The sequence below is a fragment of the Lygodium microphyllum genome, chromosome 20 (genome assembly GCF_053477565.2).
Source record: "Lygodium microphyllum isolate KBCC chromosome 20, Lygodium_microphyllum_v1.1.10, whole genome shotgun sequence".
Taxonomy (NCBI): domain Eukaryota; kingdom Viridiplantae; phylum Streptophyta; class Polypodiopsida; order Schizaeales; family Lygodiaceae; genus Lygodium; species Lygodium microphyllum.
This window is the reverse complement of record NC_141154.1, coordinates 65,045,322-65,117,410: the sequence shown is the minus strand read 5'-3', so window position 1 is coordinate 65,117,410 and position 72,089 is coordinate 65,045,322. Positions and strand designations below refer to the sequence as shown.

General features: G+C 41.4%; 1 protein-coding gene and 1 pseudogene across 3 annotated transcripts; one reads left to right on the top strand and one right to left on the bottom strand.

The window, feature by feature from the left end:
• Positions 1-15,567: 15,567 nt before the first annotated feature.
• LOC148018964 (Ubiquitin-conjugating enzyme family protein) lies at positions 15,568-61,831 on the top strand. 3 transcript variants are annotated; one of them, XM_087701469.1, is made up of 11 exons: positions 15,569-15,760; positions 15,839-15,904; positions 16,201-16,268; positions 16,376-16,409; positions 28,267-28,336; positions 28,430-28,487; positions 55,850-55,981; positions 56,147-56,238; positions 58,623-58,701; positions 61,134-61,226; positions 61,446-61,831. In XM_087701469.1, exons 1-11 carry the CDS (start codon positions 15,754-15,756, stop codon positions 61,548-61,550), a joined length of 804 nt encoding a protein of 267 aa, XP_087557595.1. In that variant the 5' UTR covers positions 15,569-15,753; the 3' UTR covers positions 61,551-61,831. The 3 variants fall into 3 exon arrangements, with proteins under 3 accessions (XP_087557597.1, XP_087557595.1, XP_087557596.1); XM_087701470.1 differs by having other exon boundaries at positions 15,571-15,760; positions 61,145-61,226; XM_087701471.1 differs by lacking the exon at positions 15,839-15,904 and having other exon boundaries at positions 15,568-15,760.
• LOC148018965 (uncharacterized) lies at positions 45,973-47,088 on the bottom strand (annotated as a pseudogene).
• Positions 61,832-72,089: the final 10,258 nt, after the last annotated feature.

Sequence of the window (72,089 nt, the reverse complement as noted above, 5' to 3'; positions counted from 1 at the left end):
CTTATTTTTGGTAGAAAGCAAACTCAAAAGCTAAAAGCTTGTCATATTTTTGTAATTGGGCTATTTTTGAGCATAAAGATTGGAAATATACATTAAATACATGCTTTGTGAAGCGCTCACACAAGGCATGGGGGAGATTGAACCCAATTTGTCTCTTGTCTCATGTCGTGCTTGCTTTTACATTGGTCTTTGTGCTAAAAAGTAGAGTATTTTGTTCTTGGGGACCTTTGGGAATTCACTACGTGAGCTACCTGCGTCCGATCTGCGCACCAATATGTAAGCATAATCAAATGAGAAAGAGAGATAGGAATGTATAAGTATAAGCGGATGTGTCTATGGTCTACTCATGTGTGTATAATTAAAGTACTAACCTATCAATACATAAATATAAAATACGTGCAAAGAAAGGAGAGAGGGCAGATGTGAATGTATATGTAATGTGATACCACTTATGTATGCATAATTGAACCACTAACATTATGATAATATTATCAAAGATAAGCACATAAGCTTAGTCTAGTGATGTAAATAAGTTAATGAGAGAGAAATGCTAATGCATTGTTAGAGAGAGAGAGAGAGAGAGAGAGAGAGAGAGAGAGAGAGAGAGAGAGAGAGAGAGATGTGTGTTTTAGGGGAATGCCATGTCGATGGTTGGTTTCCAACATGAGAGGGAGAGAGAGAGAGAGAGAGGAACATGTATGTGTAAGTGTATTTGGTTTTACTCATGTGTACACAATTGAGGTTCTAAAATATCATGATGTAATTGTAACATATATGCAAATAATTGAGAGAGGGGAGATGTGAATGTATACATGAGTGTGATATCGCTTGTGTATGTGTAATTCAGCTGCTAACATTGTGATAATATTATAAAAAATAATCACATATTCTTAATGTAATGATGCAAATAAGTTAAGGAGAGAGAATTACCAATGTGTTGTGTGTGTGTGTGTGTGTGTGTGTGAGGAGGCCCAAGAGAATTACCAAGAAAAATAGGGAATCTAATGCAAGAAAATCTATCTTGTATCATCAACAAGCTTTTTTTTCATATTTTAATTAACCACAAGAAGAAAAACAGCACCAATCTTCTCAAATCTTCATTCAGCATCATATAACAATTCTCCCACGAATTTGTCACAACAAATCTTCGACATATTCTTGGTAGAAACTAGCAAAAGAACAAGAGAACACAAAAGAGAGATCAATTTTGAATGAAAATCATCACATAGTATTCATATTTCATCATCTTCGTAGTTTCTCTCATGTAGATAAAATGTTTCTCATAGAAAATTAGCTATATCTCATACTCTCTCTCTCACACACACATATGCTCTCTCTCCATAGTACATTGGAATAATGAATAATAACCATCCATAATCCCTCTTTGGTCGTGAATACCCCTCCCAATGGGGTATGTCTGATATGAAGGGTCACCAAAGCCACTATAGTATCCTTTCGTAGCTCAACAATGTCACTATCACTTCAGCCTTTACTTGAGTCTTTGGCAGCTACTTCTTTCGCTTCTTTTAGCTATTTGAACTTGTATTCATCTCTTCCCAAGACTAGAAAACTTCCCCAATCTACACATTCATCCCATAGAATACTTATAGAGGCATACATAGCAAAAATCGAATAGAGATAAAAGCTCTACAAAAGCTCCACAAAGGGTGTACAGTGCCATACAGAAGATCATAAAAAAGTATTTAGCTCAACTAAAACCATTCGAAACCATCAAGTGATGCCAGGAGGCATATTCCACGGTGGATTCCGTGCCACGGTGGATTCTGTGAGGTTTTACGGTGGATTCCGTAAACTTTAGATGACCGAGGCTCATACACAAAGAGGATTCTTTGTGCGAGAAGTTGATGGGGACGCCTGTCCTTTTCGGGCGTTTCATTAATTTAGTGTGTACATGGGTGATTCCATAGCGGGTGATTCCGCAAAATGCATATTAAATTAATAAACGTTTATGAGTTTAGAGTGCGCACTCGTAATAAATTAAGGTTAGGATTTATTTCTAACCAGTTGATTTATTTATGTAGCTGAAGACTGCTAGGTATTCACTTTTGTCGGTTTAATTGTATTATTTTACTAACGATTGTGAATGCTTCAGTTGATGTGTAGAGATAGCAGCAGTGGCGGAGGAAAGCATTGGAGTTTAGCGAGTATTCGACATTTGGACTATATATTTTGATAGGCGCCACGCCTATATTTTGTTATGTCTATTGAGACATTGATTATCGATTATTATTTTGTATGCGCTTATGTGCCCGGATATGTTATTTTTATTTGGACATTGAGATTGGGCGTGCCAGACTCTATGGGCACCGTCCATTAGCTTTATTTTTCTATTTTTGTAGAAAGCAAACTCAAAAGCTAAAAGCTTGTCATATTTTTGTAATTGGGCTATTATTGAGCATGAAGATTGGAAATATACATAAAATACATGCTTTGTGAAGCGCTCACACAAGGCATGGGGGAGATTGAACCCAATTTGTCTCTTGCCTCTTGTCGTGCATGCTTTTACATGGGTTTTTGTGCAAAAAGGTAGAGTACTTTGTTCTTGGGGACCTTCCGGGATTCACCACGTGAGCTATCTGCGACCGATCTGCGCACCATCAAGAATCATTCAACCAGTTTCCAAACTCTCTTAAACTCCATCAATCATCACTCTAACCTCTCATACAAAAAGAAATATGAACAAAACAAAAACTAAATAGAACCAATCAAAACCTTTTCAAGCACTTATTAATAGAACCTTTCAACACATCATATCTCCACTAAAAACATCACGAGCCTCTCAAATATATTCAACCTTGTCCAAAACTCTCTCAAATACTTCAAAACCAACCATTATTCAAATCACCCAAAAATATAACAAAAAACAATAAAAAACATAGTCGTATCAACCCTCAATAGAGAGAGAGAGAGAGGGTGTTATTTAGGGGGATGTGAAGAGGGAGATGTATGTTGTGGGTCTCCAAGATATGAGAGAGAGAGAGAGAGAGAGAGAGAGAGAGAGGAGAATTGATTATGATTCTAATGATGGAGAGAGTGAGATGTGATGGTGCTAGTGGTGCTAATGTGATTTACGAAAGTGAGATGTCAATGGTTGGTCCTCAACGTATGAGAGAGAGAGGGGGGGGGGGGGGGGGGGGGAATTGGTTGTGGTTCTAACGAGGAGGGGGAGAGTAAGATGTGGTGGTAGTGGTGAGAATGCTAATGGTGGTGGTGGCAATGGAGGAGCAGCTATGGTGCTTGATATGTCCCCAAAAGAAAAAGAGGACCAAGTGGACTATGTGGAATTCCTTAAAGGTTGCCAAAAAAAGCTCACTTAAAAGCTCTCCAAAAGGTTGCTCCTCGTACGCACTCTCTTGATTTCATGTTGACTTTGCTATCACTACCTTATATGCGTGCTATTGGATCACATGTGAGAAAACTCATTTGTCTTTAGCTTTGGGCACTATCATACTTGGTGCAAGAGTAGTTGTCCTTAATGCTAATAGTTTGAGCCTAAGCAACCAAATGGAGCAGTTTGCTTTGTAATATCCTTGGGTGTCTAGTAGATAATTTAGCATCCATCATAATTTTCTACTCCATCTCTTAGGATTTCTTCTATACCCATTGTGCCTCTTCCATGGCCATTTTAGTGCTCGTTCATATTAGTTCTCTTTATTCTAGGGGGTTAGTTTCATTTCCTTCAGTCGCATTGAGGATCTCTTAGATCTACAAAAGAGTACTTGATAGCACTCTTGATAAGATTTAGGCTAACCTTGCGGCTTAGTAAATAGTTAAGGTGACATCCTTTAGTCATATAACAAACCTTCTAGGCCACACTACTCTACCTAAGGGATTTAGACTAGGGGAATATTCCAAGTCGGTATGTAAGTCTTGTCATGATTAGTGTTCAATTGGGTGCATAATGACTCAATGTAGGTATTTTCACTCAAGACAAGGTTACTAAGATTAGTAAATGCTAGTATATAGTTGGAATGATGTGTAGGGCACTCAAGGAGGCTCAACAAGAGTAATTGCAATGATATCCAAGCTCCTAAGAGTCAGTCGTAGTGGTCTAATTAGTGGATGTTTAGTGTGGGCTATGTAACTTAGATGCGACACAATTCAATACAACAGCCTATGATGTAATCGTGGTGCATGCAAGATATAAGATTAGATTGTTGCACTAGTTGATAGATAACATTAGTAACCCATGGTGATGGACATGTAAGTGCTTGATTTGTTCAAGACACTCAAGATGCATACAATCATGGTGTTTTGGCCCTTGGATGCTACAAAATCAATAAGTCATGGTGAAAAAAGCATGGTGAGAAGCACTCATGGTGGTGACTTTGTGCACATGCAATTCACTCATGATGGTGGCTTTGTGCACATGCAATTCATTCATGGTGGTCAGTTTGTGTGTATGCAAATAAGATAGTATGCTTAAGCAATCTGTGTAAGCAAGCTAAACATTGGATGTATTGTATGCATTTTTTTCTCTACAAAAGATTGAGAATGGATATTTCTATGATTCTTCTAAAGTTTTAAAGACGGAGAACAATGCTCATCTAGCCTACTCTCTACTTATTCCATCCATCAAACCCAATTGCATTTCGATTTGGCCTTTTTAACTAGCCATGTGTGTTTCCCTATAGTTATTACCTTGGAGAACATACGCATACACACTAGTAGCTTTCCCTTCATGCCATTCAAAATTTAGACACTTATAGGTGTGTAGCAAGGGATGTGGGGTGCAAGATTTGAACTTATGCACCCGTGTTACTCGATCCACACTTGAACCTCTATGCCATGACCCCCTTAGCTCATCATTGGGAATTTATTAGCATATTTGGACCCTATTGTAGAGGCAAGATCAAGCTCAACTGGAAAGACCCATGAACCACTTATTGTTCAAGCATTCCAAGCCAAGCACTAATGGCTACCTCTCACATAGCTAACACGCTATCCATCTCTACGAATGTAGTGAGCTTACCTCCATGCCCGATTGAGTTGCCTCCTCTCCCGAGCACTCGAGTAGCTCCATGATCCAAGTGTAAGCTTCAAGCAAGCTCCATCCTCAAGCTCCACGCTCCAAGCTTCGTTGCCACAAGCAAGAGAAGAGAAGAGAAGAGAAGAGAAGAGAAGAAGAGAGAAGAAGAAGGAGAGCTTCTCCACCACGGTCCCTCACCCTCACACTCTCACACTCCCTCTCTCAAGCACAAGCTCAAGCAAGCAAGAAGAAGAAGAAGAAGAAGAAGAAGAAGAAGAAGAAGAAGAAGAAGAGAGGAGATACTTCTGGCCACACACAAGAATGAGCTTCTCATTCACTTTTCAACTTATTATATACAGAACCCTGAATTCCTTTTGGGCGGTCATCCTCTTATCCCCTTTTTTACATGGGCAGTCATGGCCTAGACCCTTTTCCCATTATCCTCATATCTTCCTAGCTATTTGCATGCCTGCGCTTTTAAAATAAATCATGGTACGCCTTGCACTCTTTTACAAAAGTATTGACTTGCGCTTTTTCTTGTGCACCTTTCTCTTTGATTTAGGACTTTTATGCCCTTTTTGTGTTTCCATATTTTTATTGGTACGCCTTCGTCTTCTGTTTCACTTTTGCCTTGGCCTTGTCTTCTCCTTTAGATTTTTCAAATTTTCCACCTTATTCATCTAAGGGTTAACATTATCCTCTCCCAAATGAGTGCCAGTCCCATGGCACTCACCGTTGTAGGTAGCAAGCTTTGGCATGCACCGAAGACGTGGGTGGAAGGGAATACTATAGCTTGCTTTGGAGGAGTTTTGGTAGTGATGCAGATGAAGGTTGTGGGGGGCACGTTGTTGGTTTGGTTGGTTGATGGTAGGGTTGTTGGAGTTGGTAATAGGGCTATTATTTGTTGGGAATTGCACTGATGGCTGGCATAGGTGTTGGTTTTTGGGATTCTACATGTGACGATTCTTTGGTAGGCTTGCATATTGATAAAATACAAGAGTTCAGACTTGAGTGTTGATGAAGAGGTGACAGTACTTTTGTTGGAATCTATACCTGCAATTGAAAACCTCTCGTATGGTCTCTCCCTAGGGGTTAGTACTAGTCTCCTTATCGTGAACAATACACATTTGATTAGTTTGGGAGACATCTCGAACTCTAAGCAAGCGAAGAGTATTGTCCTGCACTTGAGGACCCAAATTGTGTAGAGATTGTGGTGCAAATGTTATGTGAGTGCACGTGCATACTTAGATAGTATATAGTTAGAAGACTACTAGTTAGGTTCCTTGTAGCAGTGCGTGGATGAAGCGAGGGTTCAATGGGGTGGAAAATTTTGTTAATGTTGAGGAGAAGTACACTCGAAGGCTTCTTGAGACATTATTTGTGCTTTTGTCGACACGATGTAGGATAATTGAGCTCATTGATGCCGAGATTAGATTGCAAAGGCCGAGATTAGATTTGATCGGCGGGTAGTGGGGGCTGAGATTAGATTTGATCAGTGGGTAGTGGGGGCCTTCAATGTTGGTGTTGGTTGATCACCATTATTGAGTATACCTGAATAAAGAAAAAGAAAGTGCACCACCTGGGGGTGCATCTTCCTCATTGTGCAGTGTTGCATGGTGTCCGTGCTAGTAAAATTGGGATTTGGGTCGAATCTCAGGGAAGCCTATGGTGTTGTTTCACACTTGAGGATCTAGATTGTGTACAGAGGAGGTGATGTGGGTGTCACTTAGGGAGACAGATCTAGCCATAGGCAAGCACAAACTCCCTAGGTGTGTCCTGCCCCTGATGTGTCCTAAGTGTGAAGTTGGGGGATAGGAAGGGCTAGGGGGTTAGGCACGGAGCCAATTGACCAAGGCCATCGGTCATGCCTAGCCTTAGAACCCCTAGGTGTGATGTTTGTGGCACTCTGATATACATGGGAAAGCTCATTGTTTCTTTCCTTTTTCTTTGTGCAAGTCTTTGTTTGTTTGCTCTTTCTTTCTCTTTTTTTTTTTTTTTTTTGGAGATGCATTGGAAGGGGGCATGCTAGACATCATCCTAATGCTCTATAGTAGTCACATTCCGAGGGGGGCTACAAGATTTACCAAGGAATGCATAGCTTGGCATGGAGTCCTTTTCTCTTCTAACTATACTTGTTGTGGCCACAGAGGGGCTTGGTTCTTGCACTCATTCTTTCTTTCGTTTATTTGATTTAGAGTCACGCCCTTCTTCGTGGACCAGCTCTAGTGGCTCCTGTTGAGGCGGCTGCATTTGCTATTTTGGCTCCCCAAACTACTAGCAAGGAGAGTTCATGTGAGGTTCATCTAGTTGAGATTAGGGAAGCACATTGCTCCTCTACTCCTAAGCCAATGTTAGGCTTAGGTGTCATGGCATGGAGTCCATGTTGCAGTGATGTGCCAGCTTGTAGGCTAAATCTTTGATTCCATCTTCATTAGAGTAATCTCCTCCTCCCTTTTTGCCTTAGTCGTTCTTCCTCCTGTTCTAGTGTTTGCTTGTGCTTTTCTTCTAATCTCTTTGATTCCTCCTCCATGCTTTCCAACTCTCTATTTTCTTTGGAGGTGGATCGAGTTCTTCTTGTGGGGATTTTGAGAGTGTGATTTTTCCTTTCCTCTTGACTTGATAATTTTTTAGCCTTGTTGCTCACGTATTGTCCTCTTGCTCTCTTGTTGTTGAGATGGTTGGCCATTCTCCTTATTAGTAGTAACTCTCTCCATGTTGTCCTGCTGTTCCTTATGGACTTCATCTCCCTGTTGTTCTTGGATTGGTGACAACTCACCCCCAACACATCCCTCCTTGGGCGTTTCTGAGTCATCCTCTACTGGCTAAACCCAGGGCCTTCCCCACCATTGCAAGGCTCCACTCCACCTCTACTTGACGAGCTTATTCTCCTCTTCTTATCATCACAATGCCACAGTTTCTTTCAACATCAAAACTCATTGGAAATTTTGCACACTTGCTATAATCGATAGCCTGCCCAATCTTTCTCTACATACTTTTGTAGACTGCACTGGTCCAGGAGTTGTTTTACAGTTGGCTCCCCCATGATGGCGTCTTTTAGGTTTAGGGTAAGCTTGAATGTAAACTAGTTGAAACCCCTTGCTTCCACCATTGAGCCATACTTTGCTTGCTCTTTTGCCGTGAACGAGAGCTTGCCACCTTAATCTTGCCTCGAATGTAGAGTTTAGCCAAGAAAGAGATAGAGTAGCCAATGACTATGCTTTGGGCCATGCTCAAATGCAATGTGTGCTTTCTGTAGGGGTGACTTTCTCTTCTAGCAATGGGGCTTCAGTCATGGCTCTTTGTTGTAAGTATTTATGCCGCTTTCTCCATAATGGTTCTTTGTGGGGTTGGTGGTCTTGTGGTGACTTGGACATTGAACGCTTTCGTACAGAGATCTGTGTCATCCTACATTCACTTGGCAACTCGTGAGAGTACATGCAAGTCATATGCTTCAACCACCATAATGAACAGGTGCAGCTCAAAGAGACATCACTTATCTGAATCCCATGGTGTTGACTTCGACGCATATCACCTGCGCTTGATTATCATTGCTTGTGTGTGTGCTAGCTTTACTTTTTTTGTATTATCTATACACAGTCACAAAACTCATCGTTTATTTATGTACACGTTTATGAATCCATGTCACTTCATGAGGATAAAAACCAATTATAGAACTCAGGGTTGTACTGGAGTGTGGCACATGCATCCAGGAATCGTAATAGCCTACTCAATAACAACAAATATTTTGCAACATCGAGTAGTATGGTACCTTGTTCGAGTCTGCTCGCAACATATAGCTCCTTCTCAGTGAGAATTTTATCAATCAGAGAGTTTTCTTGGCTAGTTCTGGTTAAGTCCATACCCCAAACGGTAGTCAATACTCGAAAGGGAGTTGGCACCACATAGGTCGGAGACCACCATTTGGTCAATTACTCCTTTGAGAGTGTCATAATCTGGGCTCCAAGTTCAGCCATTATAGCACCATTTCCAAACCAATGTTTTTCAAATTAACTTCGACCCTCTGGTTGTTGCTTTAGTTGCTCTATCTCTAAGAGATTTGGTTGGCAAAAGCACACTATCGAATGTCACAATTAAATGTAGTTCATCGGCCTCCTTGTCAGAGACGAATTGCATGCATTCATGTAGGAGCTTGTCACAGTGCTCGTTAAGATATTATTGCTCTTCCCAGGATAGCAGATATAGCAAGTATTCCTCAAGCTGCTCCCTATGGAATGTGCCCATGTCTGCAATGACATAAGCATGTGTGAATAATTTGAGTTTAGGCCTCCAACTCAGTCAAGCACTTTGTGGTAGTTCAATGTTCTATGAAGCCTTGCTTGGTTGCTATCTCATGCAAGGTTATGGGAGTTTCCCTAGGCCTTAGCATAGCTGGGGACTCATGCATAGATGAGCAAGATTGGTCAATGCTAGGATTGCTTATGTCCTCGGAGTTTTCATGTTTCTCCTGAGGCTTTGCTGCTCTTGTGTCATGGTTCTCCTCAGATGTGACTGGTATAGTTTTGTCAACCTATTGTGATTGTGTTGTATCCACTCTTGATTGGTTAATGCAAGTTCTATTGTCGGTGGATTGAGTGTTGCAAGCAGCTGTTGATGGTAATGGTTGCTTTGACTTATCAGAACACATGGATTTGTTTGAGGTTTCACCGCTGTTAGGAGAGATGGCAATGGGTTCATTCATGGGTGGACTCGATGCTTTATTTCTCATCTCTTTAGCACTCTTGGTCTCAATCTTCTTAGCGTCTACAACCACTTGCAACTGTCATTGTTTTCTCCTCTTTTTCTTGGGAAATTGAGGTGCATCCTTTAAAGACTTAGGACCTTGAACTAGGTCAGTTCATTGATGTGCTTAGTTGGGCCTCAGCATTCTCTTTCTCTAATGTGTCCTCATGGGACATAGTTGAGACCTGTTGAATAGCCTCTCTAGGTTGTGAGGGTACAACTACCTCTCTTTATGGAGAGTCCAGCTCTTTAGTCAATTCTCTTTTATTTAGCCCCTCGTCCGTTTGCACTGGCAATTGCTTCTGGTTAGGTGTTTGCTCTAGACTCTTATCCTTACCCATTGAAACATGCCTTCATTGCTTCTTATCAGTGCCGGTGTTGTGTCTAGAGCTATTTTTCTCTTACTCTGGAGGTTTGGGTGACTCTAATGTAGAACCAAGAGACAATTTAGGATTCCTGTCATGTAAGCTTGGACGAAACCAACTGAAGAAGTTAGTGTTGTATTGATGGAAAGCATAAAGATCTAGGATTGTAGGGTATTGAGTGAGGCAAAAGACATCTGCGCTAACATCAAGTACCATGCTCCCTACTCTTGGCCTACTAGCCACATGTACATCTTCTTCTAGAAGCAGTTTATTGTACAAGGGATGTTTTTGGATAGTGGTAGAAAATTGGACCTCATGGATCATTGCCAACACTCTTAATAAGATCGGGGCAATGTATGTGGGATCATGTATTGATGTCTAAAGGGCTTTCCTTTGCTTAGCAAGTGTCATTGGTTGGTGGCTAATTTTGGCTACCAAACTCTAGTTGGAGTACCATTTCTGCATAAAGTTGCCTTGTCCTTTCCCTTTTCGTTTGATTGCTTCGAGCTTTTCCTTGTTTGTCTCACATTGAGCAGTATAGAGTGAGGGTATCAAGTGCAATTCCCTAGCTGTGTCTTTTGGGAAATCCTTTATGACTTCTTCAACAACAGTTACATAGCAAGAGCAAACATATTGTTGCTCCCGCAGTCAGGACTTCGGCTATGAGCTTTGTGTGCTTTGGTGTTGGCCTTTAATATCCACATGGACATACGCATGTGTGATGGCTATCACCTTTTGATCAAGCTTCATCATGCACTTTATCTTTGGTTAATTGGTCAGATGCACCAAATCTTTGAGAGATTTCTCCTCAAGCCTAGGCTTTAGGTGCTTTGGAAGTGTTGGAGGTGGCAAGGATACTGGTTGTGACACCTCTTCCGCATGTAAATTGCTAAGGACACGTTCCGCAAGGGGTGTCATCAAGGCCAAAGATTGTGATTGCTATGATTCCTGATTGGAAGTAGTAGCAGCTAGTTCAATGGGTTGGCTACTGTTGGTAGATTGTGGTGTCAAGTCCTTAGGCACATCAAAAGTGGTCGTGTCTTTTGTTGCCCTTTAAGCATTCACTTGTGCAGATCGAGAGCTAGCCATGGTGGATTGCACAGGCATATCCCTATGTTGAGGCATGTCCCACACCTTGGACATTTGGAAGCTCAAATGGAGATAGAGATTGGGATTGAGCAGCTACACTTGATGACTGTTGTTGTGCTTCTTGTGTCCATCTAGGGAAAGAGGATGTAGGAGATTTGGGACTCCTAGGTGGACTTGGCACTAGTAGCTGGAAGTTTTGCTCATTGCTATTTGACGATTCAGCCATTTACTTTGTTGAGCAATCAACCTTATCATGAGTAGCATTGCGCCCATGGTGCTCATCATCCTCTTGGGGAGTCAAAGGCTCCTTGGGCACTAGTGGTCTTTATGCACACCCAAAAATTACATATGATATTTGCTTGTTAAGCATGCTAGGCTGAGGATCTACCTTTCGAGCAGTCATGTTTGGTTTCTTGACTTTAATCATGAGGGGCTCAGTCACTCCGCTGTTGTTGACTTGAGAATGGGATTTTTGTTTAGATTTCCTCCTTCGCTTCTTTTCTTTTGATACAATACGGCATTCAACTGATAGAGGTGGTTTAGCACGTAGCAACGCTTTGGATATCCATCACAGCGTTGTGCTGGCTCTCCATCAATACCTTCGTTTGTAAGGCTTGGGCTTCTTTTGTGGTATTCTACGATATTTGTAAGTCCAAAGCATGTCCTTAGCATTGTCTCTTGACCTTCTCGTTTCAAGCATGGCCTCGCTCATTGGTTCTCTCTGTTCAACATGTGCTTGTATATCGACTCTTTCAACAAGTCCTTGCTCTCGTTACTAGGCTTGTCTGGTATGTCAGAACATTCCTTGTCTTTCCCTCGAGGTTTGATGAGGTCACCCTTGCTAAAGGTTGTGATGATCCTCACAACCACATAGTGTCAAGTGTATCCTCAGTAGTACGTAATCGGCCTCACATTTCGTCACCCTTTCGAAGGATTTTCCTTGGAGGGTTTCCTTTCCACAATTAATACTATTTGGGGAAACATGGAATAGGATAGACAAGCTTTCAGTTTCAATAGTTATAAGGATTCTGCACTTCCCTATAAGTGCTTGTAGGTGTCCCCTGTAAGGATTAAGAGTTGCATTAGTTGGTGTGAGCTCTAGTTGGCCTAGTTATTTCCATACTTCATAGGTTAAGATATTGAAATCTGCTCCTTTGCCAATGAGAGCATTGATACTATACTCTATTTTTGCGGTGAGTTTGACTTGAGATAAGCAGGTGGTACTATGTCTTCATCTTCCGGGTCTTGGCTTATAAATTCGAGCCTTTTTATACATGCCCTTGTGTCCCCAATTGCACAACCAGATGTGGATTCACTATTAATTTTTTGGGTCGTCTGTGCAGTGCCATTGAATGTGCATCTATCATCAAGATTATAATGTCTAGTCATTCTCATAGTTGTAGCTTGATGTTGTTGCATTCCGCTTTGACTAGATGTAGTCCAAATGCAACCTATATATGTTTTTGTAGTTTGGCCTTTTTCGCCATTGTTGGCTAGATTGGCCCATTGAGGTTCTAGGGTCTCTGTTTGTCTTTGTTCAGTGGGTATGGGCTTTCGATTGCTATTTTGCAAGTGAGAATCTATGCTTGTGTAGATCCATTATTACACTAGGATCTAATTTGGAGGACCTACCACGGTGCATGTTTTCTCTCTAGCATACTTGGGGGAGGTGCGGAGGGGATAGAGTTCTCTCTGTGAGGGTTTGAGGGGGGCAGTCCTCCCCGGCCTGTAGGGCCGTTACGCTAAACACCATGCGTGATTTGAAGGACCAAAGTTTTGAACTACTTGCTCTAAATTTCAACCCAATGATAGATCTATAATGTGCTTTTGGCTCCATATGGTCTCTGGGTTGGTTACGAGATCTACATGTTAAATTTTTGAAAAAAATCCGAATTCGGCCTAGTAGGTCTGAATTGTAGGGGCCGAATGTTCGATTCGGCCTGCCCGAATGGCCGAGGGTCGAATGCAACTAGTCCGAATGTCAAATTCGACCAGTCCAAATGTGGTTGTCCGAGGGCCGAATGGGTGACGGTAGTGGGCCGAGGCCGAGTGGTTCATCTGAATGGATTTGGACCGAATGGTTGAGGGCTGAGTCAGGTGGACCAAGTGTAAAGTTGGTCTGAATGGTGAATTTGGTTGGGCCGAATGTCAGCTTGTCTGAGTGGGGTTGATGGGCTGAGGGTCGAATTTTCAAGTGTTCAAGTAAGATGGGCCAAATGGTTGATTCGGCTAAGCTGAGTTCTAAGCATCCGAATGGTGGTGGGTCGAATGGTTGATTCGGCCAAGCTGAGTCTTAAGCGTCCGAATGGTGGTGGGCCGAATGGCCGAATATAGGAGGGTCGAGGGCCGATTCTAGGACTTGGCCCAAGTTCGTCGTCACTCGGACAAGGGTGAACGCGACACGATTTTGATCGACACAATAATAAATTGCTCAAATCACACAATTTAGGTCACAATATACCACACACACCTCTAGATCAAAGCTATGGGTAGAGGGGAAGAGTTTTATATACTTGGAATATCAAATAAACCCCAAAATACAAATCGAGAAACAAATCAAACCCTCTTGCCCTGTTATGATAGCAAAAACCCTAATGCTTGTTTTCCTTATTTTTTCTTTATTTTTTCCTACCCCAATGTATCCAAATCACAAATCAAATACATGCATTACTCCAACATGCTTTTCCAAATCCAAAAAACCAAAAAACTTACTTGCTAAGGAGATCGAATACCTCTTCAAACTCCCTCTCTTCCTACCTATCTACCTTAAGCACTTGTTCGGAGAAAACCCTACTTCAATGCTTGATTCGAAGCACACAAGCGCTCAAGGCTTGAATCCATTGGCCTCGACACAATGGAACCAAAATGTAGAGGCGAGATCAAGCTCAACCGCTAAGACCAACGGACTGCTTATTGTTTAAGCGTTCCAAGCCGAGCACTAAAGGCTACGTCTCACATAGCCTATGCGCTATCCATCTCTATGAATGTAGTGAGCTTACCCCCATGTCCGATTGAGTTGCCTCCTTTCTCGAGTACTCTGGTAGCTCCATGATCCAAGTGCAAGCTTCAAGCAAGCTCCATCCTCAAGCTCCACGCTCCAAGCTCCATTGCTGCGAGTAAGAGAAGAGAAGAGAAGAAGGAGAGCTTCTCCACCACTGTTCTTTACCCTCACACACTCAATCCCTCACACTCTCACACTTCCTCTCTCAAGTACAAGCTCAAGCAAGCAAGCAAGCAAGAAGAAGAAGATGATGATGAGAGCTACTTTTGGCCACACACAAGAATGAGATTTTCATTTACTTTTCAACTTTATATACAAAACCCTAAATTCGTTTTGGGCGATCATCCCCTTATCCCCTTTTTTACATGGGTGGTCGTGGTCTAGGCCATTTTTCCCATTATCTTTCTATCTTCCTAGCTTCTTTCCTACAGCCCATCTACCTTTACAATTTGCACGGGTGAGAGCTCGACGCTCTTGAAATAAATCATGGTGCGTCTTGTGCTCTTTTACAAAAGTATTGACTTGCGTTTTTTCTTGTGTACCTTTCTCCTTGATTTATGACTTTTCTGCCCTTCTTATGTTTCCATATTTTTCTTGACACGTATTCGTCTTTTGTTTCATTTTTGTCTTAGCCTTGTCTTTTGCTTTAGATTTTTTAGATTTTCCACCTTGTTTGTCTAAGGGTAAACACCTATTATTCGATTTTTATTATAAGAAAGCTCTTGCTGATTACATGAAAGTAAAAGTTTCAGTTGAATGTGATTTTTCACATTTTTCATTTTGTTCGTCTAAAGGTTGACACCTATTATTCGATTTTTATTATAAACTATAGTTGCAAGGAAGCCCTTGGTGATTACATGAAAGTAAAAGTTTCAGTTAAATGTGATAGCACACTTTTTTCAAAAAAAAAGTGAGAGATTTTAGGATGCCAAGACCCCCCCATACAGGTGAGGCAAATGATGATTGGCCCATCCCTAGGATAAAATCTGGTTGAAATGCATACACATAATACTTGCATAAACTAGAAAGCCCTTTCATGGCAATGACCATGGTGGAGGGGTGAATGATAGCAATCCAATGATTCAATTGGTATCTTGGTAGTACAGGATCATCGTAGCAGATGAAACTTAACTCTTGCATAAGAGAGCAAATGAGAGTGCTAATGTTCCTAAACCGAGACTATTTCCAATTAGTCCGAGAATCCAAGTGCATAGTCGTCTTTGATCATCACGATTGATCAATCCATTGCATCAAAAGTTATGCTTTTAATTCAGAGGTGGAACTCACATAATGGCCAAACCTGTCACTTGAGCTAAGGAGCAAGCTTCTAGTGCTTCGGCTCGACTACCGAATACTAACTCTAACCCAAAGAGCACGATGTGGTGCACGTATACTTGGGCGAGCCCTTGTCATCACATGGCAAGCGAGAAAAGTTACAATGTAATGTATAACGTAGATAGCAGAAACCTTCCTAAGCTATCTCAGAACTCGAGCCCCAGAGTCCGCGACCATCGACCTGTGCACTGCGGATCGAGCTGCTGATCTTTGGCGAGCATCCATTAGCAGACATGACAGGTTAGCTCTTAAATAGCCTCGTCGAAGCTTGTTTCATCGCATTACTGTCTGTATCTCATCGCCTTAGGCGTGCTGCAGACTATAAGCAAGAGCAGGAAATGGAAATAGAAGCTTTACAAGCCATTCTAATGGACGACATAAAAGGTTTGGGTTCGGTTCTCCATACTGTGGCAAACAGTCGGAGCACATGGTTGTGTGAAGCTAATGCTCTCTGTTTATGTCATGATCAACAAGGTTAATGCTGCCAAGGCTGTTAGCACCACAAAAAAATTGTGTGTAAGCACTTCTGTGCACGCACGCATGTACACACGTGTGCATGTATGTCCGCATATATATATATATATATATATATATATATATATATATATGCATTGGTATGTACGTATGTCTTTAACCTTTGTACATGGGTGTATCCACTTATATCTGAGCTTCTTTTGCAGAAATAGATCGAACGGAGTGTGGCCTTAAAACACATTTCCCTTGCTTTCAAATAACACTATCACCAAAGGTGCAGACTGAACTAGAAACAAATTTCTTGCAAATGGCATTGGCATGTAAATGGTCACGGTATTGAAAACTGGGAATATGGACTGGGTTATTTTCTTGACTTTTCAGGACGATGACGAGGAGGAGCCAACAGATATTCCAGGTTCCAAAGCTTGAACTTCTAAATCAAAGGTTATGTGTTGAGTTGACCATATCCTGTCCCAGACTGTCCCATTTAATATTTTTTACTGTCAGTTTGTATCTTAACCTTCCTTATCAGCTAGCTAATGATATCGCCAGTCTCATGATGGGCCTTCTCTTGTTGTGGCATGCCTATTGATGGCTCCAGATGGCTGTCATCTGCTGTTTTTTGCTCAAAAAATGGAACAGCAGCAGCTTTCTCTCTCATCTCCTCCAACTGAAAACTGATATGAATGTCTGAGACCAAGCCCTAAAAACGTTTTCTCAGTTTGCATGGGTATTTTTGCCAAGTGACCCAATTTTCAACATTATCCAGTTACAGTAAATTAATTTTTAGAATTAAATAATTATAAAAATTAATTTCAACCTTTTTGACCCTGTTAGCCTGCTCTATTGTTCATTCTCAGTCTGTCATCTCCTGGTTGTGAGCTCCTGTCAGAGTCTGGCAGGAGACAGAGGAGCTCTGTCAGTTTTGTATCTGCTGTTTTTGTCTGCATTCCCTTTTTGGGTGTCACTCAGCCCAAAATGGGCCTTTTTGTGTGCAGTCGGTCCATATTTGGGCAGGTCGGCCAGTTTTGGCAGGTTGGCTAGTTTTTCTGGCCTGGGGCTATGTATAGCAGCCCCCCCAGTCATTCTCAACACATTCTTTTGCAGGTTCAGCACACTCTCCATCCTCTCCCACTTCGGCATTGGTGCTGCCATTGTTTTCAGTTTGTTCTGGGGCCCTCACTGACGCTCCGGGCTGCGTGCAGGGACTGATTAGTCCACTTTGGTGTATTCAACATTTCATTTCAATCAGTGCAGATTTTCTTCCTTCATTCCTTGCTCTCTCTCTCCTCCTCTTGTGTTCGTGTTCTTCCGTTGCGCACTCTCACATGGTATCATCGCCTGACTGAGAGCACGGAGGACCTAACCTTGTGGAGAGATACCTCACCCCTCTTTTGCTGCTGTCGCCTCATCTCCAATTGCCCAGGCGGCCCCTCCAGGTGGCCATTCTTCTTGCGTTTGCTGCAGACGACTCCGCTAGAGGCTGCCACGTCATCCATCGACCCCTCCTGCTTGCGTTTTCCATCAGGCGGCCCCTCCTTCAGCTGGGCGACACATCATCAGGGTGCGTTTTGCAGATCTGATGGTCGTTTCCACTCCAGGCAGCTCATCTCCTGCTGGTGACCCACTGTCAGGCTGCGTTTTGGTGCTGGCGGCTTCTGTTCTGGTGATTTTCATCAGCTACCTTTGTGTTTTGCAGATCCAGGTGTTTGTAGGCTATCACAGCCTGCGTCTTGGTGGTTGGTGACCATACTGCTGGTCATACTTCGGCTTCGGCACAGTTTTTCTTTGGTGTTTGGTATTTTGCAGATTGGAAGATGTCTTACCAGTTTTCAGGCCTTGACGACTCAGAGAATGAGCTCCTTTCTCATAATTCCTCTGAGCGGAGGCGGGATTATCAAGAGTTTCGACGTCGGGAGGAGCCTCTTCGCACTTGTCCCTCTTCAGTCCATGCATCTCAGAGGGTTCCATCTATCGTGAAGGTGCCTTCCGTGAAGACTGCTTCAGATGTGCGGATGCCTTCCTTGATTCCCTCTATTCAGGTGCCGATTCTCCCTTGCTTTTCGAAGGAAGATAAGTTGGATGGTTCCAGCTACTCCCTCTGGTCGTGCAAGGTGGAGTGCATCCTCGATACATTCGACCTATGGGAGCTTGTTTCTTCGCCCATCGACCGTCCCCCCGTGGATTCGACAGATGGCACCTCTATGGACCGTGTAACCTTGTGGAATAGGCTCAACTCTCGAGCCCATTCCTTTCTTTTTATGAGTTTACATGATTCCGTTCTTGTACATGTTCATAGGTTACAGACTGCGGCGGAAGTGTGGAAGAAGCTTGCGTCTTTGTATCGGCACAAGATGTTTGCCCACAAGATTTCCTTGGAGAAGAAGTTGCGGATGCTCAGTCTTGATGATTCTTCTTCTATGAAGGAGCACATTACGAAGATGGAGGACATGCGAGGCGAGTTAGCCTCTCTTGGTTGTGTGATATCGTCCGAGGATATGGCGATGATTCTGTTGACTCAGCTGCCATCACCCCGCTATGATGTCTTCTACACCAGCCTCATTACCTCGAGGACCCGTGAGAAACTCCTATGGGAGGAACTTTCCCTGCTTGTCTTGGAGCATGACGAGTGACTCAAAGAGGTGGGTGCCAGTGGCTCCACCAAGGCTTTTACTGCAGGTACAGGTGGCGGCAAGAAGAAGAAACAACAGAAGGAGAAGGCCAAGGACAAGGAGGAGGAGGACAAGAAGGATGCAAAGGAGAATAAGCCCAAATGTCCCCACTGTGGGAAGGGTACTCATCCCGAATAGAAGTGTTGGCAGAAGTACCCCCATTTGAAGCCCAAGGAGAAGGACTCAAAGGCGGCCCCAGCCACAACAGAGTCTGCGTTTGTGCATGTCTTTGTTGAGGAGGATACAACCCTAGCTTCTACCACTCTGGAGAAGCCTTGGCTCGTGGACAGTGGAGCATCTTCACATATGACCTTTCGATAGGATTGCCTTTAGGATCTTCGTTCCTGAGGGGGCACTGTCACCATTGGTGACAATTCTACAGTTCCTGTTCGAGGCGTGGGGCCTCTACCTATGTTTTCTGACAGGTGGTCTTCTTCCGCCAAAGTTCTCTATGTACCTGATTTGGGCTTTAATCTATTGTCTGTGCATGGTCTTACTCAGCTCGGTACCCGAGTCATTTTTACACAGGATGCAGTCATAGTGGAGGATGCTTCTACGGGTGATGCTCTTTGGACGGGTACACAGGAGGGTGGGCTTTATACGTTCACAGCCTTGGCTGCGAGGACTTCCCATGAGCTTGGGCTGCTTTGGCATGCTCGGTATGGTCATTTAAACCTCGATTCTATTCGGTGGGCTTCTCGGAGGAAGATGGTGGAGGGACTTCCAGATTTCCCTTCTCTTCACACTTTGTGCCCTAGCTGCTTGAGGGGCAAGTAGCATAGGCAGCCTCACCCTCAAGTTGCCTCTAGGAGGGCTACTTCTCCGGTTGAGTTGGTTCACACCGACCTTTGCGGACCTATGGGCACGTCCCCCCTTGGGAAGGCCAAGTATTTGATGCTGATTGTGGACGACTTCAGTTGTTATGTATGGCCTTATTTCTTGGAGTACAAGAGCGAGGCGTACTCCTGTTTCTGCGAGTGGTAGGTGTTTGTGGAGACACAAACAACTTCCAAAGTTCATGGCGTTCGAGCTGATCACGGTGGCGAGTTTACTTCTCACCTTTTCTCTCAGTTTTGCAGGGATCATGGCATTCGGGTGGAGTATTCCCATTCGAACACACCATCCGAGAATGGTGTGGTGGAATGTGCGAATCGGACCATGGTGGAGATGGCCCGATCTATCTGGAGCATAGGAGTCTTTCTCATTTCCTTTGGGGTGAGGCGGTGGCTACAGCGGTGCATATTCGCAACCGCTCTCCGACTTCGGCTTTATAGGACATGACTCCTTATGAGGCTTTCTTTGGGAAGAAGCCTTCCGTGTCCCACTTTCGCATCTTTGGGTGCGATGCTTTTGTCCATATGGACAAGAAGAAGAGGCAGACGAAGCTCGACTCTAAGTCGAGAAAGCTTATCTTCGTGGGCTATAGCACGGCCACGAAGGGATATCGGCTCTACGACCCGACGATACGGAAGATAGGTGAGCAGGGATGTGATCTTTGATGAGGCTTCGGCCTCTAAGGATCCGATTGATGGTTCTATTACAGGTGCTTCTTCGACATCGCCGGAAACCCGCGCCCCCCCCCCCCCCCCCCCCAAACCTTCTCTTCCTTCCAGGTTACCCCTTAGCACCCCTCTCATTCCTCCTACTATGGCTTCCCTTTCCCCTTTGGCGGATGTGACTCCTTCTTCTACGAGTTCTTCCACCCCTTCCGACTCCCCTCAGGAGTCTTCTCGGGATACACAACCTTCTTCAGGTGAGGATAATCTACCTTCATTTGGTGAGGGGGAGTCCCTCTCCGACATGGGTTCAGGTGTTACTCACTTTCCTGCTTCTTCTACAGGCCCACGCAGATCAGCCCGCTTACAGGCCCAGCGGGATAGTTCACTATGTGTGAACTATGCTCTTATGTCTCAGATTCTTCAGGATTCCGAGCCTTCCACTGTGGAGGAGGCTCTTGCACAGGATATTTGGAGACAGGCTATGCAGGCCGAGCTCGATTCCATCGAGCGAAACCATACTTGGGAGCTTGTACCGCGTCCCAAGAAACGGAAGGTGATAGGTGTGAAATGGGTCTTTAAGACCAAGTATCTTGCAGATGGCTCCTTGGACAAGCATAAGGCTAGGCTTGTTGCCAAGGGTTTTGCACAGCGCGCAGGATTGGACTACTTCGAGACTTTTGCTCCTACAGCTCGGATATCTACCATTCGAGTTCTTTTGGCTCTTGCAGCTCACCACCGTTGGCCTGTTTATCAGATGGACGTCAAGTCAGCCTTTCTGAATGGCGTCCTTGAGGAGGAGATTTATGTTTCACAGCATCCTGGTTTTCTTGTGCAGGGGAAGGAGGATCATGTCTACAGGCTGCGGAAGGCTCTTTATGGCCTGAAGCAGGCTCCTCGTGCTTGGTACCAGAGGATTGACCGCTTCTTTCTACAGAGTGGTTTTCAGCGCTCCGCTCATGATCCCAACCTCTACTTATGGGTTGTGGATTCTCTTTGTGTTTTCCTTATTTTGTATGTCGATGATCTTATCATTACAGGGAGCGACGCTCAGCAGGTGGAGCATACTCGGTCCATTCTTCAGCAGGAGTTTGACATGACGGATCTAGGGATCCTTCACTTCTTTCTAGGACTGGAGATCTATCAGATGGCACAGGGCATCTTTATCTCGCAGCACAGGTACATCTCCGAGCTTCTTTCGGAGTTTGGTATGGTCGCGTGTCGGCCTATTTCTTGCCCCATGGAGCCTATTTCTTGTTCCCCTTATAGATGCCACTCGTTACAGGTGCCTTGTAGGCTCTCTCATCTTGCTACTTCACACTCGGCCGGATATCTCTTTTGTGGTGGCTTTGTTGTCTTCTTTTATGAAGACTCCTACACAGGATCACTGGAAGGCAACCTTGCGTGTTCTTCGGTATTTACAGGGGACTCGATCCTACGGGCTCATGTATGGAGATGGGATCACCCTTTCTGGATGGAGTGATTCTGATTGGGCAGGTGATGTGGATTCAAGACGCTCCACTACAGGTTATGCTTTTACCCTTGGATCCGGTGCTGTCTCTTGGAGCAGCAAGAAGCAGCCTACGGTGGCACTTTCTTCTACAGAGGCTGAGTATCGAGCCCTCTGTTCGACCGCTATGGAGGCAGTTTGGCTCCGTCGCTTGCTGGCGGAGATTGGCTTTTTCCAGACCGGACCTACGGAGCTGTGTGTGGACAACCAGAGTGCCCTTGCTCTAGCAAAGAACCCGGTGTTTCATGCTCGCACGAAGCACATTGAGGTTCAGTATCACTATGTTCGAGAGCGGATCATGGATTCGGAGCTGGTGGTGGCCTATTGTCCCACGGCGGCCATCGCGGCTGATCTCTTCACGAAGCCTTTGCCTCAGGCTTCTTTGCTTCATCACATGTAGTTATTAGGTCTTCAGACCCTCCCAGGATCTGAGAGGGGGTGTTAGTCTGCTCTATTTTTCATTCTTAGTCTGTCATCTCCTGGTTGTGAGCTCCTGTCTGAGTCTGGCAGGAGACAGAGGAGCTCTGTCGGTTTTGTATCAGCTGTTTTTGTCTGCATTTCCTTTTGGGGTGTCACTCAGCCCAAAATGGGTCTTTTTGTGTGCAGTCGGCCCATATTTGGGCAGGTCGGCCAGTTTTGGCAGGTCGGCTAGTTTTGGCAGGTCGGCCAGTTTTTCTGGCCTGGGGCTATTTATAGCAGCCCCCCCAGTCATTCTCAGCACATTCTTCTGCAGGTTCAGCACACTCTCCCTCCTCTCCCACTCCGGCATTGGTGCTGCCATTGCTTTCAGTCTGTCTTGGTGCCCTCACTGACGCTCCGGGCTGCGTGCAGGGACTGATCAGTCCACTTTGGTGTATTCAACATTTCACTTCAGTCAGTGCAGATTTTCTTCCTTCATTCCATGCTCTCTCTCTCCTCCTCTGTGTTCGTGTTCTTCTTCCGTTGCGCACTCTCACAGACCCTACCCAAAATTAAACGTGTCCATCCATAATTATATTGACTAGACCATTTGCAAGCAGGAGAGGTTTCCAATCTCTGTTGATCCTTAGATTGGTATTAATTAATTAATTAATGCTAGTCCCTAGTTACACCAGTGACATTTATTGGCCAAATAATTGTCCTAGGGTTAAAACTAACACTAATTGACCATCAAAGCCCAGTTAGCATAACTTGCCACTACTTTTGCCTTTGACACCCATTGCATCCTCGGGGTTCTTGGCTTGCTACCATGAAATAACTGCCATGTGCATCACGTGTACTAAACAACCTTGCACGTTTGATTAGTAACTTAATCAAATATTATTAGCAAGATTAAAGCATCTCAAAATTTTACGTTGTGCAAAACAACCTTGCACATTTGATTAGTAATTTAATCAAATGTTATCAAGAAGATTAAAGCATCTCAAAATTTCATGTCCCTGTGATAATAGACCTTTCCCTTAAAATCACTGCAATCGTTCTCAATTACATTGCATTGTGCCAAAGCAAAAGCTTACCGCAGTGAAATTTCCATAAGGCACCATAGTCACTACATTGGCCATTATTGTCTAACCATGCCATATGCCTTGAACTTGCTGAAAATTTCCAGCCAACATAAATATCAGATAAAATTGAGAAACAGACTAGAACTATTGCTAGAAACCCATTGGATGCATCCATAACTCATGTTTCTCAAGTGCTTTGACTTCACAACCATAGTAAGGTATATTCTCACCATAAACCATAGTTGAAATTGTGAGTGGCGTGCACTAATATGCTGTTGCACATGGAACCAACTGTAAACCATTGAAATCATGAATTGATCACTTGCTGATTTGAGAACCGATCACAATTTGCTGCAAGTGTGACCCCAAAATGATCACAAATTGATTGCAAAAATTGATCACAAACTGAGTGCAAAAATTGATTAGTAATTGACACAAAATCGATTCCAAAAGCGATCATAAACAATTCTCAAATTGATAAAAAAATGAGCTGAAACTGATTAGAATTTTGTCTTAGAAGTGAGGCAAGAACTTATGCCAAATTGATCATAAACTACTGCAAAAGTATAGTTTCAGTGCGTGGGTGAAACTCATTATCATTTGCATACATCTCACAGTGATTAGTACATTGAGTAGTGATCTCATGGTTGACATACTATCAGCACAGTACCTTGGGTGTATGCTGAATGCGTCCGAGATCCACTACGTATGAGAGCTGTCCACAACTGGTGGAGTGGAAGTGCTACCTCCCCCTTGAGCATCAGGTATTACATTGGACCCTTGATCTATTGGACTTGACTGAGTGTGATATGAAGTTGGCTCACTGAAAGGCATCTAGGTAAAGTTGCAACAGCTGACGATGGTTTGCCAAGTTATCCTCTTCCATCTATTTTGCGTCCATTGGTTAATAGTTTTGAAAGTTCACGAAATATCTCCTAGAAACGTTACCCTTGACCTTTCTTTCTTGTGTGCCAAAATTTGCTTGGGTATCAAAATCTCATCCAGCTCCTTAATCTTAGGCTGAATTCTAGCAGATACATCCTGTGGCACATCACCATGAAAAGGCCTAATAAACTGACATGAAAGGAATTGTGTATTTGGCAATGTGGAGGTAATTTTAGACGATATGCCACATCACCGATCTTTTTTGTAAGCACTGGGAAGAACGTGAGAATGACAATATTTTAAACTTAACCAACTCGATCAATTTCAGTGTGATGTTCACCAATTCAGCATCCTGAATAACCTCATCAACATTAAGCAACTACTCACGTAAATCTTGTATGTGAGTGAGGTGATCTGCCATGGACCCTTATCCATGTTCACATTGGCCAACTCTCTGTGGAGATAAGATATCCTAGCCTCATTGCAGGCTACAAACATACGATCTTGTAAAACCTACCTCAAAATGTGTGCCCAAAAGAAAACCGTTTACAAGAATTTAATGCCGAGTCTCACCAAATTTGATTGAAAATCCCCAAATTTTACTACTAAGTCTAAGTGTCACAACAAATTAATACTGTTGTACCACTGTTTTCTGCCTTGGAATGCATGTTGGGCAAAAGCTCCATTGCAAAACTTCAAAGAAATTGAAGAAATTTATACCTCATAGTCCAAATTTTTGTAGAAATGTCGCCTCAAGACGTATGCCAACAATAATCAACAGCTGGAATTGCCTTGTGATAGATGTCGGAGCCAAAAAAGTGAAAAGTCCCAAATTTCTCGCACCAATGTCGAAGGATTTGCGCAATGTTGGCAATTTTGGTGGAGATTTAAGCATGGGAACTTGAATTGGGCAAAATGTGAGAGTGCACAACCGAAAGAGGAAAGTGAACACGGAGAGGAGAGAAAGAGAACACAAGAGAGAGAAGGAACAATGTGACTGTAGTGGCTGAAGATACAAGGGTGCAATAGTTAGCCCCAACACCTAGCTCTACACGTGAGTGTGGGCCCGAGACGGTAGTAGGGGGATGAGTGAATGAGGGCTAGCTGATCGCGAAGGATCAATGATGGATAATGGATAATGAAAGTGAGAGGGTAGGTTGCCTATATATAGGCAAAAAAGAGAGAAAATCGTAAATGTGGTCAAACCCTTGAAAAATAGCCAAAAGTGCATAAAAAGAAATGCACTAATGTGCCCTCCATCTAAAGTGTCTAAAACACATAAAATGACAAACAAATACAATGTTAGAGCTCCTAATGTTCTCATTTGACTCAAACTAAGGCTCACAGGCAGGAGATGACCACACAAGGCACACATGATTGCTAACACACCCTCTCAAATCTTAGATGTGGCGGAGATGCGGATCCGAGGGTGGGGAGAATAGTACCAATGCGGATATAGTCCATCGATGAAGAAAGCCAGTCAAGGAGCAAGACCCCCTCTCCATATAAACATTCTATCAAATGGAATATCACCAAAGGGCAATGGAAACGGAGAGGCCTCGAATAGATCACGCGAGAAAACTCCAATTGGGGATGGGTGAGCCAAGCCTCTAACCCAACTATGAGATGATAGCGAGGAACTATTGAAGGCACCATAAGCTGCATAGAAACAATAGGACCAAGGGCCAAGTGGTAGGAAATGGTGGCCTAATGATAAAGAAAAGGGGTAGCTGCATAAAAGAAAGGCCCAAAGTAGATTGAAAACCCTGAAGCAACTCCTCACAAGGGGAAGAAGGTCTAGAGTTGCAGAGTTCGACTATTCGTATTCTTAGCCAAACAATTAGCTCTTCTTGTTTAGAGCAACTATGGAGCTCATTCAATCACATTCACTCAAAGAAGAGAAATTGTCTTGGTACAATGAAGACGAGTGGCCTAGTTTATGTGAGCTCCAATCTTCGCTTGCTAGCTCGTGCAGTTGGAAAGGCTGATTCTTTTATACGTTGGGAAAAAGATGTCGACGATGATGATGATGGTGATGGTGATGGTGAGGATGTTGTTCAGCAAGATGAGCATTCAAGCACAGTGGAGCCATCTTCCATGAATCAGAGCAGTTAGCGGCTAGCCTTTTGGAACTTTAGAGTATTGACTTGGAAATTGGAGCTCTTGTAACTTGGATCTTTAGACTTTAAAGTTTAGTGCATATTTTGTGTATTTGCAATGCACACTTTTGGACTTATGCAACATTGTTGATTACAATGTTGAATCATGAATGCGACAACCCATTGCTGATTACAATGTTTTGAATCTTTATTATTGTTGAAACTTGATTAGTCTTTAATTTCACTAATTATGGTTGATATGATATATCTCTCTAGATTCTAAGACTTAAGTGTTGATTCTCTCTCTCTCTCTCATGCCGTTCCCTCCGTTCCCGTTCCCCATTCCTGGTAACTATGGCTGCAGCACCAAAACGCAGCAGTAGATGATGATGTGGCAGGCTTTACTGCAGGGCAGACCGGCAAACACAGCAGTTGATGATGATGCCAGCAGTAGGGGACTGCTTCTGGATGTATAACACAGGCTGATCAGGCTTCCACAGCACAGTAAACGCAGCCAGACAGGGTGTGGAAGAGTGTGAATGGGTTTCTGCAGCAGTAAACACAGCAAGACAGGGTGCTGAAGAGTATGAACAGGCTGGAGAAGGTGGACAGCAGCTAGACGTAGCCAGTCAGCGGGTGGAAGTAGGCTGATCAGCAGTTGCCAGCTGTAGGAGGGCTGGATGCAGGTGCCAGCTGGTAGACACCACCTCGAACTGAGATATGCTCTGAATAATGGGGTTTGGATGGTAAAGTAGGGTGCCAACAATCCACAAAACAAGATAGGGTTGAGTGGTGGGCAGTGTGTCTATTTATAGATGGACGGGTCCTCCCAAATTAGGGTTTGGCTTATAGGACATAGACACTCTCTAGGAACGTATTTATTTTTTGATGAAAGTTTGTTAATTTAAGTTTTGGGGCTGTAATTAGAAAAAAAGAGTCAATCGGTTTATAATGCATTTTTAGCTCAATGGGGATGACATACTTGCTGTTTTGTGCAAATTTGTTGTGAAGATCGCAGATTTTTTGCATTGTTTGGGCCTTCTTCAATGTGCGCAGAGCATCTACACCCTATGTTGTAGCAGTGTAGCTGATTCCTCACTATTCAGGCAGCCCAGGATCAAAATGCAGCATGTTCCTTGTGTGTTTTGCAGATACTTTGAAGGAAGATGGTTTTTTGTTTCGATAGGTTTGATGACATTGATAAGGAAGCTGACCAATTCTTTGAAGACCTACGTTTTTGTGAGTCTTAACATACAAAGCCCCTCTCAATTGTGAAGATCATGAAGATTGACAAAGAGAAGACCAAAGATCAAAGTATCAATCAGCCAAAGATTGTCACTCTGACGTGTTTAGAAGAACAAATCGGCCTCGTACACCACCAGCTTCTCTAGATATTTCTCATAGGGCTTGTACTAAAGGGCCCTGCATGGCCATTTTGGCACCACAATGCATGCGCCTTTTCTTCCCACACTATTTGAGGAGGACCGACTAGATGACAACAACTACTCCCTTTTGTCTTGCAAAGTGAAGTGCATTTTGGATACCTTTGATCTATAGGCCTTTGTTACGACCCCAATACCCTATTTTGTGACAAGTCCCTGTATTGGTTCTACTATTGACCAAACAGCTCTTTGGGATCAACTCAAATCTTAGCCCGATCTTTTATCTCATGAGCCTCTAGGATTTAGTTCTTGTTCATGTTCTAACAATCCATATATATATATATATATATATATATATATATATATATATATATATATATATACGCACAGAGAGAGAGAGGGAGAGAGAGAGAGAGAGAGAGAGAGAGAGAGAGAGAGAGAGAGTGTAGTTGCGTTCCTCACATTTCCCTCCTTGATCAATTGGCATTCTCCCCTTTCTAGGTGCCCTAGTTTCCTATTCCATGTAATTGTGCTATTGGATTATTATTTATTTCAAATGCAAGGGATGAGGTGCATCACAGTCCTATTTCTTTGTTTTGGTGGGAATTCTTGCATTAGAGCTTTTTTTTTGTTGTCCTATTGCAAAATAAGTTAGACATTTATAAGCCATGTTACATAGTAGATTACTATCTTAGCGCATATAGTTGAGTATCAATCAGCTAACTTATCATTTGTGCTTTGTAGTAAGGCTTGCCCTTATCTTTGCACATACAGAGGAGTATCCCGATGAAGCACCTTTATTGGAAGTAAGAAGGTGAAGTAAAAATTTTGTTGTTCTAAGCAAGGCATATCTATGTATAAACATATTACTTGCTTGTGCTAAAGTCTTTTTCTTATGAAATACTAGCTTGCGTGGTGTGAAAAATCATGACTTAGAGGACTTGAAGAGAAAGCTTGAGCACGAGGCAAGTATTATAATCTAAGTTTGGATGTATCGCTCAATGCCACAAGTGCTTTGTGCATTATTTAATTATGCTACTTCAATGAGATTTAAATGTTGGTTTTGGGCCTGTGATGATTTTATGTTGCCTCTTTCCTCTTTTACATTTATTTGAGGTTGCACTTCTATCCAATGCTCATGGAACGTTTGAAAGTGTCTATTTTAAATCACTATATAAAATATCATAAGCTCATCTAAGATAAGCCCATGTAAGAAAGATCAATTATCGTTTCTTTTACTTGCGAGATACTTTGTGATCTAGCTTCAATAGACCAACATTATGTCACAATCCTAGGGACTCAAAGAATATTTAATTATGCGATGTGAACTAGAGCCTATGTTTCCTTCATGTCTAAATCTAGCAGAGCCTACAATTACTTAGTTGTGTAGTTGGAATGTTTAGGGTTGATAAAGTCAAGGTTGAAAGTACATCAAGCCTATGTTTACTCCATTGGAATGACATAGTACAACTACTTGCATTTGGAAGGGTTAGAGTTGAGTCTTGACAAAGTTAAGATTTTGGAGTAGATGGAGCCGTAGAGAATTTTACTATACCATGGTGCCTTTTGTGTTACAATTGTGTTCATCTGGTTGTTCTATTGTGAATGCTCCCTATGGCACTATGGACATTGACACTTTCTACCTTCTTGTTGGAGAAGGGTTTTTTTCTCAAGTGGACACCCCTAAAGGGTGTGGTACTTTAGTACCTTAGGGTTATATTTGTATTTTTCATTCTCACATTAATGGATGTGATGTTCCAACACACACACACACACACACACACTCTCTCTCTCTCTCTCTCTCTCTCTCTCTCTCTCTCTCTCTCCCCCTATGGCACTATGGACATTGACACTTTCTACCTTCTTGTTGGAGAAGGGTTTTTTTCTCAAGTGGACACCCCTAAAGGGTGTGGTACTTTAGTACCTTAGGGTTATATTTGTATTTTTCATTCTCACATTAATGGATGTGATGTTCCAACACACACACACACACACACACACTCTCTCTCTCTCTCTCTCTCTCTCTCTCTCTCTCTCTCTCCGTTCACTGTTCATTGTGCACGCAGCTGAACTCCTATCCAATAATGGTATCAGAGCGTATTCCACTGCCGGACAGCCTTGTTGTCAATGTTGCAGTTACCGGGCTCTCAAGTTACTTCCACGTCTCAGTTGCAAAGAGCATCAATGGCCTACCACCTTTCTGTAGCAGAGTGTTGCCACCTAACACTCCCACTACTGCCTTTGCAGCACCGCCCTGAGCTGTAGGTCACTGCCACTCCCTCTTGGTTGCTGCCCTTGCAGCATTCTTACTGCCGCCTTAGACAGGCCATCGATATGCAGTCCTGTCCATTCTGTTGCCCTTAGCTCCAACATCACCCTCTGTGTACCTATCTGGTGCCGTTGGTTTTTGCCACTTGCTCACCACTAGCTAGGAGTAGTGCCACCCTTGCCTCTACCAATTGCTGCTTGTGCAGCAGTGCCACAACTTCACCAGCCTTGCCAGCATTGCCAACTGCCTGCTATGCACCATCTTGAAGCTCCCTGTTGCCTTCACCCCAACCAACTGCATATTATTCAAAGTAGCTGCCCAGTATTTCAAGTAGCGCCACTTGTACTTGTAGCTTGTATCATTGTCAGAAGCTACTGCTATTTGCGTTGCCTCTGCAGCTCCCTTAGCAGTCAAAAGGGATCCATCTCCAGATTTGGGGCTTTTACCTCTGCCCTCCAATTCCCTGCCATATCTACCTCAAAATTTGGGGCTTTTTGTTGAAATCAAGCAATTTCTATTGAATTTATAATCAATGTTGGGGGTTTTCCAAAACTCGCTAAAATTAATCACTGTCGAGACTCAATTCAGCATCCAGAGCAACATTGAGCGACATTCAACTTTAGCTGATTGACATCGACATTATTGCTCCACTCGCCCATTTGGTCTGTAAGCTTCTGATTCTTTGTGTGATTCTTTATGTAGGTGTTTGGACAACAGCAAGTTAGCCACTCTAGGGAGGAACACAGTGTGTATGGCAAATATTGAGACACAGCAAGTTAGCCGCTCTAGGGAGGAACACAGTGTGTATGGCAAATATTGAGACACAGAACTCAGAAACATAGAAAATGAGTGAAGTGATGAATCATGTATACCGATGATACAATAGAGGAGCCTTGGAGTTCTGTCTGTAGGACCAGTACTGAGGTGTGCAGAGTGGAGTTGTGAGACCGGTCATAGGAGATGACTGTGCTTTCCTAAATGAGCAGGCAGCAACACCCATAAAGGTATCTTCGTTGTGAAGGCAGCAGTACACAGTCCTTTGGACAGAGAGGTGTTGATGACGATGATGATGACTGCTTTGGATGAAGACAACTGCAATTTGATGATGATGAAGGGCAGCTGCAGATGGTGGATGTCAACTCTGGGAGGCAGATTGTTGATGAAGATGACCTCTAGTATGCAGGTGAAAATAGCTGACAATCACATCTGCTGTAGATCATCAAAATGCAAGGATGCTGAAGGAATCTCTCCGATGTAGTGCCTTCAATCATGTGACTTCTGGGCAGTCCATCTTGAGGAGAAAATGCAGATGTAGAGAGCTAATGTAGGCCAGCTGCAGCAAAAATATATGCTATGGTGAAGATAATACTGCTCTGATGTTGTTTGGTGGCTGGGTGGCCTATATACACAGCAAAACGCAGGGCAGATCTGTTGGTGAAGTACATGATCAGCTGCGGCAGATAACTGATGAAACACAGCTGTATTGTGCAGAGACAAGTGTCACACTGCTGCAATGATGTTGCCTGGTTGGGAGAGTGGTTGCCAAGCTATTGGAAGGTCGCCAGGCTGAGGTAGGCTTATGGGCAGTTGAAGAAGAGGAGGTAATCTGATCTGAATAAGAATGTGGGAGGGATGAGGAGAGGCCATGCCCACAATTTACCCTATTTTTGGTGCATTCGTCCTACTACGTGAAGTAAATACAGATAAATACAAACAAAGCCTTTTAAGTTTTTGGGGCTGTTAATGAAGAGCAAAATTGTGAATTAATGTACTACATTTAAGTGCTAATGCATGTGACAATTGGTTGCCCAGCACCCCATCTTATGCCCAAGAAGGTGCCCTAAGAGGAGAGAGACATTCTCCACTTGCTTGGCTTTTAAATGTATGGTGAAGATAAACACAGTAGGATCCCCATTCAAGGAAAATTATGTGGCAAGGTTCTTGATGATGAGGAAACAACTATAATCTAAAAAAAGGAGAGAGGTCCACCAAAGAGCCTAAGAGGAAACTTGTGAGGAAGAATGGTAGACAAGGTGATATATGAGGGTGCTTGAAATTTGATCTCGGGAGAGAAGCCACTAGCTTCATATCCATGTTGGTGAGAATGTGAAGGTGTGCTTCATTGTGGGCCTTGAGAGAGAAGGCACTATCCTCATCTTTATGCTGGACAGATGCAAAGGTGCAGCCACCAAGTCATGTCTGAAAATCCAAGGCTTTGGTTTATGTAGAATTTGTAAAGTGTGGGTGTTAATGCCAAAAGAGAAGAAGAATGAATGCCACGACCTATGCTAGGATGTGCAGATGTGTGGGGTAAGGAGGGAACAAAACGCAATCCTTGATAAACGATCAGAATGGATAGTGAACCCTTTGAAGGCCCCTCTGAAGTTTGACAAAGTAGATCCCTAGTGAGTTTAAAAACTCATGAACCATGGCCTTCAAAGTGTTGGATGAAGAAAGGAATGATCACCGTGAGTGCTTGATAAGAAATTTGAAATTACAATGGAGCCAAGGCTTGACAACTCCTAGGGTTGGCCTTTTGAATCTGAGTGGAAGAGGGATGGGCATCATAGATGGATCGATCCTTAATGCCCTTATTGGAGTTGGTACCCATGGAGTTGTACATGGGAGTGGAAAATTGCAGCTCTTGTAGAGCAACGAGTGGGTGACACCTTTCTCTTTCAAGGAGCGGATTGTGGAGCCGAAGGTGGTGGTGGATATCCACTCTCTCAATGAAGTAGAATGCAAAGCCAAGGATTTTGGTGAACAACCATTGCTTATCCACATCAAAGAATATAAAGTGATGGACATCAGACTCGCCTCCTAGCCATAGAAGCAAACGGGCTCACCATTGAACTTGGGAGCTAGCAATCTATTGAGCCACAACCATGTCCTAAGGGTTGGCATCCCATCCCACCATCCCACACCATCCTAGTGTACAGATATGTCGAGTTGCGGGCCAAGAGTCCAAGAGGTGATCATACAACAATGATATGCACAAGAGGGCTTTGAGTCCATTGAATAGGACTCAACTACCCTAACCAAACATGCTCTAGGGCATTTACACCAAGTTACTTTAATGATCACCATGACCAATTCTACTAGCAGCCCATCTGGATGTCCAAGGATGTAACACTTTTGCCTTACGAATTATTGTTATCCTTAGCCATATCCTCAGGGACGAAGTGGGAAATGTTAGGCTAGGGTTTAGCAGCACATGCGCGCACGCACACACATACACTCATGGTGAATAAGTGAACAACGAGAGGAGTCTGCTGGAAGGTCACATCCACTATGTGAGAATGATTTGAAAGTTCAATCCCTAAGGTACTAACTACTATACCCATTGATGGGTGTTCACACAGGTGAAAAATCATTCTCTAGTTAGAAGGTAAAGAGTGCTCATGGATAAGGAAGCGTTCATACTAGAACTTAGGAGGAATACAATAAGTGTAACAAACCCCTCTTGAGTGAATGATGTGAATGTATACAAGGAATAGATAGATCAATCCCCAAATGATATCAAGCGTCGAGCCTTGGGAAAGGCTTCAAACTTCTCTCTAGAGAGAGCTTTTGTAAACAAATATGCCAAGTTGTCTTGTATAGGGACATAAACCAAGTCAATCTCCCCTACATGGAGCCTCTCTTTAACATAATGATAATACATCTCAATGTGCTTAGTGGGAGTGTGAAAAATCGGATTCCTCACAACTGCTATGGCACTCTGACTGTTAGTATAGATAGGAGTGGGTGATTGCTGTCTCACACTAAGATTGGCCAAAAGGTGTATTAGCCATACACATTCCAATGTAGTTGTAAATGTTGCCTTGCATTTAGCTTCACAGCTACATGTGGCCATTGTAGATTGCTTCTTGCTCAACCAAGAAATGCACAAATCACCAAGCATGAAACAATTACCACTAGTGGACACCCTCATGTCAAAAACAACCAGCCCAATCATTGTTTGTGAATGCATGAAGGCAAAGAGTAGTGCCTTTAGAATAGAAAAGGCCCAATGTTTTGGTGCCTTTGAGATAGTGAAAGACACGTTTAATTGCTTGCCGATGTGTAGTACTAGGACTGTGCATAAAGCGTTCCAATTGAGAGACCCCAAATTGAATATCTGGTTGTATAATACACAAATACAATAAACAACAAACAACCTACTGATAAAGGGAAGCATCAAATAGTTCTCTTGCATCCTGGAGTGTAAACATGTGGCTTGTCTCAACAGGAGTAGAGATAGGCTTGTAGTCTTGCATTTGAATGCACTTAAGAATGTTGCAAAATGATGCTCCCCTCAACTGTAGTAAACTATATGCCACAATAGTAGTGCAAGTGGCCAAGATTTGTTACATCAAATGCATGTTGTGATTCAACTTTTAAGGCTGAAATATGTGTCTTATGAGGTCAAGTCAACAACATGTCATCCACACAAAGAATGAGAATCAAGAGGCTATCCTCATCTTTGTGGACATAAAGGGTGCTTTCAGTTTGTGAATTACTGAAGCCAAGAGCTATTAAGTATGTATGTATCTTTTCATACCATGCACACTTTGCTTTCTGACCCTTTTTGAAGGAAGCCAAGAGGTTGAGTGACATAAACCTCCTCATGAAGATCACCATTCAAAAAAGGAGTATTCGCATCCAACTAATGCACATGCCAACATAATGAGCAGCTAAAGCGATAACATTGTGAATGGTGGTCATACGTGAAGTGGGTTCAAACATCTCATCATAGTTAATCCCATGCTGTTGGGCATTACCTTTTGGTAGATGTGCCTTGTAGTGATTAGTGGGACCACCAGATATGCGTTTTAATTTGTAAACCCATTTTGTGCCTATAGCATGCTTGCCAACAAGCAAGTCACATAACTCCCATGTGCCATTTTTATGAGTAGAGTTTATCTCTAATTGGATAGTTGCCATCCAATGTTCATTTTGTAAAGCACTGTGTAGAGGGACGCGTTCTTCATTGCATGCACTAGCTACAAGTGCTTGTGGAACCAAGTTACCCTGGGCATGGCGAGTGGTTGCTCTAGTTCTACCAGGAAGTTGAAGAAATTGTTTGCTGTCCCCTAATGTATCTAACAATCATCTATGGACTGTTTTAGCTTCCTGAATAGTAGCCCTCTCATTGGCCACTTCATAATTAGCAATGCCTTTATCAATGGGTTGAAAATCAGATTGCTGTTTAGCATGTGATTGCTACTGATTTTGTTGCTGTAAATCATCAATAGGTTGTTAAAATTGACCAAAATCAGGTTCATTTTGCTGAAACAATGGTAACAAATTGTCAAACATGTCCATAGGCCCCACATTGGGTCGATTTTTGCAATCCATGAAGGGCTGACCAGCATGTTCAGTGAATATCACACGTCTACTAAGAAAAACCTTGTTGATGGAGGGCTTGTACAAGCAATACCCTTTACTTTTTGCACTATTGTCTTGCAGTTTATGTTTTTATGGTTGTGGCACCAAAGCTTATGCTAAACAACCGAAGACATTAATATGTGACAGCACTGGTTTTTAGCCATTTCAAGCCTCATAAGGCATACATTCAGCCAATGCTTTAGTTGGGCTGCGATTCAGCACATACACTCCACACATGATAGCATCAAGCCAAAACTTTGGGGGTAGCTTATTGTGTGATAGCATACAACGTGCCATTTCCATCAAAGTACGGTTTTTTCTTTTAGCCACACCGTTTTATTGAGATGTAGTACACTAATGTATTATGCCCCTTTCGACCAAAAAGGAGTTGAACTCTCGTGACATGTATTCCCCCCTCGATCGATACGTAGTGTAATTAGTTTGCATCCATTGCTATTTTCAGCCAAGGCCAAGAAGGTCTTAAAGCATGCAAACACTTTTGATTTGTGTCTCAAAGCATATGTCCAATAATAACGAGCTATGCCATCAATGAAGGTAACAAAGTACAAGTATCCTTCAATGGATTTGATACACATGGGTCCACATACTATAAACAAGCTATAATTTTTGATCAACATGCATAGATCCATCTTTTGGAAACAAAGTATCATTCATTTTGCCAAGTATACAACTTTCATATACACTTTGAGTAGGTACTTTTAATGGAGGGAAATCAAGCACCCTATTTGTACTTTTTAGGTGAAGCACATTGCCATAATTAAGATGACCAAACTGAGAATGCCATAATCCAGTGTCATCCACAATGGTGGCATCAGCTTGTAAGGTGTCACCAGGTGGTGATACTTTTTGGAGTTGCTTTTATTATTTACTTATATAAATATTTTATTTTTTCATTTCTTTAGTTGCTGTTGCAGGCGACGAAGTGTAAGGCCGATTATGTAGCACAAAGGATACACTTGACACTATTGGGTGTGAGGATAATCACAACCTTTAGTAAGGGTGACCTCATCAAACCTCAAGGGAAGACAAGGAACATTCTGACATACTATACAAGCCTAGTAACGAGAGCAAGGACTTGTTGAAAGAGTTGATACAAGTGCATGTTGAATACAGAGAACCAATGAGCGAAGCCATGCTTGAAACAAGAAGGTCAGGAGACAATGTCAAGGGTAGGCTTTGGACTTACAAATATCGTAGAAGGCCACAAAAGAAGCCCAAGCCTTATAGACGAAGATATCGATGGAGAGCTAGCACAACGCCGCAATGGATATCCAAAGTGTTGCTACATGCTTAAGGGTATTACGTAGGTAACCGATGGATTTGGGTACCAAAACCCCCTGTTAAACCACGTTTCTTAGAAAAACTTGAGGAATGCATGGTTCACCATTCCTAAAATTTAGGGAGTTACTAGTTTTGGACCCAAGAATATGTTCGCGTCATTATCTTCATCTTTATACGAGGATTAATTCCTTGGTCTGTGCCGAGGTTAAATTTTGCACTGATCATGGAGAATTTTAGATCGGAAGGTTTAAACGGAAAAATTGTTACATGTATGCCATGTGGCACAAATTCCACAGAGAGAGAGAGAGAGAGAGAGAGAGAGAGAGAGAGAGAGAGAGAGAGAGAGAGAGAGAGAGAGAGAGAGAGAGCATTAAAAAAAATGTAATAGGCATAAGGGGCAGATCTGAGAATGAAGTTTGGAGGAGCCGAGGGCAGATTACTGGAAGTTTATTAGCTATGGAGAGTTCTTCTTCGTCTCTGACTCATGTGCGGAGGTAGAGCTTGCTCCCTCTGGTCAACTCTCTCCCTATTCTCAGAGGAAATGCTCTGCATGATGGGCTGATTCCATCGAAGGTACAATTCTGTGTTTTCTTTGCACTTGTGCTGAGGCAAGAGTCTCACTATTTAGGTTTAGGAGCAGCTGTTGGCTTCTCCAATGCAGATACAAAAGAAAGTGATAACCATGCCACACAAGAATAGGGTTTTTCAGCTCTGATTTAGTGCTGTTTGTGGGACTGTTTTACTGCTGGAATGATGCCAGGGCAAAAGGGATGTTGTTCTGGTATGCTAGACAGTAAGAACAGTAAATACAAAGTTTTACAGAGTGCAAATTTGCACATGAATTATTGAGTTATGGTCACAGAAAATGCTCTCCTAAAAGGGATGTTGTTCTAGATATACTGGACAGTAAGAACAATAAATACATAGTTTTGCAAACTGCAATTCTGCACATGAATCATTGAGTTATGGTCATAGAAAATGCTTTTCCAAAAGGGATGTTGTTCTGGATATGCTGGATAGTAAGAACAGTAAATACAAAGTTCTGCAGATTGCAATTATTTAGATGAATTATTGAGTTATGGACACAGAAAATGCTTCCTAAAAGGGATGTTGTTCTGATCATGCTGTATTGTCCCTATGCAGCTGGGATTGATTTACTCAGAAAAAATGAAAACCAATTGTTCACAGGTAATGTATTTTGGAACATTTCATTTTTATAACTTTCCATCTTTTAATTGATAAAGAAATACCGAGAGGGGCACCGGTCTTCGGGGCCAATCTGGTGTTGAGCGAGGGAGTGAGGTCTCTGTTTGTGTATTTGTGTGTGAAAAGACCAGGTGTTAATCAAAGGAACGACCGCTTTATGTGAGTCATAGACTGGTTACATAGTTCCATCCCTGGGATTCAAATTCTTTTCTGTAAGAATTTAAGCTCAGACAATTTTGGGTGAAAAGGCCATACACACAAGTTTTACAGAGATTACAGGACTAGAGAGGTGGTAGACATGGATAAAGGCAAAGGAAAACTCCCTCATGAAGAAGAGAGTTCTTCTTTTGCTCATAGACATTGAAGAGAGTATTGGTGCACAGGTGTTAGCACCTTCTAGAACCGACATTGAACCACAGGATGAGGAGCAAGAACAAGAGGACTTGTTTATGGCACAACTTCTCAGTATGGTTGGCTCTTTCCAATAGCTTGTAAAGAATCGTCGAATGCAAAAATTTTTGAAGTCACATAATGAGGATTCTCAGGCTGAGTCATCACATCATATAATGGAGCACTCAAAAAGGAAAACCTCTAATGTGTGTGAGCATGTGGAGAAGACACCGAACATGGAGATAGGTCCAGTGCAACAAGAAGCACAAGCATAGGATCAGGGAGTGAATGGTCAAGGCAGTTATTCACAAGTGGCATAGCAAACTATTCCTCAATTTGCTACTTCTCCTGGTTACTTTGGTGGTGGGTCAGTTTTTCAAGCAATGGTTGGATTACCCACGAGTTATCAAGGATACTTGCCCAGAGGGCCATTAGGAATGATGCCTATTGAGGTAGTGAACCCACTTTATGCTAATATTGGTCTACAGCCCAATTATCAGACTTTGTAGAGTTCTTATTTGATGCCTGGAGTACAAAATGCAGGCTGGTTTTTTTCAGCCTAGTGGGCATATGGCAGCTAAGACAGGTGAAATGAATGCTGATAATGCGCCTAAGGGACTCCCCTTTTTACAGCCACCTATCTATGACAACCTGACACCAAAAAGTGCAAAGCCTAAAGACTATAAAGAGGGTAGTTAGGCATTAAAGTTTGAAACCTTCAGTGGTATGCAAGATAAGCTGAAAGCTTTGACATTTATACAGCAATTTGATACAGCTTACATTGGAGGGAATTTTACCGAGAATTCTAAGGTGCGGAAGGCTACGACTTTTTTGAAAGGTACTACTTTGCAGTGGTGGAACATATTGTTGATGCAAGGATATGCACCTGCCACTTGGGTCCATTTCAAACAGTTGTTTGCAGCCTCATGGTTAACTAACACGTTTGAAGTAGATGTCATGTTGCATGACATAAATTGAACGTAGCAAATTGTGCGGATTTGGAAGAGTATAATAAGAAATTTTGGAAAGCACTTTTACCCGTGAGTTCTTACAAGATAGTGCTCGTGTCAGAATAAATTGAAAAGTATTGTTGCGGTTTGTCCGAAGCCATCAGGGATTATTGTACCAAGACTAGGGTTACAAATATGGTACAATTAATTGAAAATATTGGTGTGGGAAATGCATTGTTGAAAGGAAAAGCTGATAGCTTTAAGGCACTGAAAAGAAGGATCCTCAGTTTAAGCAGGATCCTGGCAAGAAGAAAAAGCAATTCCCAGAAAAGACCAGCTTTACAAAGAAGTCTTTTGGAAGAAAAGATTTCAACAGCAACCTTAGACTTCTTTTAAACAGGGCAAAGGACAAAAGAGGCCACTTTTTGGCAAATCATTTGAAGAAAGAAAGGCTTTAATGATGGATGGGAAATGCTTTATATGTGAACAAAGAGGCCATATTGCTTCTAAGTGTCCACAAAAATCTTCTAAAGATGCGGAGGATAAAGATGTGCCAAGTAAAAAGAAGCCCAACATTGGCTTAGTACCTGATATGGTGGGAGATCAATTAGTTGATGATGCTACAGAATTGTGCAGAGCTTGGGGAAAGATCAAAGATTCCACAGCTCTTATTTTCTTTGATCCTGGAGCTTGTGCAAACTTTATCTCACCATCATTGGCAGCTAAGTTGGGTATACGTCTCGAGGAAATGGGACCAGTTGGACAGGCTGATTTGGCATGCCCAAGACATACTGAACCTGTCACCCCCATCCTTGGCAAACTTCGTATGAACATTCAGAGCTATGTGGAGTTAGAGGAGTTCCATATTATGCCTTTAGAGGGCTGTGATGTTCTGTTGGGTATTCCATGGTGTCAAAGGAAGCATGCTATCTTGGATACTTACAATAGAACGATTACTCTTGTACATAGGGGTAAGACTCATGTGTTAGATGTGAAGCTTAAAGGAGAGTGTGTCCCAGTTGTTTCTGCTTCTACAATTACTTCTATAATGAAAAATCATGTTTTTGCGTACTTGGTTTTTGCAAAGCAAGTTAATGAAGTTGATAGTAATGTGTCAGTACTAGATGAAAGTAGAAGGGCTTTCTTAGATAAATTCAGTGACTATTTCTTAGATTCGTTACCAGGAGAGTTACCTTGAGAGGCTTGAAGATCATACCATAGATCTTATTCTAGGGACTAGTCCACCCAATAGACCACCGTATAGGGTCAGTGCAATGCAATAGAAAGAGATTATGACACACGTTAATGGGCTTTTAGAGAAGGGACTAATTCAGCCCAGTAGTTCTTCGTTTTGTTCACCTATATTGCTAGTTCAAAAAAAGGACGGCTCTTGGTGAATGTGTATTGACTACAGAGGCTTGAATAAGAACACGATCAAGAATAGGTTTCCGATTCTGAGGATAGATGACATTCTTGATCGATTACACGGAGTAGGAATGTTTAGTAGGTAGATTTGAAAAGTGGGTACCATCAGATGAGAATTAGGCCAGAGGATATTCATAAGACTGCTTTTAGAACGACATTTGGTCTCTATGAATTTTTATTCATGCCGTTTGGATTGACCAATGCTTCTGCTACGTTTAACAAGATGATGGATAGAATTTTTTCACCCTTGTGGAAGTTTCGTTGGCACATTCTTTGATGATATGATTATCTTTTCAAAGAATGAAGAGGAGCATAGAATAAAGAGGAGCTTAGGAAACACTTAGTTACAGTCTTTAATGAGCTAACAGATAATCTTTTTAAAGAATGAAGAAGAGCATAGAAAACACTTAGTTACAGTCTTTAATGAGCTTAAGCATAACATATTGCTCATTAATGGCAAGAAGAGTGAATTCTTTTTGGAAGAGATTCACTTCCTTGGGCACATAGTTTCTAAAGATGGTGTCAAGATGGATCCTGCAAAGATAGAAGCAAGTGTCTCTTGGTGAGACTTGAAAATTGTTCTTGATGTCCGCAATTTCCTTGGCCTATGCTCTTACTACAGAAGATTTGTAAGAAACTTTGCAGAGATTACTTCTCCTTTACATGCGCTTGAAAAGAAATATGTTAAATGGCAATGGATTGACAAAGAGAAATCAGCATTTAGATGTTTGAAGGGGAAAATGACTACAGATCCAATACTTATTTTGCCAGATCTATCTAAGTCATTCGTAGTGCAGTGTGATGCATGTGGAAACAACATTGGTGCTGTATTAATGCAGAATGGCCGAGTTGTAGCATACGAGAGTAGAGTACTTTCTGTTGTTGAAAGTACTTACCAAGTTTATGAGAAAGATCTATTGACTGTGATCCATGCGCTTTCTAGTTGGAAGCACTATTTGCTTGGTGCTAATTTTGTAGTGCAAATGGATCATCAAACACTTAGATACTTTCTCACATGGGCTAAATTGTCAAAGAAACACATGCGTTGGGCAAATTTCCTATCTATGTTTCATTTTCAGATAGTGCATGTGGAAGGCAAGAAGAATGTAGTTGCAGATGCTTTATCTTGCAAACCATAGGTGTCAGTTGTTTTAATTTCTTATCACCATGAATTGGATGATATGAAAGAGCACTATGTTGATGACGAAGACTTCTCTGAAATCTATGAACAGTTGATCAATGGCCAACATCATGATCATTATGTATTCAAAGAAGGCTTTATCCTGATGCATGGAAGACTGTGCGTTACAAAACAACTAAGGCCAAAAGTCTTATTAGAAAGTCATGCTCCATTGTATGCAGGACATCATGGTATTGATGGTACAGTTAAAGCAGTAGAGACTTTCTTCTATTGGCGAGCCTTGAGCATATATGTCAGATCTTGCCTTGTATGCCAAAAGGTCAAATTTGATAGACAAAAGGCACCAGGGTTATTGCAACCATTGCCTATTCTAGAAAGGCCATGGGAAAGTATTGCCATGGATTTTATTTTTGATCTTCCAAGAACTTCTTCAAGGAATGATGGAATCTGGACTATTATTTGCAGATTCAGCAAACAAGCACATTTCATTCTTGTAAGGAAAAAGGTTAAGTCAGAACACACTATTCCAGAAAGGCCATGGGAAAGTATTACCATGGATTTCATTTTTGATCTTCCAAGAACTTCTTCAGGGAATGATGGAATCTGGACTATCATTTGCAGATTCAGCAAACATGCACATTTTATTCTTGCAAGGAAAAAGGTTAATTCAGAACACATGGTAAATATATTTATGCATAATATCTTCAAGTACGATGAAATTCCACGGTCAATTGTTAGTGATAGGGACCTAAGAATGACTAGCCTGTTTTGGAAAGCATTGTTTAAAAACATGGGCACTACGCTGAAGTTTTCATCTTCCTTCCATCCACAAACTGATGGATAGTCTGAAGAAGCAAATTCGACTGTTTTAGATCTACTGAAGTGTTATGTTTTAGATCATAAGTCTTTTTGGGAACACTACTTGCCATTGGTTGAGTATGCATATAATAATACAGTGCACTCATCTATTGGCAAAGCACCTTTTGAGATTGTGGAAGGTGGAAAGAAACTGCCTTCCATTTTGCAGACAAAAGATAACATTTTTGAAGTAGATTGCTGTGTAAAAGATTGGGACGAAGTATATAAAAAGGTCAAGTATGCCTTAGAAAAGTCACAAGCTAAACAGAAAAGAGCTGCTCATCGTCGAGAATTCTTGTTCAAAAAGGATGATTGGGTCTTATTGTGTTTCGAAAAGGCATGCTTGAGAAAAGAGAAGGGCAAGGAACGTTTGTTTTCATAGCGAGTATGCGTTACTATGGTCCTTTTTAAGTCTCAAAGAAGATCAATGATGTGGCATATAGACTGAAATTGCTAGAGAATTGGAAAATTCATAATGCATTCCATGTGAGCCTATTGAGGCCTTTTATTGGTGAAGTGCCAGAAGATATGATTCAAGGGGAATAGCCTAAAGTAGAGGAATTAGATGAGATTCTAGTTCTTGAGCAAATCTTGGCACATAAGGATAGGAAAGTGAAAGGTAGAGTTATAAGAAGATTTTTGGTGAAGTCCAAGAACTATTCACCAATGGATGCCAAATGGATGGAAGAGGTTGAATTGGCAGATTCGCCTCAGTTATTGCAAACTTTACCGAGAAGCTTTTTTACTGGAATTTACAGTGACTTAGAATGCCTTTTGAAGCAATGTACATTTTTAATTGTATAGTTGAATACTGCATCTCATTGAATAATGCATAATGTATGGTTTACCTTTAGCATTAACATGTGTATCATTGAATCAAATCTCAGTGCTTTGAAGTTGTATTTGTTACACTTCAGTTGAATGATTATACATGTTGTGACACTAATAGCTCGGGGATATGTGCTATCGCCCTGTGTTGCATGTGGAAACATGTATATTAGAAAGGCTCCTAGTAATCATAGTTGAATACATGATGTGATCCTCCATCTATGTGAGACTTGAACTTGCAATGGCACAAACGGTAGTGGGAAAAACTCCTACCATTGCTCCGTGTCATCTGTTAGCAAGTGATACATGTGATGACACTAATAACATGGAGAATCTTGTTATTGTCCTGTGTTATCCGTTAGCATGTGGCATGCAATTGAGGTCACTTGCTTTTTTCAAGAGAAGGGTATGTCATCAGGTGGTGATATTTTTTGCAGCTGCTTTCCTTATTTACTTATATAAATATTTTATTTTTCATTTCTTTAGTTGCTGTTGCTTTTTACCCCTAGAGCTCTCTTGGATTAAGCCGGGATCTTTGCATATCCAGGAGGCAGCCATTGGGACAAACTGGACTAATGGTTTTTTGAGCCTTGGTACCAGATTGAATGGGCATTGAAGAATAGAATGCCAGTGGTTTGGGATTGTGTGCTTAGCCACTAAAAGTCACCGTAACTGAGCCACATTACACTTTTTGATGTGGTTGCAATGATAAAAGTTGCTCAGAATAACTTGAGGAATGCAGGGGTCACCATCCCTAAAATTTAGGGAGTCACTATTTTTGGACCCGAGAATTTGTTCGCATCATTATCTTCGTTTTTGCAGGAGGATTAATATATGCCATGTGGCACAAATGAGAGAGAGAGAGAGAGAGAGAGAGAGAGAGAGAGAGAGGGCATTTAAAAAAAACGTAATAGGCATAAGGGGTAGATCTGAGAATGAAGTTTGGAGGAGTTGAGGGTAGATTGCTGCAAGTTTATCAGCTCTATGGAGAGTTTTTCTTCGTCTCTGACTCATGTACAGAGGTAGAGCTTGCTCCCTCTGGGCAACTCTCTCTCTATTCTCAGAGGAAATGCTCTGCATGATGGGCTGATTCCATCAAAGGTACAATTCTATGTTTTCTTTGCACTTGTGCTGAGGCAAGAGTCTCACTATTTAGGTTTAGGAGCAGCTGTTGGCTTCTCCAATGCAGATACAAAAGAAAGTGATAACCATGCCACACAAGAATAGGGTTTTTCAGCTCTGATTTAGTGCTGTTTGTGGGACTGTTTTACTGCTGGAATGATGCCAGGGCAAAAGGGATGTTGTTCTGGTATGCTAGACAGTAAGAACAGTAAATACAAAGTTTTACAGAGTGCAAATTTGCACATGAATTATTGAGTTATGGTCACAGAAAATGCTCTCCTAAAAGGGATGTTGTTCTAGATATACTGGACAGTAAGAACAATAAATACATAGTTTTGCAAACTGCAATTCTGCACATGAATCATTGAGTTATGGTCATAGAAAATGCTTTTCCAAAAGGGATGTTGTTCTGGATATGCTGGATAGTAAGAACAGTAAATACAAAGTTCTGCAGATTGCAATTATTTAGATGAATTATTGAGTTATGGACACAGAAAATACTTCCTAAAAGGGATGTTGTTCTGGTCATGTTGTACTGTCCCTATGCAGCTGGGATTTACTCAGAAAAGATGAAAACCAAGTGTTCATAGGTTATGTTTTTTGAAACATCTCATTTTTGTAACTTTCCATCTTTTAATTGATAAAAAAATACCGAGAGGGGTGCTGGTCTTTGGGGCCAATTTGGTGTTGAGCGAGGGAGTGAGGTCTCTGTTTGTGTGTGTGTGTGAAAAGACCAGTTGTGAATAGAAGGAACTACTGCTTTATGTGAGTCATAGACCGGTTACAAAGGCATTCTCTAATGCTCCTCTCTCATATAAATCAAGCTGATAAGAGTCCATTGTACAATATACTAGTGGCAATGAGGGCATTTCCATCACTCTAGTCATAGACCATAGAAACATGAAACGGGGAACGGGGACGGGGACGGGGACGCGGATGAGGACGCAAAATCTAGGGAACGGGAACGTCATTTAAAGAATCAAAATTCATGAAAAAAATTTAATATTTCACTTATAATCCATGTGGACTCTGGAGTGTTAAAACTTAAAACCAAGGTATATAATCCACAAGGACAAATCATTTTAAGTTTTAACTTTAAGATATCGTGCATTATTCTAAAACTACTCATTAGAAATTGAATTGCAACTTGCAAGGCTCAAGAGGTAAGCTATTCAATTATAAATAATAAAATCCATAATACATATGCCAAAAATCATAAATGATAAAACAATGAACAATGAACTAAACTTTAAAGTCTAAGCTAAAAGAACATGCCTATGGTACCATTGCCAAAAAACTTAAAAGATTACAAATATGAAATTGAAGTCGAATCTTTGAAAGAACATGCTCATTGCCCCAAAAAAGACTACAAATATAAAGTCTAATCTCTAGACTGAAGCAAAATGCGGCATGCCAAAATAGCCCAAAGGGCAACTGCAAGACTGCAAGACTCAAGTACAAATATAATATCGGCATGGCACAACTGTCAACAGCCCAAGTGTCATAGTGTCATCAATGATCATAATATCATATATAATGTAAATGTGTCATGACTCATGTATCATGAGACTCGTGATAAGTAAGCTAAATCAAAGATCATGATCATGATCTGAGGCTGCTCTAGCCACTCTTGAAGTGCCAGCCTCATCATCATGTGTACCATGAATTGCTGCATCTCCCTCAATATCAGCACGTGTCTCCTCTTCTTGCTGCATCTCCCACTCTGTGAATGGATCAGGCTTTGTTGTCATACTGTTACATAACATCCTCAAATTAGCACTAATAAATACTAGATCGTTTGCCCTCTCTAGACCAAGACGTTTCCTCTTCTTTGAAGCAATGTGAGCGTAGGCACTTCACAATTGCTCCAAACAAGAGGAGCTAACTGCCTGACTCAAAATACGGATGGCTAGTTGCTGCAACTCAGGACCATCCGAACCATAGTCCTTCCACCACAAAGCTGCCCCAATCTTAAAGCGATTCTCCTGTGCATCCCCACAACCAAAAGAACCCCGAAAGGTCCTATAACATGAAAGCTGATCTCTGATCTTTCGTCTAGTGCCATGGTCAGGCACTAGACGAGACAATATAATTCTCCATGCATCCATAACCTCAGTGTCATTCTCATGACCCTTGCCCTGGAACTCAGGATTCACAACAAATGCAGCTGCATGCATGGGTGAGCTATAGGAGTTCCTCCTCGTTACAACTAAATGGTGTATTTCCTCATATGCCTCATCATTTGGTGCCAACTCCTGCAACTTTTCATTCAGCCTGTCCATAGCCTCATATACATTGCCAATGCAAGGTTGCATAGCATCCATAACCCTCAATAAATGTACAATGGGTGATACCATAGCATCTATCCGCTTTACATCATCCCAAAAAGTGAAGTTATTTGCTTTCTCCAAGCATAAGATACCTGTAGGAGTACTTGCCAATGTTGATGCGGTAAACTCATTACTAAGAAATAACTGCCTCAAGGCACCACTGCATTCTCTTAACCTGCCTAGCATCAAGAAGTTAAAGGCAAATCTGGTATTAGAGTATTTTAAAAGTGTCTTCTTCGACCGCAAAGAGAAGTGATGGCGAAGAAACTGGTGATTTAAAACAAAGCTAACCATTTGAGCTCCTTGCTCTATGACAGGTGCAATCCATGACAAATTACCAATATCCTTTAGTAGGTTGTTCAAGCAATGAGCCATACAATATGAAACTGTGATATGCGGATAATATCCCTGAATAATAGCACCTGCAGCCCTATTTGCAAGCTCTCTATCTGCAACAAATCCCACAATATGCTCTGGGCCAATAAGCTCAACACCTGTAACCCACTCTGCTGCAAGTACATTTGCTGACTTTCCTATCCCCGATGCATCATGTGAAGATATGAAATACATTTCTCCACGAGAATAAGCAACCATACCATGAATGGATCGCTTGCGTGTATCACTCCAACCATCAGCAATCAAGGAAACTCCATTTTTAGCCCACATGCTCTTTCTAGTCACTGCTGCTTGCTCAACAAGGCGCTTTTCCTTGTCGAGCAAAGTGGTGCGTAAGGTCTCTGATAATGGAGGTACATACGAAGGGCCATACTCACCAATCTTCTTGCACATCAATTTAAAATACTCTGACTTGGCTGCACGAAATTGAATGTGGTCATGATAAAAAAAGCATGCCACTGATGTATCCACCTCTTCCTTCTTCTTGGGATCCCAACTAGCATCAAGTGTGCTTTGTCTACGTGCAACATGTGGTGTTGTTGATGCCATGGCCGATGCAATGCCTGCAGTAGGTGTGGAGGTAGCACTTCCTGATACTGACCCTGCTCTAGATACATCTGATGGGGATGCTGTCACAAAAGTTGCAGGGTCAACTGCAACACGTCGTGGTCTAGATGCAAGATAAGCTTGTTGACCTGCTACACGGTCACGAAGCTCCCTTTGCTTCTTCAAGGTCACATTTGGACAAAACTGCACCTCTGAATTTGGCTCATGTAGGAGATGAGCTCGGACCTGATTATGCATAAATATTAAAATGGAACAAGTGGCAATTGGTAGTCCATATTCTAATATTTAAGGAACTTTGAAAAATTAAAATCAATAAAAATTTGAAATACAAATGCTCGGCTCAATGGATTACCTTGTTTGCTCCGCTAGTTCGCTTGTATGGGCAAAGCTTGCAAGTCCATGGTCGAGATCCTCCACCACTCAAAGGGCGGTCAGCATTTACTTCTTCCCACCATGACCAATCATCAGACCTTCTTCCTCGACCACCAACCCGACGAGCGGGGCGGGAAGATGAAGCCATTTATGATTTCAGGCTGAAAATTGAAGGTTCAAGTGTTGAGAGAAGGAAAAATTGAAGGCTGAAAATTGAAGGCTCGAGAGAAGGGAGAAGGCTCAAGAGTCAAGACTCACTTAAGAGTCAAGACTCACTCAAGAGTCGAGAGAGAAGGGAAAGGGAGAGAAGGGAGAAGAAGAAGAAAAGAGGAGAACTTGGAACTTGGAAAAGAACTTAGAAGGAAGACTCAAGAGCAGAGGAGAAGGAAGAGAAGGAAGAAGGTTCAAGAAAGAAGGAAGAAGAGAAGGGAGAAGTGAAGAGAAGGTAGAAGGAAGAAGTGAAGGAAGAGAAGAAAGAGAAAGAAGAGAAAGAAAAAGAAGGAAGAGGTTGGAGATGGGAGGAGAAAGAAGAGAAATAAGAAGGAGGAAGAGAGGGAAGAGAAGGAAGAGAAGAAAGAAGAAGAAGGAAGAGAATGAAGGTGGTTGGGCCGTTGGCCGCTGGGGGTAGGATGCAGGCGGGTCCCGGGAGCAGGATACAGGCGGGAGTAGAACTCGAAGAGCAGGATGCAGGCGGGAGTCTAGGTGCCGGGCGGGAGCAGAACGCGAAGTGCAAGCGGATGCAGAATACGGGCGATCGGGCGCAGGTAAGTTTCGCCTGCCATGTGGCGTTCCCTGTCCCGTTTTAGACAGGGAACGCAGCGTTCCCTGTCTGAAATGGGACAGGGAACGTTCCATCATTTGGAAACGCAGTCCATGACGGATACATTTCGAGGACGGCAATTCCACGTGCCGAGGGGCCGTTCCGGCCGTTTCCTGTCACTATGTCATAGACATTGCATTGATCTATGTAGAATTTAACCACAAAACCAGCAAATGCCTTGGACTGCATACGAAGCATTGTTTGCATATACAATGGATCCCCCCTTTTGTACATTTGCATATGATACAAATAAGTCACGAAAGGATGTTACGTGCTTGGAAGCTTCACTATCAAAATACCATGTGCTGCAATTTTCAGCGGCGACTAAAAGACCATGTTCATGTAAAGAAGGATCATACGAACAACGTACAATAGAGGCATAAGGCTGATCAATGTTCAAGCTTGTCAAATGTGCGATTGGATCCTTTGGATTTGCTGAATTTTTAGTAACACTCATGCTCGATTGTTTCTTCTTTTCATTTGCTATCCACTTTTTGCATGCCCCTTTTTTCTACAATAATTGCACCTCTTTTTCTTAGCACTTTCATCCTTGGTGCTTAAAGAGTCCATAGAAGAAGCTGTTTTGCCTTTACCCTTTGAGTTTGAGGGTTGCCATGACTTTCCTTTGTTTTGATGGTTGGCTGCAAATGCTTGATTATCCATACTTATGTTAGAGCAATTCACCCTTGATTGCTCTTCTTGCAACAATAGTGATACCAATGTATCAAATGTACATGCATTAGCATCTCCTTTTGCAAGTAAATGAAGTGTAGTGGCAAAACTCTGATAAGTATTGAGTAGATGAGCTAGGACCATAGATACAAGAGAGGCACTGGGTATAATTTCATCATTATTAGCAAGTTGCTGCGTGATGTCCTTGATACGTATCACCCTTTGTCATGTGCTCCATCTCAAGTTGCTTATGCAAATAGGCTACGCAAGCCTCATTGCACATTTGATACTACAAAGCAAGCTTATCCCAAGCATCCATGTGACTGAATATGCAGGTTGTTGCTTCATCATGTGTGCCCACATGGGATAATTAGTGCTGTCCAATTTGTTTTGCTCCCAAACATGTTGAGCAAATCATTTAGCCTTGCCATTGCTTGCTGAAATTGTTAGTATTTGGACCAATGGCTGTCCAAAGTCAGGACATCCTTAGGTGCTGTCCATATTCAATGGTATTTAGATCGAAGATCAAACTTGGCATCATCAAGTTGATTAATGAGGTCATCCATCGGTGGTAACAGATACTTATTTTCAATTGTCATTTTATTGAGATCTTTATAATCGACACTGAAGTGCATTGTGCCATCCTTTTTGCTAGGAGGATAGGTGCATATCACAAAGATTTACTAGGTTTAATAAAGTGTTTTGTAAGATAGATATGTAATTGCTTTTTTTCTCCTCTTTTGAACTAAACCTATACGGCTATTGAGAGACGGGATGGCTACTAGGCAATGTACCATGAGACGATGGAAGTTCGTCGGTGGGTAATTTAGATGGAATAACATCAATGAATTTGTGGACTAGTAGATCCATATGCTTGTTAATGTCGGAGTTGTTATCAACATTATTATTAAATGATAGAAAATTACATTGCAATATCGACAATTGAACTTTTTCAATAAAATGTATATACAACAACTTTGGATCATAAAAACACTTGCTGAATTCGAAGGTTGATATCATATTGACATTAGATTTTGTGAGCTTGGAGGGCGGAGAGTCCTTGATCACATAAAAACTGACCATTAAACTCAAATGAGATTACAACACTAGAGATGGAGGAGGACTAAAGTTAGAGTATGCTGAACGTGCAGAAGTTAGTGATAAGCTGCCAAGTTTGGGGTTGGGATATAAATAGTAGCACCAGCCCTAAATTGGCCAACTTGGACTGTGCAATAAATGCTGATATAGTCAGCCAACATAAAACTGGCTGACTAGTTGCACAAAAACCAAGAAATGTTGGCAAAAATGTCTATGTAGGCTCCCCCCTTTGGCAATGAAGATCAGGCTTACCAGCCATTGAAAAAGAAATGCAAGTAGTTGGTGTTGTTAGAAAGATGGATCTTGGGCATGGTAGGAGCTATGGAGGTTGGAAGATGAATACAAGACTCATGATGACATAGACAATGGATTGACTATTACAGAAGTGAATTAGGTTCCAAGATGGAAGCTTGGACTTATAAACACAATCTTGTATAAGAGACTGACAATGACAATGACATTAACTGAAAGAAGAAAGCATCATGATATATTGCATTCAACTCTTGAAAGTGATAGTTAAGTACAATGCTTTATAGTAACTAGGTAGTGACATTTTGCCTCACTGTATCTATGGGATTCAGGGCATCTCTTCTTGGAGCATACATCATTTGTCATATCTTTCAATACCCTCTCTCAAATGATGAGTTCCTACACTTGTTGCTTTTGCCACCCCTACATGATGACATGGCTTGGGAGACTAGCTCATAGATAGCCTAGTCAAGTTAAAGCTCGAAACTTTACATCTTTGGCAAGGTTTTTTTTTTAACAAAGCAAATTCACAAAGGGAAAAATCCACTATGGGAAAACACAAGATCTACTATGGGAAAGATGTAATGAAAATTCTTCAAAACAATCTGTCAGAGGAGTTGTCGATAGTGAAAGCATCTTCTTCATCTTTTTCATTCATGAATTGTTTTTAATGGTTACCATTCTGCACCTGTTGTGTTGTTTTCCTATGGAAACATTCATTGGCCATGTGCCTAGTCTTACCACAATAATGACATGTGACCCGATTCTTCTTGTTGGTGTTGAATCCTCGTCCATGTCCTTTTGCTCCACAAGTTCCCTTGGTGTACAAGAGATTGTCCTTTGAGATGATTTCTTTTGTATCCTTGTTTTAAGTTTACTTTCTCCATCAAGTAGAGAATGCTCAATGTCTTTGAGTGATTAGAAACTTTACCTAGGGTAGACACAAGGTTCTCATATGGTTCTTGATTTACACTTGCTAGTAGCACCAATATGGCTTCATTCTCATCTATGTTTTTCTTTAAAGTTGCAAGTTGAGTTTTTAAGCTCTTAAACTTCTTAATGTGCATGGTCATAGAAGAACTATTGTTTACATCTAGCTTATAGAATTACATGAGTAATTTTACTTTTGAGTTTTTGAGTTCCAAAGATACTATTAAGCTCATCCCATGCATTTTTTGCATCTTTAATGCTGGAGATATGGTGTAATACATTATTAGAGAGTCCCCAGGCAATGATGCCTGGAGCCTCGTTGTTTATCTTTTTTCACTCTTTTGACTTGAGTTGGAATTTTTCAACGAACCCGTCTTCATCATCTTCCTTGCCATCTGCATCTCCTGTATCATCCTCAAATAGATCCTAGAGGTCTTTTTTTATGAGATGGTACATTGCCCTTTCTTTCTAGGCGTGAAAGCCTTTACCATTGAATTTGGCTATTTGCTTAAGTTCAAACATTTTGAAGGAGATTTTACCGCGAGTATACTTGTGTAGTGTCTATCATTTTACAATGAGATTGAGGCTTACAAGAGATTTAATCAATTGGGCATTCCATATTAAAATCTTCATGTTTGTCATTGTAAGAACTGAAGTAAAACCAGCAAACCAGATGATCTTAGTATGAAAAGATACTAGTTGTGAAAAACTTAATGTCAAGCTTGATGATGCTTGATCTTCAGGTGGTTTTCTTGATCTTCAAGTGTACTGCTCCAAATCTTCTTCTTGAGGGTTAACTTGTTGGGAACTGATCAGATCTGAGTAATAGAGGGCTACTTGAACTGAGAACAGTGAGAAAATGAAGTGGAAAAAAGCTTGAAATAAAGAAGCTATGGTGGATTAGGGTTGCAAGAATAGGCCGATTGGTTTTTCAGTCATTGCGTCTTGTAGACGCAATAATGTGTTGAAATATTTGATGTGCAAGAAGCTTATAAGCCAAGCTTCAAATGCCCTCTATTCATAGGAGTAATGGTGGCCCGTAGAAGGAGAATGAGCTATACGACTGGAATTAGTGGCAAAATTACAGTGATGACGAAATCACGCAATGTTGGCTGCTCCGTGCATCAATCGATTCAATTTTTGTGATGGGATGAAGCGCCTTGGACTGTAGAGTAACTCTCTAGAAGAAATCGAGTTGAGATATGGCCTGTATAGATAGTTATGAAGACTCCAAGTGCTGCTGGTCTAGTCTGTCTATGGCAGACAAGAAGGTAAAGTGGAGATGGAGGTGAGAAATGAAACCATGAGCTAACAATGAAGTGACCAGAGGTAAAGAGAGACTGGAGGAGTAGAGTAGAGCTAAGCCATGCTTAGCTAAGCTCTGATATCATGTTAGAAAAACAGATCTAGAGCATGGCGAGAGCTATGGAGGTTGAAAGATGAATACAAGACTCATGATGACATAGACAATGGACTGATTGTTACACAAGTGAATTAGGTTCCAAGATGGAAGCTTGGACTCATAAATACAATCTTTTGTAAGAGACTGACAATGACAATGATACTAACTGAAAGAAGAAAGTATTATGATATATTGCATTCAACTCTTGAAAGTGATAGTCAAGTACAATGCTTTATAGTAGTTGGGTAGTGACATTCTGCCTTGCTGTGTCTATGGGATTCAGGGCATCTCCTCCTTGAGCATACATCATTTGTCATATCTTTCAATGAATAAGCCCTACACTCATTGAAAATGAGATACACACATATAGAATGGGTTGAAATAGTTAGAGTTCCTTTGTCTCTATCAAACTTTGATGGAGCTTACAACCTTGAGATGTAGACATTGCATTTTTGTGTTTGCCATACCGTTTCTTTACACGTTCCACTACTTGTCCCGCTTCATGACATATGGCTCGATACTTGTTTTGTGCCACTTTACTTTCCCTCTTTGTACGGTCTCCCTTTCTTCTATACAAAGAGCTTCTTTCCCCTGATTCTAAATTAATTTTCCTTGATATAAGCTCGTATACAACAGCTAAAGATAGTCCCAAAGTTGATCCCAACCATCTCCATCATCATCCTTCACTACTATATCATCAAATCTCTATATACTTCTCTTCTTTGTTGTTTTATAGGACATTACAGGGTAGCAAACTTGTATATTTAATATCTCTATTTGGAGCTTTTTTTTCATTTCAAGATTAGGAGAAAGCCATGTCAATGTTTAGCTAATCACCCATGAAGAAGGGCTGTTTTTCTCTCTCTTCCTACTCTCAGTTTGCGTAGAGATTAGTTGTATCGCCTAGTAAGTATATGCATGTGTGCATGTGTATTCTTTATATGATCTTGTGAGAAATAGATACTTCTTCTCACTCTTAGTTTGATTGTAAGTGAGATGATCTCTAAGGGACTTGGGATGAGTAGAAAAACATTCCTTTGCAGAAAAGGGGGTTTGCTTTTCTTCAACCCTCAACTTGTCTCCATCTCTTTTATGTTTCCATACCTATAATTTTCTAAATAATTGTCATATTTAGCTTCAACTATTCAATCTTTTTATTTTCTTGAATTGTTAAGTCTTGAAAATAAGTGAATATTATAATTTCGAGCATACTATGTTGTATGGTGTGTTTACATCAATGTATGCTCTCACCTCTCTCTATGTTGAGATGGCAAGCTCAACATGTGCGGACATTGATAATGGACTACTTGGTTAGATAGGTCCATATGTCCACAGTTGGTACATTGGTGGTCATTATGATTCTCACATGACCACTGACTTATCACTTACTATATTTAGTTAGTTACACCTACCTACAAATGGCATAGTTATAGCACTAGTCGATTAGTATAGTCAGTTATTTACTACTTGACCTAGTAGGCCACTTTTCCTTTATGTTGTATCTTATCTATACTTTGTGTATATTGTATTGTGAGAGGAAGAACAAAGAAAAATCAGCAAGAAAACGTTTTGGCTTCCATCTCTCTTCTTGTGTTCTTGAGTGGGCTTCTTCTTGCATGTATTGTGTATGTTCAGTGCAGTAGCTCAAGCAAGTCCCCCACCACACGATTCATGACACCCTCCACCCCAGGTTTAGGAACATGCCAATGATTTTTGGCATATGGACAAATCATTGAAATGGTGGGAGAAGTATCTTTAGGAGATTTCAAAAAGCAAGCTTCATCTCAAATCAAGACCGTTCTTATCCTTGATGCCTTGCTAGTGGAAGGCTTCCTTGCAAAGCGCGCTTTTGAAGATCAACTTGTGTTTGTTGTGGGGTACCAAAAGAAACAGTACATGATGTTCTTTGGGGCTGCCTTACCTCTTGGTTCCTCCTCAACCTCATCTTAGCATAGTTGAGAGCTCGCTTTCCCATTGGCTCTTTAGGGAAGTACTTCTCGCTCTTTGGCATTGTTCCTATTGCCTCGAGAACTTACCTTTGTTTGCTGATTGGGTGAGATATTGAGGATATGGCAGCATGTCGCATTCATGCTGTTTTTGGAGACCTATCTTTTGGCTTTTACATCTTCTTTTGGAGATCACTACAATAGTTGTCTCTCTTTGTGAGATTTACTACCAATGGTATTCACTTTCTTATCAATGCTTTTATGTATATTAGGTTCTTACTGAACATGACATCTATTATGCATTAATATAATTTGTTCAACTCAGTTTGATAAAGTGTGCAGCATTGTTCCTATTGCCTTGATTTTACTGATACGTGTTTGATTGTTTGAGATATTGGGCATTATGAGCAGTTTGGCAATCTTTCATTTACGCTATTTTTGAAGACCCATCTATCGACTCTTACACCTGCTTTTGGAGATCACTTCAATAGCCTTTGTTTGATTGCCTCTCTCTTCATGAGATTGACCACCAAATGTATTCACTTTTTTCTCAATGCTTTTGACATGTGTTATGCTCTCATTGAACATAACACCTATCATACATAAACATAATTTATTGAACTTGTTTCACCAAAAAATAAAATGGTGTGGTTGTGTGTTCTTTTGGAATTTGGAATGATGAAGGCACAAGAGAACCTGGGCATGGCTATGATGTATACGCTTGTGACATCTGCAAAAGAATGGCTACGAGAAAAGTATAACCAAGATGTAGATTCAAACTCGGATACAGAGAGTGGGGATGAAGCAAAAGATGAGGTTAGTACGATTTTCGGGTTTGACTTTGTCATGCAATCTATCATGCTTTTTGATCTTTAACAAGCATTGTGAATTGCCAATTCACTAGGGATCAATGAAATAGATATAGCTAATTGCTTATTTAATGATCCTGCCTTCACAATTTCTTAATGTTTGCAAAGAAAGGTCATTGAACCTCATGGTGAAGCAGTGACCATCGAGACTTTTCTTGCTTGGAGAGAGAAGTTTGAAGCAGAACAAGCTCTTGAGAGAGCGAGGTAAGCATTTATTTTCAATGCCTCGTCTGAAAGATATTTCATAGTTTTTCGTAAATCATTTATTTGTTTATGAGAATCTACTAGTCATAGGTAGTTACAGGTGGTTTTTTAAATTGAAGTCTCTCCTAGAGGAGTCTAACTCTGTAACTACTCTATATACTTAAATGAAACTTACTGGACTACACCTTTCTTGAATTGTGGGTTTAATGTTGAATGTACTTGATACACTTAATGGGACTATTTTGGTTGTCTTTCATGAATTGTAGGTTTCTGCACACTTTATTTTACTTTTACCTTTGTGAAAGAAACAATCTTCGATGATTAAAACTGCTTCACAGTGACTCCCTTACAAGAGTGCCAAAAGATTTTCCATTTAGATGTTGTTGCTTAGCATGTTTATCAAACTAGTACCTGTGCATCTTTCAACCACAAGAGCATGTGTTGCAAGCAAGCAGGCATGTTAGTTATTTTGATCAGTATTGGGCCACTTTCTAGACTAGTCTATGCTCCGTTGTATTTATAAACCACATTTCGACAATTCTTGCATCACTACACATTACCACTCATCTTGCTTTGACTTTTCATATCTTGCTAGAATGTGCATGTGCATGGAAGCTGTAATAATTGAGAAGCTTCAGGCAAAGGGATGATGGCAAAAATGAACTGGTATAGGTGTGAATCAAGGTAGCAATATATAGGCATAACATATACGAGACACAAGAACCATGGGTATCATCAAAGTGACCCACCTCCTGAAAGAGGGAAATGCTCTTATGTGCCTCATCTCCTCAGTGATAGGGCTCATAGCCAGGAGATGGCTACATGGAACAATGGCGTAGATAGGCGTAAAAGGTGGGAGTTCCATCTCAAGATATCCCACAAGGCAAGATACACCACCTTTAGAGAAGTCTTGTAGATCGCCTCTGAAGAAGCCTATGATTCCACCTTATAACACTCCAGTGAACATTGTAAACTAACTACTGATCACAGAGAAACCTGAATGCACAAGCAGACATCCTAGGATCGAGAAGACAGAACGTTGCACTATTAGGCAATGATAACAAGCATGAAGCAAGCTTGGAAAAAAGCTTTCATTGCTGAAATTCCTCATGAGGAAAATTTGTAAAAGGTCTGCTTCATCCAAAAGAACAAGCAATCAGAATCTCCAAAATCTCCATACTGGATGGAATCATATCCATCTAGGATGCGAATGAAAAACTGAGCATTCAAAGCAGTCAAGCTACCATGTCAATGAGGCTAGTAAAACAATGTAGACTCCCTTGCCCTCAAAAGACATCATTTCTGCCTGTGTTCCTTGCAAATTCTACTCCTTGTGGCTGCAGGGAGCACTAGAAAGGCACAAACTGAAGGTGGCCTGAAGACTCTTATGCTCTAAACTGTGTTTTCTATTCAATTCAATTATCACTAGTGATATGGATCACTCCCTTCTGTTCTTTGAGGTTGACCATATTGATATCTAGATGAATAGGAGTGTGTACAGTGTACTAAGTGGAATTGTTGGAAAAAGAGAAACAGGAAGAGAAAACTGGGTCTCAGACTGCTGCCAGAATCTTTTGGTTGAGGGAAAAGTTCAGGTATGGGGCAATTATGGTTGATGTTTCATTCAGCTGAACATTTGGATAGGTTACTGGGTGTTATGATGTGGGGCCCCAAATCTGTCCGGTAGCCAATCAAATTGAATGCTGTTGACTCAAAAAAAGGTGTACAGCCCATTTTTTGGATCTGGAACTTATGCTCACTTTTCCACGGCTGACTTACTTACCAATATACCCCAGCATGTGCCTCTGGGGACAGGGGCTTACTCAAATTTTAGGTTTGGAGTGTTTATATCTGACACAAAAAAGAGAAATCAGAAACAATGGTACAGCAAAATCTGATAAGTTTTAAGATTTATGTATGCTTGATGAAAGGACAACAAGATGGAAGCTCATACTCTATTCTAAGAAAAATATTATTTCTGCAAGGGATGTGTCTAGGGTTTGAAATCATGTACACAGCCACACATTCAAATAGCTTCAGGTTTGAAGCAGATAGTGCTATTTCAGTTAGTTTTTGGGTTTTCTGAAAGATAATTATGGTATTTGGCTATTGACTTACTTCTATAACTTTTACCTCATTCATACAGATCCTTTCAAAACAAAGTGGGTTTGCTAGTCTTTACAGATTACATAATGCAGATGCAGGATTATTCACCTATTTATTATCATTAAATGCTTTATTTCCTACTTATACAGCTTGGTTGCCTCTTTATTTTCTGTCTTCCTTTCATTTCTGAATGTTGAATATTTAATTAGTTTTCTCCAGCTTTGGGCTTTGACAAGTAAACTGACTGTTTTTACATGGCTATCTTCATTTCTAAACAGACTCATTCCTGATTCAGCTCTCATTGCTTCTAAAGAGAAAAGACTAAGCGGACGAGCATGGTTTGAAAGTGGAGCAGTGGTAAACATTTCACCACATTATCTTGAAATTACTTCTAATATTTCTTCTCAGGTTTAAGGTAATATGAATGTTAGCCATGCAAATATAGTGAAAAGCAATTGAGACAGGATGCAACTGTTCAAGATCCTTGCACATAAGTACTTCAGGCTTTAAAAAAATCATTCTAGCCTTTGCTTTTGGGTTTACTTTTTAAGGCATGAAATACAAGACAATTAGTCATAAGTGGACCATTTCAACTGATCTCAGAAGAAAATCATTCAAGATACTTGTACCCATCTGGCATCTATGCATTGGTAATCAGTTTGTAAGCACTAGGTCCTATATGACTACATGATGATATCATGCACTTTGTCAGTATGGGGGACATGCTCTTGGTGGGTGACTTTATTGTACATTCCGGCTCCTTACAGACATCATTGTATGCTAAGAGGGACTCTACATATATAGAGCAACCTCTAGAAGAGATGGACTTACTGAGAACCTTGTAGGGTAGAGGTTATTCGACATATGTATACTTGCCTTCTCAGTGACCATGCCCTCCATGCAGTTAGATACCTGAGGTATCATTTTACATGTGAAACAACTAGATTATACAATAGTGCTGTATAGGATGGTTTACACCTGCACGGCCCCTTGGATGAGCTTAGGAGAGTCTTGATAAATATACTTCACAAGTCTGTAGTGTATGCATTTCCACATAGCAAAGCTTTCTAGGGCAGACCTTCATGGAACACAGCCTCCCAAAATAGCTAATACAACAAAGAATATTGTGAGACTAGAGTTAAGACTACATTGGGAAATCTCATTGGGGGCTTGTACACATAGCTAGACAAAGAGGAATCCTAGTATGGATGATGGAGTGCAACTACCTGGCTAGGCGTGAGAAAGAGATCTACAAACTACTCTTGGGGCAGGTTAACAAGAGAGCTTGGAAGATGTTTAGGGAGAAATAATTGCAGCACCCTTGAGCCTGGTCTTGGTTCACATGTTTGACAAAGCTATTTGTGAGGTCTTCCTTGACAGTTGGGCTGATCACACCATTATACCTCTCTTCAAGCTTGGAGACCCCATGATTCTTAGCAACTATCAGAAGGTTATGATTGGCCGTTGAAAACAACCTTTGGAAATAATCTAAAGGGCAGTGAACATAAATTAACTTGCACACATGAAGTAAATTAACAAATCAACAAAAGACTCACTTGTCAAAGAAAGTGATGGGACACCATGCACTCATATCATATTATAGAGACAGTAGGGTTTGCGGGGAGAAACATAGAGTGTACGGCAAACATTGAGAGAAGAAACCTTAGAAGAAGAGTAATGTATGATGAACACTGAATCATGCTGATACATTGGAGCACAATTTTGTGTACACAATGAAGGGAGCAAAACGCAGTCCTCCCGGTAGTAGAGTATAGAAGTAAGTGCTGAATGGTAAAGGGCAGCTGCAGAGGGAGCAGAACACAATCCTCAGGTGCCACTGGAGTGGAGAAAGAAGAAAAACGACCACGGTCAGACCTCAGCTGGAAGCTGTGCATGTTGCCATAGAAGTGACCAGCTGCAACAATGCAGGTCAAATCTGCACAGAACCTGGTTGGTAGGAGGGGGAAAACTGTCGCCAACCAGCTGAAGGATGTGGACAGATGGGTGATCTGATCTGCTCAAAAGCGCAGCCTGTAGATGAAGAGATAAGGTGCCTAGCAGGAGATAAGGAAGAATACTTCACGAACTATAATGTCCTCCTAGTCCGTGTGTGATTAGCAGCAGCAAGGTTGAGGAGTGAAGAGAAGAATGATGGATGATGAGAGAATGAATGTGTGTGTCAGAGAATCTATGAGAGTATGTGCCCTATTTACATGTATTGGGTAGTCTTGAATGGTGCCCCAAAATACATTTGTATCTTTGCAACACCAGAGCCACATTTGGCTTGCTTTATAACTTAATTGAGTTGCTTACAGGGCGAAACTTTCAAATGATCATTATGATCATAAAACCTTAGGTGTAAACTTTCAATTACTGAAAGTTTCACATTTCACCTTGTCCCTTTTGCCTTGTTCTTATACCACATAGCTTGTACAGTTGTCCATTGCATGCCTCAGTGTTTCTATGTTCTGTGAAAGATTCAAGTGTATATTGGAACTGAGTTTGAGGCTTATAACAGCTGGGCCCTCGTGACCAGTTTGTGGTCGGCGGGTCTTCTGGCAATAACCCTTGATTCAATTTCTAATTTTACATAGCATTTAGCACATTCTAGAAGCTAGAGCTTTTAGACCTAGCAGTATCTATGAAACAGTCATGTCTAGATCACTTGCATTCTAAAATGTATCAGAGGATAACATTTTTCTCAGGACCTCCATTGCTACTGTCTGGTAGAATGTAAACAATACCTGCATGTAGCAGTTGAATGATAAATCTTCTCTGTGCGTGGTGAGAATTTTGCCAGAAAGGAGCAAAACCAGTTGTGGAGGCAGCTGATGAAGAAGAAGATGAAGATCTTGATTTTGAGGAAGACTTCGATGATGAGGGTAAGCTTCATGTTTTGCAAATGTGATTTCCACATTCATGTTTAATGTTCATGTGTACACTGGCGTGTGCACCAGGTAGGCTAACAACAAGATGTTGATGCATTTATGTGTGTTTAGCTTGTGTGCAAAGTTGCAATACCAAAATTTAATCTTCCTAAAAACTGAATTATTTCTGTCTGTATTTGTATGTCATATTTTTCAATGTACTGATTTTTGCAGATATTGACGAAGATGACATGTTGGAGCATTATCTTTCGGCAAAATCAGAGAATTCTTCTTTTCGAGCTTAGGCCCAAGTGTTCTTATTGCATTATTACATTTTGAATATTCTTTTGTAGACCACACAATCACCTCGTCTGACGTTCTCGAGCTATTATTTGACTGACAGGCTTGTACATACAAGTAAGATATACAGGTCATATATGGCCGATAGTTTTCACGGTGCCATTTATATCTTTACACAAGTTATCTAGGAGGGTCTTGCAACATTATCATCAACTACCTCCAGGGGAGGTGGGTTAGTATTTTGGTCTAAAATTGAAATCTCTATTCCAGAATACTTTGGTCTGGGTTTATATTCCTTTTAAGGTGATGCTTATTCAAAATTCCTCTTCTATTACTTGAAAGCCTCTCTTGTTAGTGGTTTTGTGGTATCATTGGCAGATATTTCATTCATTATGGCTAATGCAAGTATATGCCATGTGCAGAGGGAGAAAGCAAACAATGAACTTCATTTAAGTCACTCCTTAAGCCCTTCCTCCCCTCTTAGCTGTCACTGCCTGCACTCTGTCCTGCTTGCTTTGTGCAGGCCCCCTTCTTGAGTACAAAAGAGCTGCATTAAACTATATACATCCCGACCAAAATCTGATAACTGCTAATTTTGAAAGTTGAAAACTAATAGCTTTTCATTTGATGGAGAGGTTAGTTTCATAGTAGGTTGCTCAACATTAGCTCATTTCCTCCTTAAAAGTGCTTTCCTTTCTTGTTATTTTACCTCACGTTCTTATGAACGTTTATGTTGATGGCTTGATCTCCACTGTCAAACGGTAAAACCATAGCGACTTCAGTTCAGAAATTGTGAACACAAAGTAGGAGAAAGTCCATTGCGGCCTGGCTACGTCTGCATTTAGGTAAAAATTGAGGGTCGTTTGTGCTCCTAATAGCATGGGGGACAAGTCTCATTGCCAATACGAGTTCCGAAAGTTCTTTCATTTCTTCAGAGAATTTTGACCACAAGAGACACGAAACCTTTAGGTTCAATGGTTCCTGCAATTTGGGGACCTCTACTCTGTAGACTTGCAGTAGACCAGTTAACAAACTATATGGCATTCTTCTTTTTATCAAGCACCTGTCATGTCACACAAGTTGGAACAGTCCTGGTACCTTTGCAAGTAACTGCTGAAGTCATATTGTATACAACATTACTACAACAAGGCCAGGCCTTTCTTCTAGGTGTAATAAGTTGAATATAGATGAGCACATTCACTTTGTGGAAAACTGTTCATTGTTGACCCTGGCTCAGGGGCAAGTCTGAAGACCATAGGGATGCTTCTTTATCACGTGAAAGTCTTGGTCCATAGCCACCGTGGGGTTCGTGGACAAAAGACAAACAAGAATACTTGAAGGCACTCTGAATAGGACTTTTTGGAAGGCTGATCATTGTTGCTCAGGGCTTCAAACATGGGGATGGGATGGGAGTGGCACGGAGAGCCAGAAAACGGCTGTGCCATGTCATTATGCTTAGTGGAAGACTGATCGTTGTTGACTCTTGGATAGGTATTCATTTAAGATTTATCTTCTGATTTAGGTAGGTTCGTTTGCTAGTACCAAAGCTCAAAGTTTGAATAAGGGGAAGATGGGGGCAGGGGGGGTAGCCTTGTCCAATAGATCCTTTAAGAGGAAAATACTCCAGAAAGAATACACATTCATTTCAGCCTATCTGAGGCGTTAAGTCCAGACAAGAACTTCGTTTCTTGGGCATTCTTGTGGAGAAGTCTTCCAGTCCAAGATACATCTCCCCCCCATAAAAGCTTTGTATCCTCTTCGATTCCACTCAATCCTAATTACAAATATAAAAAGGTGGATAGGTGATGGGTCTCCAACTTAAAAGCATGTCTTACTATAGAATAAGGGCTTTGGAGTGCACCAAAATGCATGATGGTGGGTGAGGAAATTCGTAGAAAGCTTGAAATGATTTAGTTGGCAATCATCTAGTTGCGAGGGCCCCTAGCTGTGGTGTGCTTGTGAGAACTGTCCCATGGCCTTCAATTTCTCATCACTATAGGTTGCATGATCCTCATTGTCATTGCCACTACCTCATGGTACATTCTTTGTTAAGTGGTGATGACATGCTTCCATACAACCATTTGCTCCTTGTATTGGCTCTCCCATAGGAGGGTACTACCCAGATTAGTTGCCATGCTTTGTAGCGTGACCAATCATGCTTATTCTACTTTGCTTGCCATCCTTGTTGCTTCTTGAGCAAGAGTGGTCTCCAATGTGGTTTATAGGCCTACGAAAGCGCTTTGTAGTTGGGCATGGGCTTGCTTGACATTTGTTAGCTCTTGGGTCAACCTTGTCACCTTGTTTTGTCTCTTGCTCGAGCTGCATTATAGTTTCTCTTGACTTTATTCTCATCTCTTCTAATTGCATCTATCTCCCCAATCTCTTGGGTTTGTGTCTTCAGCTCGTCAAGTTCCTTGACTTTGTTTTCTAGCTGAGCTTGAAGGTCTTGTTGTTGTAGGGTGCTATGCTCTTAAGTACTCTCGGTAAGTATCCATCACCTTATCCAACCTAGCATGTAGTTCTACACTATTTCTCCATACCTTAGCTTTTTCTTTGGAGTTCCTTGCACAATTGTTCTAAGGTAGGCAAGTTTCCTTCTATGATTGTAGCTTGATCTCCTTGCTCTTGAGTGCTAGTTGTGGAGTCATTAGGTTTTCCATTGGTCTTGGAGGTTGCTTTTTCTACTAATCTCCTCTTTTTTAGCTCAGCTTGCATAGCTTGGAGCATGTTAAATATCAATCATGGTTCAGTTGGGGTCCCTAACCTACCTTGCTCTTGCCTCAACTCGATGTTTCTCCTTGCTTGTCTTGAGGTGTGTTAGTTTTGCTAATGAGCTCTTTCTCCCTCCTGTATAGGTATTCTTCCTTCTTGTGTAGTTCCTCTTCCCTTTTTCGTAGGTCCTCTTGGTGAGACGTGTGCTTGTAAGGAAGTCACGTTCTTTTAGCCGCACTGTTTGCCCCTGTTGTTGCAGATTTTTTAGGGCCTTTGTCAAGGTTGGGGTAGGTCGATTCTTTCTTATTTTACGTAACATGCTTTGGTCCTCTTTTCCCTTCTAACTTCCTATGTTGTGTCTTTTGTTGTAGTGTTTCTATCATCCTCCCCTTCTCTTTCTCTTTCTCTTTGTTTTGCTTCTCCTCGTGCCACCATTTATGCTCACCACCAAGCTAAAGATTCTTGCCACGGATGTGCTTAATGCTATGCATATCACTCTAGTAAGACCTGAACCATAATTGATTATCATTATTATATCCAGAGATTGTTTAGATTTTTCTTAAAGATAGTTCTAGATGGTATATCTTCTATGAGCCCCTTTGGAAACCTATTGGTGGTTGATGTGTCGAGCTTACAATCTGTGAAATAGAGTGGAAAAATTGGGATGTGACTTTCAATTCCTTGTTTGGGATTGCACTAAACAATATCCCATCATTGTTCGACCCTTGTGTTTTTTCATTCCACCTAGTTGCCAACCATCGTGGCTTTCTTTTTTGGGCTCATACTTTTCATTCTTGCCATAGATGTGCCTAATGCTGTGCATCTCGCTTTGGTAAGAGTTGAACCATAAGTGATTATGGCTAGCCTTGCTTTTGAGCTATTTACAGTTCCTAGGGGTTTGTGCATAATTGCTTTTGCTCTTGCAAGCACAGCTCTACCACATTATCAATCTAGAGATTCTTTAGGTTTTGCTTAAAGATAGTTTTGGACAGTATGTGCAAAGATAGTTTTGGACAGTATGTGCTCCATGAGGCCCTTTGGAATCCTGCTTGTTGATATGTTGGGCTTATAGTATGCGAACATGGAGTGGAATAATTGGGTCGTGGCTCTCAACGAGCCCCTTTGGAATCCTATTGGTTGATATGCTGAGCTTACAGTATGTGAATATGGAGTGGAATAATTAGGTCGTGTCTCTCAATTCCTTGTTCGAGAAGATTGCACTGGACAATACCCCATCATTGTTCAACCCTCTTGTTTTTTCATTCCACCTAGTTGCCACCATTGTGGCTTCTCTTTGTGGCCTCATACTTTTCATCCTTTGGAAATCCCAAGGCTGCTTCCACTAGTTTAGGAGTGAGGGTAACTTGCAGAGCTTCCTTTCAATTCCTTCTTTGATGGTTGACTAGCCCTTTCTTGGCTTCTAGGTCAAAGGTTTATATGAAGGTCAAGCATCCTAACACTTGCGCATGGCCACACATTGCCTTAACATAAGTGGCCAGCTTACAATCCAAGATGAGCTTCTTGGCCACGGTGTTGTTGTCAATTATCTTGTCTAGGTTGCCCATGAAGCACAACTTTAGCTCCCCAACCTTATACTATTAGTGGCGGAAGTTGAACTTTTGTTGTTGCTCAAGGGTGAATATGTTGTTCTTTTCATCATACTTGGTGTCTCTAATGACTTCAGCTCCTTGCTAGCGTGCATCAATAGCCATTGACACAAGGAAACATCCATGTGAGGCCTTGTTTGCTCAAATCAACAATGAAAGTTAATAATGAAGGCTCAATTTTAGAGGGATGAAAAAGATTGCCACTAGCACCTCAGTCTTAGTTAAGATTGACATCTTTAATTTGACACTCAAGTGTTCGCTTTTGGTGTTTTTGCATCTCTAGTCTCTCGTGCACCCACATCAAAGGTTTATATGAAGGTAAGGTATCCTAACACTTGCGCCTGGCCACACATTGCCTTAACATAAGTGGCTAGCTTACAATCCAAGATGAGCTTCTTGGCCATGGTGTTGCTATCAATTATCTTGTCTAGGTTGCCCAGGAAGCACAACTTTAGCTCCCCAACCTTATACTATTGGTGGTGGAAGTTGAACTTTTGTTGTTGCTCAAGGGTGAAGACGATGTTCTTTTCATCATACTTGGTGTCTCTAACTACTTTTGCTCCTTGCTAGTGTCCATCAATAGCCATTGGCACAAGGAAACATCCATGTGAGGCCTTGTTTGCTCAAATCGACAATGAAAGTTAATAATGAAGGCTCAATTTTAGAGGGATGAAAAAGATGATTGCCACTAGCACCTCAATCTTAGTTAAGATTGACAAATGTATGAGGTGGGTCAATTCTAGGGTGTGCCTTTTAGTTGTTTTTCGTCAGGCAGGTGGTGGAGACAGGGGTGGAGTCGGTCAGTTGTGGGGTACGAGGACACACGAGTTTGGGCAATGAAATCCAAGAGTTGTTGCCATAATAGCCATGTGCTTGCAACATGCATTTGGGGACCCACCTAGTTCGGTTACGGTTGTGATGTAGATGTTTGGTGTGTGGGGTTTCTCCTAGGGGTTTGTGGCCATGTACATGAGGTTGGTTTGTAGCATTGCAGTTTGTTTTCAAGATCCACTTTCGTGGTTGGTTTTTTGGCTGAGCAAGCTTTTTCATTGGTTGACATTTTTTTTCATGTGTTTGAAGCAATTGCTTAAGTAGGTAATGGTTCTTTTTTGTGGAGGTCGTATCGAGTAAGGGTTTTGTCATTAGTGGTTGTGTACCCTTGCTGAAAGTTGTGATGATCCGTGTGTTGGGCGATTCCAGATGTATGTGTTGAGTGTCAAAATCAACTAGACACTTGGACTATTATTTAAATGGATGTCCCAATAATGTTTATTTCCCTACCCCTTCCTTGTTAGGCAACATGTAGAAGATGGTTGGCAAGCTTTTAGTCTTGATGATCAACATCACTTGGCATTTTGCTAGTAGTGCATAAGGAGTGTCTCCATATGGCTTTACTTTGGCAGTAGTTGGAACTAGCGTGGGCTAACATCGTAGGTCATGACATTACATCTTGCGCCTTCATCAATGTGGACATCAATCATATGTTCTTTTCTAGTCGTTAACTTGACCCTCAAATAAGCTATTGGAATAGGTTCCTCATCTTCAGGGTTGAGTTTAGTAATTGTGATAGCACGATTTGCAATCAGTGGTAGTGCTATCAAGGGTTCATGCAGTGGATGCATTAGCAAATAATATTTTTTGATTTGCCAACCATTAAAAAGGACTATACCTTCACCGTCGAGTGTCTCTAGTTCCACATTGCTAGTTCTGCTAATTACATGCATGCAAAATGGACCTTGGCCTTTGAATTTCATTCTTTGCTTGTGCCCCTCGATGGAGTACAATAGCACAAGGTTGCCATTTCGAAGTCTCACTGTTTGACATGTTTGTTAAACCACACCTTCCATTGTGCTTTTTCGTAAATGAGGGCATGTGTCACCAGCAATTGGGTTCCAAACAATTGTTCTTGTTCTAGCAAGCACTCGGTCCAAGTCTCTTGTCTTTCCCATCTTTCTTGCATGGATACTCTCAAGCTTGAAATGAAAAACTCAACATGCATAATTGCGTTGGTCCCATATGTTAACTTGAATGGGGTTTGACTAGTTGTAGTCTTGCAGGCTACTCAATACACCCAAATTGTTGCCATGAGCTTATTGTCCCAATCGATTTGTGAAGCTGATATTGTCTTAATCAGTACATTAAAGATTTCATTGGTGGCTTCGGCTATTGGCTTGTAGGCAGGTAGGTGAGGATTTTCAATGTATAATCATGAACATGGTCAATAGATGCATAATCACTTGTGTAATCAACTCATTGATGAAGTGCATGTATTGATAGCTTAGAATCTCAATTGGATAGCCAAATTGAGAGATTACTTACTCCCACAAGAACTTGGCCGTATTTCATGCATCATTTTTGCATGTGGCCCTAGCTTTTGCCCACTTGGTTAGGTAAACTATTGCAACAATGATGTACCTCGCCTAGAAATATTATGCTGTAGGGCTTATGGGCTTGACAAAGTCTATTCCCCACTTTTCAAAAGGTGGTCGTGCAATTATTGGGGTGAGTTACATCTTGTTCTTTCTAATGGGTATCTTTGTACAAGTAACCTAAGGTAAGACCTTTAATTAGTGACATGAGAGTGAAATAGTATTTAAATGCCATATCAAATAACATGATTTTTTATAATTAGTCTTGATTCCTATTGAACCATTAAGAGTTACGACTCTTAGAGTCTCAAGTAATGCAAAATAAAGGTAGCAAGTCAAATATAGTTAAGAGAAAAACTAACACTTTCCACACAATTGTAAGCCAGAAATTGAGAGTGGCTTTGTAGCATTAATAGTTTCTTATCCATAAATGCCAAGAAAGTAGAACGTGAATAATATTTTATATAGTTTGGCTTTATAAACTACATCGAGTGATTTACAAATTTCACGGCATCATGGAATAGGATGGGCCGCCATAATTGAGATTGCAAAGCCTTGCGGGCTGTGGAGTTTCTATCAAAATGCCCCCCTGTAATTCTTATATGTGCTTCAACTAAAACTTCATGTATCTCATGCTCATAGACACAATGCCTTAGTAGGCCATCTTGGCCCAACTGGATACAACTAGCGATTAGTTGATAGGGTTGCACTTTGATTATGAGGCGATGAAATCGAGCTTATCCTTTTCTCCAAGATTTCCACAACATCGTCAGCCCAATAGGGAGTGAGATCGACTTTATAGAGATCCTCTGATCCCAAGACTTTATACAAATGTGCATTCGGTAGGTGATCACGAATGCCTCCTTCTACAGGTTCTCCATTGGGTATGTGTGACAATTGGTTAGCCATGTAATGCTGCTTCCCTTTTTGTACTACTATTAAAAAATCAAACTCTAGAAGTACTAGTAGCCATTTGGCTATGCATCTTGTAGTGCATGGTTTGTTGATAAGATATGGCAAAGCCTAATGGTCTACAAAGAAAATGAATGGAGTCTCTAGTAGATAATGGCAAAGAATTTTAACAGCAAATACCATTGCTAGCCCTTCCCTCTTTGTTGTGAAGCAATTCATCTTAGCCTTTGTGAGCTCATAGTTGGCGAAGCTTATGGGGTAATCTAGATCGTGGTTGCTAGGCTAGCACAACATTGCTCCCACTGCAAACTTTGAGACATTAATGTGCACATGGAAGGTTATGTTCTAGTCTAGAGCTCAAAGAATAGGTGCTAATGTTACATCCTTCTCAAGTGCCATGTAGACATGTTTGCATTTGTGTCCACTAGAAAATGACCATTAAAAGCTTGTACAAGGGTTGAGTGATTAGTGCATATGTTTAGGGCCAATTATCAATAATATCTAGTGTGCTCGAGGGAGCATTGCACTCCCTTGTAGTTTGTTGGGGTGGCAAATTCACAATAACCTTGACTTTCGAGAAGTCTATTGCAATGCCATTCTTGGATACCACATGTCTTGAGATGCATCCATGTTTTACCTAGAATTAGTATTTTAAGGGGTTCAGAGACAAACCATCCTACTTGCAATGTTTAAAGATTGCTTTGAATTTTCCCATATGTTTGGCCTAGTTGGTGTGGATGCAAAGGTTATCTACGAACACTTTCAACCACTTACAGAGCATGTCCTTGAATATTGTGGACATCAATCAGTCGTTGAAAGGTGGCAGGGGCATTCGTCAACTTGAATGGCATTATAATATGTGTGAATACTTCCAACTTAGGGGCAAATGCCATTTTGTTCCTATCATGTGAGTGTGGACTTGGACTTGATTATAGCTCGAGAACCCGTCTAGGAAACTATATGCATATTTTCTTGCGACACTCTCTAGCATGTGCTTTTTATATGGCAGCAGGTAGTTGTCTCATTTTGTGGTTGCATTGACTTTTTTGTAGTTGACACACACTTGGATCTTGTTGTTTTTCTTTAGCACTATTAGTATTGTTGACGCCTAGTTTGTATGCTCAATCTCGCAAATGAATCCACTAATCAATTTCTTCCTCGATTGCGTATGCATGGTTGGGATTTATGGCATATGGTCTTTGTTTAATTGGCACCGCTTCTAACACCATGGGAATATTGTGAGTGACAATGCTAGGGTGTTCTCCCTTGAGCTCCTTAACTGACTAGGTGAACACATCCTTGAACTCTTGTAAGAGGGTTATAAGGTTAGTCTCCTTGTCCTCGGTTAGGTCATCGGCAATGAGGGGTTTCTCACCTCCTATGGGTTAAGTCAACTTTCTTGACCTTTTTTGGAACTTCTATTAGTTCACTAGCTTGCCCTTGCCATTCAGCTCCCAAAAATATCACTATTTTGTCTCCATTTTTGAATTTGGTAAAGTGGTTTGGAAGATCATGCGGTTTCTTTTGCTTTTCAGCATCAAAATCTTTCCCACTATTTCTCCTCTCTTTCTTTAATTGTTTGCACTGTAGGTGGACTGGAAGATCCCCCTTGGTGCACTAGGTTTTAGGGAGCAAGGGAGTTTTGGGTCACTATTAGAGCTAACTTTCAACTCAAAGTAAAACTTGTAGCCTTCACTAGATGAGGATGTTTCTTTAGGTGGCCATAGCTTTGAAGCGGTTCAGAACTTATATATTGTTATTAGATTGCATTGTATGAGACCTGCTTGTTCGTAGTGCAACACTCCTAGATATTCTAACCAAGTATGATCACAATCCATCTTGAATATCCCATTGATGAGCAACAGTGGGGGTTCCATATGTTTAGGGTCAACAATAATCCACTCAATTGTATGCCCATTGATGTCATAGTCAATCATTTCTAGGTCTAGGTGTGAGTTTCCATCCTTGCCTCACAATCAATGTAGGTGCTCTCAATATTTTTTGTGTCAAGAATTTCTCATCGGTAGTTGCTTCTTTGTCAATGCTTCCATTCTTCTTTTCAATGAGGACCCAATTGTACAATAGGTTTAGGTCATGGGCCTTGGCCCACTTCCATTGTTGGGCTTTCAACAACTCCTGAAGCAATTTTAGGTTTGTGCCTTGGTCGTTATGTAACTTTTTCCTCATGAACCCCAAAATATTTATCAGTTTCACCTTGTTTGTGGGCATGTGGAAGGACATGCAAGAGCTAGGTGAGATTTTCCTGCCATCATGCAATTTGGGAATGTGAGTAGAGTCTGGTCTAGGTTTCTAGTCGATTTCCCTCGTGTTCCCCTCATATTGGCTATCTCAGCTACTCACATGTAGTTGCCCTCATCATCTGAGGAGGGTAAGTCCATCGTAGCAAAAATGTGTATCCAATCTGATTTGTCGTTAGGGCAAGGGATAAATTTAGTGAGTGGGCTGTAACTTGGCGTGGCTTTTATGTCACCTTTTAGCAAGGCTAAGAATGCTTCCAAGTTGATGGGTGAGGTATTTGAAGTATCCATCTCAATCCTCACTTACTGCCTTTGAGCGATTGCCAAAAGACATCAAGCTATTGCCCGAATTTTTGATTGCTCAAGCATTTCATATCCAAGGTTATCCTTAGAAGATATTGTTAGTCCACTCCCTTCATCACAATGAGTTTTACAGAGAATTGGACTCCCATGTTTTTAAATGGCCATTCCTATAGTACCCCAAATAGTCTCACCTTCATTCCATTGGCTAGTGTAACATTGAAACAAGCAAACTCCATAGGTGGATTACCCCACATTTGTAGGTCTGCATGGCTAAGGATGCTTACCCCTACCCCCTATGTCGACAATCCCCTTTTGGGTTGTGTTGCCCAAGGGAACAATAGGGAGCATGACGTACATCTCAATTCCCTCCCAAAATGCATTTACTTCTAAGGTTTGTGCCCCATGATTTTGAGATAG

Bases quoted from the DNA above. Each gene is read 5' to 3' on its own strand.
- LOC148018964 (XM_087701469.1), top strand. The intron at 28,337-28,429 runs GTGAAGTAAAAA...ATGAAATACTAG, and splicing joins CCTTTATTGGAAGTAAGAAG to CTTGCGTGGTGTGAAAAATC. The intron at 61,227-61,445 runs GTAAGCTTCATG...TGATTTTTGCAG, and splicing joins GGAAGACTTCGATGATGAGG to ATATTGACGAAGATGACATG.